The 67,520-nt window shown below is 54.3% G+C and overlaps 7 protein-coding genes across 11 annotated transcripts; 3 read left to right on the forward strand and 4 right to left on the reverse strand.

Annotated features, from left to right (window-relative positions):
• Positions 1-15,683: 15,683 nt before the first annotated feature.
• LOC119091833 (WW domain-binding protein 4) lies at positions 15,684-19,692 on the reverse strand. 4 transcript variants are annotated; one of them, XM_037214727.1, is made up of 7 exons: positions 19,631-19,692; positions 18,859-18,925; positions 18,425-18,497; positions 17,908-18,042; positions 17,277-17,565; positions 16,791-17,010; positions 15,684-15,995 (listed from the first exon to the last, which is right to left on the reverse strand). In XM_037214727.1, coding segments are annotated over exons 2-7 (921 nt in total). In that variant the 5' UTR covers positions 18,861-18,925; positions 19,631-19,692; the 3' UTR covers positions 15,684-15,793. The 4 variants fall into 4 exon arrangements, with proteins under 4 accessions (XP_037070622.1, XP_037070621.1, XP_037070623.1 ...); XM_037214726.1 differs by lacking the exon at positions 19,631-19,692 and adding an exon at positions 19,448-19,514; XM_037214728.1 differs by lacking the exon at positions 19,631-19,692 and adding an exon at positions 19,262-19,423.
• A 106-nt stretch (positions 19,693-19,798) lies between these two features.
• Positions 19,799-24,925, forward strand: LOC119091984 (uncharacterized). The gene is made up of 5 exons (XM_037214927.1): positions 19,799-19,889; positions 22,099-22,186; positions 23,097-23,196; positions 23,576-23,763; positions 24,185-24,925. The coding sequence occupies exons 2-5, from the start codon at positions 22,103-22,105 to the stop codon at positions 24,323-24,325; spliced, it is 513 nt and encodes a 170-aa protein (XP_037070822.1). The 5' UTR covers positions 19,799-19,889; positions 22,099-22,102; the 3' UTR covers positions 24,326-24,925.
• Positions 24,926-25,155: 230 nt separating this feature from the next.
• LOC119091982 (IQ and ubiquitin-like domain-containing protein) lies at positions 25,156-33,644 on the reverse strand. Of its 2 annotated transcripts, none has more exons than XM_037214925.1 (15): positions 33,583-33,644; positions 33,081-33,191; positions 32,278-32,439; positions 31,808-31,994; positions 31,347-31,502; positions 30,775-30,956; positions 30,262-30,381; positions 29,403-29,538; positions 28,906-29,036; positions 28,010-28,174; positions 27,709-27,894; positions 27,316-27,428; positions 26,708-26,843; positions 26,199-26,384; positions 25,156-25,803 (listed from the first exon to the last, which is right to left on the reverse strand). In XM_037214925.1, exons 2-15 carry the CDS (start codon positions 33,189-33,191, stop codon positions 25,603-25,605), a joined length of 2,172 nt encoding a protein of 723 aa, XP_037070820.1. In that variant the 5' UTR covers positions 33,583-33,644; the 3' UTR covers positions 25,156-25,602. The 2 variants fall into 2 exon arrangements, with proteins under 2 accessions (XP_037070820.1, XP_037070821.1); XM_037214926.1 differs by lacking the exon at positions 33,583-33,644 and adding an exon at positions 33,420-33,496.
• A 307-nt stretch (positions 33,645-33,951) lies between these two features.
• On the forward strand, positions 33,952-43,020 carry okr (DNA repair and recombination protein RAD54-like okr). Its single transcript, XM_037214477.1, has 14 exons — positions 33,952-34,181; positions 34,728-34,907; positions 35,432-35,631; positions 36,107-36,176; positions 36,444-36,638; positions 37,158-37,376; positions 37,779-37,919; positions 38,307-38,443; positions 38,800-38,960; positions 39,716-39,863; positions 40,320-40,518; positions 41,024-41,230; positions 41,641-41,801; positions 42,129-43,020. The coding sequence occupies exons 1-14, from the start codon at positions 34,179-34,181 to the stop codon at positions 42,331-42,333; spliced, it is 2,226 nt and encodes a 741-aa protein (XP_037070372.1). The 5' UTR covers positions 33,952-34,178; the 3' UTR covers positions 42,334-43,020.
• Positions 43,021-43,738: 718 nt separating this feature from the next.
• On the forward strand, positions 43,739-56,244 carry LOC119091897 (PAN2-PAN3 deadenylation complex subunit pan3). Its single transcript, XM_037214809.1, has 13 exons — positions 43,739-43,857; positions 45,210-45,290; positions 46,693-46,932; positions 47,224-47,482; positions 47,890-48,042; positions 48,405-48,521; positions 48,870-49,031; positions 49,620-49,739; positions 50,091-50,188; positions 51,772-51,914; positions 52,411-52,608; positions 53,103-53,265; positions 54,866-56,244. The coding sequence occupies exons 2-13, from the start codon at positions 45,219-45,221 to the stop codon at positions 54,992-54,994; spliced, it is 1,854 nt and encodes a 617-aa protein (XP_037070704.1). The 5' UTR covers positions 43,739-43,857; positions 45,210-45,218; the 3' UTR covers positions 54,995-56,244.
• A 2,267-nt stretch (positions 56,245-58,511) lies between these two features.
• On the reverse strand, positions 58,512-59,411 carry LOC119092472 (microfibril-associated glycoprotein 4-like). The gene has a single exon (XM_037215434.1). It carries the CDS (start codon positions 59,409-59,411, stop codon positions 58,512-58,514), a length of 900 nt encoding a protein of 299 aa, XP_037071329.1.
• Positions 59,412-61,107: 1,696 nt separating this feature from the next.
• Positions 61,108-65,569, reverse strand: Paics (PAICS bifunctional enzyme). The gene is made up of 8 exons (XM_037214600.1): positions 65,374-65,569; positions 64,843-65,040; positions 63,925-64,103; positions 63,439-63,646; positions 63,065-63,150; positions 62,698-62,808; positions 62,294-62,444; positions 61,108-61,722 (listed from the first exon to the last, which is right to left on the reverse strand). Exons 1-8 carry the CDS (start codon positions 65,375-65,377, stop codon positions 61,403-61,405), a joined length of 1,257 nt encoding a protein of 418 aa, XP_037070495.1. The 5' UTR covers positions 65,378-65,569; the 3' UTR covers positions 61,108-61,402.
• Positions 65,570-67,520: the final 1,951 nt, after the last annotated feature.

Below are 67,520 nucleotides of genomic sequence, written 5' to 3' on the forward strand. Positions count from 1 at the left end.
GTATGGAGGGGGAGGGGAGTTGCTCGCAAACTAGAGCGGGTGATGGGAACACCATAACCAGTTGCGTATACTCATCGGTGCCTGGCGCAACCGCAAATGAAAGCAACTAACCGGCGTAGCTGATGCGCTTTAAGGACATCGATCATGCCTTCTTGGCCCCTACACGGAGTTTCGGGGAAAATTGGGCGTTCATGCTATTCCGGCGTTTTATGCAACTGTCCTTAAATTATCATTTTTACGCTAGCTGTCAGGAAATTTCAAGTGTTACATGAAAACCCACGAGTTCGCCGGCGCACTTAGCAATCACCATTACTGCGCTGTTTACCTGACGGATGTCTCATTTTTAGTCATTCCAAGGAATGTCAGAAGTGCATTGGGCGTTTCAAGTAAAGCATGGCTGAATTATGCGTGGATCACACTCCACCACAGTTCTATGTGTGATGCCCGACTGCGTGGTCGATATTGTTAATTGTACTTTTGCATTATAGGTTTGGGTCTGAATGCGCTAACTCCCCATGCGTGGGTGAGTGATGTGGTTTCACTCGCTTTAAGTTCATGATTCACAAGGAGCAATCTTTCAAGAGTTTTGACATGGCCGAGCATGTGCCAGCAGCCGCCGCGACCAGCAACGACGATCAGAAAATCACGAGCTGCGGGAGACCTTCTGTGAACAGATCTTGTTTTATGGGCAGGGGCTCACCCGGCGCTCATGCCAGGCAGGGGTAAAGCAGTGCAGTACCTTCCGTGAACAGATCTTGTTTTATGGGCAGGGGTTCACCCGGCGCTCATGCCAGGCAGGGGTAAAGCAGTGCAGTACCTTCCGTGAACAGATCTTGTTTCATGGGCAGGGGCTCACCCGGCGCTCATGCCAGGCAGGGGTAAAGCAGTGCAGTACCTTTCGTGAACAGATCTTGTTTTATGGGCGGGGGTTCACCCGGTGCTCATGCCAGGCAGGGGTAAAGCAGTGCAGTACCTTTCGTGAACAGATCTTGTTTTATGGGCGGGGGTTCACCCGGTGCTCATACCAGGCAGGGGTAAAGCAGTGCAGTACCTTCCGTGAACAGATCTTGTTTTATGGACAGGGGTTCACCCGGTGCTCATGCCAGGCAGGGGTAAAGCAGTGCAGTACCTTTCGTGAACAGATCTTGTTTTATGGGCGGGGGTTCACCCGGTGCTCATGCCAGGCAGGGCTAAAGCAGTGCAGTACCTTCCGTGAACAGATCTTGTTTTATGGGCGGGGGTTCACCCGGTGCTCATGCCAGGCAGGGGTAAGGCAGTGCAGTACCTTCCGTGAACAGACCTTGTTTTATGGGCGGGGGTTCACCCGGTGCTCATGCCAGGCAGGGGTAAAGCAGTGCAGTACCTTCCGTGAACAGACCTTGTTTTATGGGCGGGGGTTCACCCGGTGCTCATGCCAGGCAGGGGTAAAGCAGTGCAGTACCTTCCGTGAACAGACCTTGTTTTATGGGCGGGGGTTCACCCGGTGCTCATACCAGGCAGGGCTAAAGCAGTGCAGTACCTTCCGTGAACAGACCTTGTTTTATGGGCGGGGGTTCACCCGGTGCTCATACCAGGCAGGGCTAAAGCAGTGCAGTACTTTACGTTGCAAGTGGTGGGAGGCGCATTCAGTGTGCTTGCATAAAATAACTGCTGACTCAGCATTAACGAGCTTTTTGATGCATCGTTCTAGTTTCCGGGCCTTTGACTTTGCGTCATCGCTTAGATTAAAGATGGTTCGCACAAAATTACTCATATATTCATCACTCCTTCCATTCTAACGTTTCGAGATCTTATCTCATCTTCGGAGAAGACTAAATTGCACAAGAAATAAGTTTTGAGTTTTAAAGGATGAAAAAATTGTGCACTACTGTTGGAAAACATCTTTTAGTACGGAGAACATAAATGAAGCACAACTAATTGAAGTAAGACGGATTGCTATTTTCATCTTCATACATGTAAGAAACACTCATAATGGGAACATCACAAAGACACAATGGGAACACTATTGTCACAATCACATCGGAAGTGCTCACCGCCCACCACCTAGTAGCTCAAGAGTTCTGCAAGAATTTGTCTGTCTGTTTAAGGCCGGAGAGAGTTCGTTAATGAATATGCTTTCCCAAATTTGAAGGCGTCTTCTGTCACCGCACGTTCGTAAAATGTCAGTGCTGTCTGTCAGTTGTTGTCGTGTCAATGTCATGTCGTGTTCCTGTCGCATGTGGTCCAGGGGTGCCCCGTCACGTAAGTGCATTGTCAGGCGTCGTGAGTGTGTCGTTGTGGTCACACCGATGTAGTGTGTGGGACGAAGTTTGCAGCCTTCGATGTTGCATTGGAATTGGTACACTACATTGGTGCATTTCAGTTTGTCGTGTTTGTCTGGGCTGTTTCTCATAAGAAAGTTCGATATCTTCTTATTACAATAGTAAATGACAATGTCTATTTTGTGGTCGTTTTTGCCTTTAACATGTCGAGAGATAATTTCCCGTAAAGCTTTTTCATCCTGTGTGTGAGCAGATATCATTTGATTTTGATAGTACAGTTTGACGGTCGGTTGGATGTCTTGCCTTGGTTTGTTGTCAAAGTGTCTTGTCACATGTCGTTGTGTCTCGTTTTCAACGTCAGAATTTGAAAAACCGTTGTTCACCGGGATCTGTTTGATTCGTGTCAATTCTGAATGTATTGACACGAATCAAACAATTCGTGTCAATTCGTGTCAATTCACTGCTGCCAATGCCGCTGTTGATGGCATACACTTTTCCAAGATAACGGGTGAATTTGCGCCTGGCTATGCTTATGGGTCTGTGAAAACTCACAAAAACGGCAACTCCTTCGTCCAATAATTTCACAGATCCCTTCACCAACCTATAGAATTGCAAAACGTCTTTATGGTCTTCTGTCCCCATATCTCCCCATGTCTTACAGCTTGTCATCAACGGATGAGTTTATTGATATAGTGCGATCTCGTCAACCTAAGGGCCTACTAGCCTCTTTAGATGTTGAAAATCTATTTACAAACGTGCCTATTGAAAGAACCATATCCATCATCCTTGACCGCGTCCACAATCATCCTGAAATTCCTCCTCTCAAAATATCAAGGCGCCTTCTTGAACAATTACTAAAAGCATGCACGTTGGAAGTTCCTTTCCGCGGGCCTGATGGCCGAATGTATTGGCAAATTGAGGGTGTTGCGATGGGCTCACCTCTAGGACCCCTATTCGCTAATTTCTTTATGGGACACATAGAAACCGACATACTACAAAATGACGACATAAGACCGGACATTTACTGCCGCTACGTAGACGACATATTTGTAGAAGTTAGGGACATTGACCAACTAGGACATCTCAAAAACACCTTTGAAGAACGGTCTGGCTTAAAATTCACAACAGAGCAAAGTGTGCAAAACGTAATACCCTTTCTTGACGTAGCTGTTGATGGACAAGGCCAACAATTCAAAACGACTGTACACCGAAAGCAGACTAACAACGGACGGTGCTTAAATGCTGACAGTGAGTGTCCTCGACGCTACAAAATCAGCGTCATAAGGTCCTTTCCTCGACGAGCATTTAAGCACTGCTCTGGTTGGACAGGACTACATTCAGAATTGACACGAATCAGACAGATCCTGGTGAACAACGGTTTTTCAAATTCTGACATTGAAAACGAGACACAACGACATATGACAAGACACTTTGACAACAAACCAAGGCAAGACATCCAACCGACCGTCAAACTGTACTATCAAAATCAAATGACATCTGCTCACAAACAGGATGAAAAAGCTTTACGGGAAATTATCTCTCAACATGTTAAAGGCATAAACGACCACAAAATAGACATTGTCATTTACTATTGTAATAAGAAGATATCGAACTTTCTTATGAGAAACAGCCCAGACAAACACGACAAACTGAAATGCACCAATGTAGTGTACCAATTCCAATGCAACATCGAAGGCTGCAAACTTCGTCCCACACACTACATCGGTGTGACCACAACGACACTCTCACGACGCCTGATAATGCACTTACGTGACGGGGCACCCCTGGACCACATGCGACAGGAACACGACATGACATTGACACGACAACAACTGACAGACAGCACTGACATTTTACGAACGTGCGGTGACAGAAGACGCCTTCAAATTTGGGAAAGCATATTCATTAACGAACTCTCTCCGGCCTTAAACAGACAGACAAATTCTTGCAGAACTCTTGAGCTACTAGGTGGTGGGCGGTGAGCACTTCCGATGTGATTGTGACAATAGTGTTCCCATTGTGTCTTTGTGATGTTCCTATTATGAGTGTTTCTTACATGTATGAAGATGAAAATAGCAATCCGTCTTACTTCAGTTAGTTGTGCTTCATTTATGTTCTCCGTACTAAAAGATGTTTTCCAACAGTAGTGCACAATTTTTTCACCCTTTAAAACTCAAAACTTATTTCTTGTGCAATTTAGTCTTCTCCGAAGATGAGATAAGATCTCAAAACGTTAGAATGGAAGGAGTGATGAATATATGAGTAATTTTGTGCGAACCATCTTTAATCTAAGCGATGACGCAAAGTCAAAGAAAGGCCCGGAAACTAGAACGATGCATCAAAAAGATCGTTACTGCTGAGTCAGCAGTTATTTTTAATCAAACATGTATCAAAGAAAGAATTCTGCCAAAATATTCCAATATATATATATATATATATATATATATATATATATATATATATATATATATATATATATGTGTGTGTGTGTGTGTGTGTGTGTGTGTGTGTGTGTGCGTAAATGTATAGTATACATAGGTGAATAAGCATAAGTAGATACAAGATGTGCTTGCTCAGCTGTACAAGCATGCGCAGCTGAGCAAGTCAGGAGGCTGCATCGTGACGCGCAGCTATGCAAGGTTATAGATCGAATACTATTTTAGGATGGGTGACACTGAGGCATTTTGCCGGCATTGCCTCAAAAATCAGAGCATGCCTTCCATTTCTTCAGCACTGGTATGGGTGCAGCTTTGTATATATTTCAAGGGGCCTGGGCTTCCAATATTCATCTCGGACTCGGCTGCGTAATAACTAGTGCGAAACGTTACCCAACTTGGATGTAGAAAAAACAGAGTTCTCAGTTTTTTAGGGAATCCAGTCTTTTAGGCTGCCTTCAAAATATATTAACCGTAGATAAGCATATATTACTTGAAATGTGAACATATGTTGTTCACATTTTACATATATGTTCACATTTCCTGTAAATGTGACCCCAATGTAAAACATGGTGAACATTGTTTGGCTGTTTTATTGAATCAGTCGATGAAGCAGCCCTTGTGTAACGTACACAATGTGCAGTCACTCAATCGATATCACATTGCAGTGACTAAGGATTGCAGCACATTGATTTCATCGCTTGCTAGGGTGTGACACACACCGTGGTCTATAGACAAGGTCCGGTCACAGATAACTGTATGGGCGGCTGCGAAACGCAACAAGTTTTCAGGCGTCGACTCCTTGTACCGTACTTTTCACGCAAGCTTGTAAACATACGACCTGTGTTGACTTGGAGAGCATAGGACCTATTGTTGACTGACCTGTGCTCTGTTTTCGTGGCACAAACTGTGACTCATCAGCAAGTGGTATCCACGCGTGATGCGAAATAGGACACTCAAGTGGGAGGCACTGTTACAATGGCATTGTTACAGGAGACCAATTCATGACGTCATTTTGACTTGACCCAAGATGACCTGATCTCCGGCATGGAGCATCATGATTTCATGACACATAGTGCGACTGGCTGTTCGGCTGCATATTTTTGCGGAATGGTTTCCGAACGGCGCGGCGTAGCCGCATCAAATTTATATACATACTGTAGAAAACTGAATAGCGGATCGTTTCGAATGCAAAATGTAGATGTACCTTGCAAGGTCGCTGACCTATGGCAGGTCAAAGTCAGGCCATGGATACAGCGAAGACAGTCTTTGGGGAATCGTTCAATGTGATGCAACAACGGATTGTTAGTCGAGGCCATGCATCTTAGAAATAGTTTCTTAGGTAACACAGCAATTGAATGAACATATTATATTGACCTAGGGCCAGGTATAAAGGCCAGACCAAGTTTTAAGCCAACTTGTTTTATTACACTGTGCTTTGCTGTATGGAATAGTTTATAGAGCTCATTTCAAATTTATTGATAACAGGAACCGCGTTATTGGTCTTAAATGGACTTCTTAAAGCGCGCCCGGGTGGACCTGTCGGATGCTCTCCACTCGGGTGGAGGGCAATTTGAGCCCCTAAGCTCTCGGGAGCTGAGAAAGCTAGAGATATCGAATGCACAGGGTGAGCTGACCTGTACGTAAACTCACTTAGGTCAAATTTTGAAACTCTTAGATCATGACCTTCAGGTCAAATAAGGTCAAACAAGGCAAAATTACAGGGTGCTCTTCAGAGGGCTCCTAGAGCCTAGATAACTGCTCTTTGCAAAAAGTCAATTGCTCATTTCAGGTCAGTGACCTTGCTTAACCTTTTGAAGGTCATAATGACCAAAATAATACAAGATCGCTTTGAGTTTCACATTTCGATAAGCGACAAAGTACTACGTTAGGCAGTATGTTCCTAAAAGCAAAATGTTGACCTGGGTCATTCTAAATCAGTGACTATTCTGACCTTTGAGAAGCTCATGGAAGGTGTATCATGTGGTTCCTCATATCAATACATTCGAAATGACCACCAGAAACTACCCCACACATAAATAGAGTGAAAAAACCATAGAGTAAAAAAAAACAGTGTGTTTTTGACCTTGGACTGACCATAGACCTAACGCTGGGTCGATGTAATTTCAGTTGATTGTTGTGTCGCCTAAGAAAGTATCTCAGAGACTGCATGACTTTATTTAACACTCCGTTGTTGGATCAGATCGGGCGATTCCCTAGAAATTACCCTTGCTGAAACCATGACCTAAATTTGACCTTTCATAGATCAGCGACCTTACAAGGGTACATCTAATTTGTTGATGTCAGACGATCCGCTATTCAACTGTCCCATAGCCGTGCAAAATTTGGCGCAGCTGCACCGCGCCGTTCGAAAACCATTCCGGAAAACCCTTGGGGAGGGGCAATTTGACTCCCCACACCAGCGCGTATCAAAGGTCAGAATAGAACACTGACCTAAGATGACCCAAGTCAACATTTTTGGGTGAACATCCTTCCTAGCGTAATCTTTGACGCTTTTTCAGATGCCAAACTCAAGGAATTCCTGCATGATTTTGGTTATCATGGCTTTTGAAAAGTCGAACAAGTCACTGACCTTAAATGAGCATCAATGACCTTTTCCTTACATTAGGTGTCTTGGTTTTGGGGTACTTTGGACACCAACATGGAGTTTGATCTTTTAGGGCATTATCTGACCCGAAAATTATGAGGAAGGAGCCTCAAATCTTGTCACAAGTGAATTAATGTACAGGCCAACATACTCTGTCAATTTGGTGTCTTTAGCTCTCTTAGTCTCTGAGATCTCGGTGTCAAATTGGCGCTACCCGAGCGAACGGTATCCAACCAGCCACCTAGGCGGTGTTAAAGGACTGTATGAACTCAGAAACCCCCAAACCATGCATCGTCGGTCGACAACATGATGCTGTTTCTTTTAGACCTATGCTGATTGATGCTCCAGTTCTTCCCTGATGCCGCTTTTATTAGACCTATGATGATTGATACTCCAGTTCTTCCCTGCAAGATGTTTTCAACACATGCTCTTGATGCTGAAACATGAGACTTTTGACGTCATTCTTTCTGTATAATTTCAGGGAGTGTATAGGTACACTCAAAGGTCGTTTCCACAGAGCTGGCAGCGTCCTATTCGCCCGTCATGTGAACCGCATGCATTTCGGCGTACAATGACGTAAAATGACATGGAGAAAGACGTACAAGGAGTTGTAAATTCACACAAACGCTGTAGAACCGCTGGCTTTACCCGAGGGAAATATGGCGTCTCTTTTGATTGTGCGTCAATAAGCACAAGAACGCATCTGTAAAGACGTTCCGCTCTGGGCTGGCTACCCGTTCCAACATCAAAAACAGCCGAGCCCGCGGCAAGACCCCCGACGGTACGCTGGGAGCGGCGGCTGGCGACGAACCGCCGGCCGAAGAGCCAAAACATCCGGCTCACATCCGCCATTTTGTCAATAACTCAGTTTGCTCTTCACAGATTTACGTTACTGCTGGGCTCGTTCGTCAAACGAAGGGAGTAAAGTGAAGGCTATTGCACAATTACGCGGTGGGTTCGCTGTGTTTGGACTGGATGGCAGACAATTGAATATCAACCCAAGGCCGTGCGGGATTTTCATTCATCACTTCGATTCTAGGGATGTGTCTCCTTCGTGTCTGAATGCTCGTCGTATAATTTACTCGTTTGCTGTGTCTCAATGACACAGCCAACGCGGCTCTGAACATAATGCATTTCGCCTCCACGAATTAAAAGTGTTTGCGTGTTTTTTATCTGGCGGCATATCGGTTTTTTATGAATTAATATGACCTAAAATGGGATATCTTCCGGACAGATGTCGAATTATCAATGCATAATTGATTAGAGTACCTACGGCCACGCAACTGCTATTTGTGCCAGCCAGCGTAGGTGTCAATAATAATAGGACTTTAAAGTCGACGCACTCCAACTTCTGGGAAAAGTCAGGGCACCATGGACAATTTGAATTTTGTATCAATTAAGTGATGATGGATCAAAATTTTCCGCGAAACGTCGTGGTTTTGCCCGTGAGGGGGCTAAACAAAACGTTGTAATATGCTGTGAAGCAGGAGTAAGTTGCGTCCGCAGTCTTGGGATTGATATCTTCATAAAATAAACGCAAAGTAATAGCTCAGATTATCCCGAAATGGAAACCATAAAACACACAAAAAGCCTTACTTATATGACAAGTGTCTAACTCCCCGGCCATGTTGGAACTCACAGCTGTAAAGGAATAATCTGAATTACCATTTGGCCCAGGTTCTTGGCCGTCGCGATGCTCCTGGCTTCCTGAGGCCCGTTGATTCGGTGTGTCAATTTTCACAGCCTCATGGCCTGCATGTCCGCAGGGTCGGTCCTGGAAACCTCTCCTTGCACTTGTCTTTGTCAACCACCTGGCCAACAAGACTGACAACGGCATATTGTTCTTTGCAGACGGTACCATACTACACACATCGCAATCGCACGCTCCGGCGGCTGTACAAACATCACTTCAACACAACTTTCACACTTTCGCAACCTCCGCCTCATTAGATGCAACGTTTCAGAAAAGTCCTATGGCTTCTTTCGTTCTACGGCTTCCGGTTTAAGTGGCTACTTGACTTACCGGATCGTCTGCCTGGTAAACATTTACTTAACATATCAATGCACCTAACCTTTTCCATTTGCGCTGTCTAAAAATCGTTCGTTTTTGCATAGCCCGTCATCGCTCAAGAGCTGCTTGACCGTTTCAATATCTCTGATCATTTTGGGCCCCTCATTGTCTCGGGCCCCCCCACCGCCACGAAAAAACCTCCCTTGCGAGCCTTCTGACCGTTCACGATGGCCCCACCACTATTGCGGGTCGGTTGACTTACCGCGCGCGCCGCTGAGACACTCCTCTGCAGTTGTGTGCCATTCCGCGCCAGTGGTTCATGCGACCTCGGATCTCTTCAACTATCCGGAGCCCCTGGTGGCCACAGTCTCCCTGCACCAGTAAGGGAGTGGTTCCTGCGATCTCAGATCTCCTCAACTATCCTGAGCCCCCGGTGGCCACAGTCTTCCCTGCGACCTCGGATCTCCTTAACTAACCGGAACCCCTGGTGGCCGACAGTCTACCTGCACCAGTCAGGGATGTCTTAGACTCTGGACACTATAGACTCCAAGACGGTACGTGGCCAGGCGCTGTACAGCGCCACCCAATGTTTAAGGGACACAGAGATGGCCAGGGACAAGATAATGTGCCAATGATCCTCGCTACGTTCAAAGTCCAGCGAAAATAAAATGACGCCCTAGCGTAGGTAACTGGAGGTCAGCAAAGTTCCCAGAGAAAGCATGGTGCTGATAAAACATCGCATACAGTGTGCATTAGCCCGGAAGGAAATAGGTACTTTTGAATCAATATGAGAGGAGTTTAGAAGCAGTACTTACAGCTCCCGCGGGCACCTGGCGCTTTGTACAAACTTTGCAGAAATGAAGCATGTGTATCTGGAACGGTCTCTAAAATGACATACCAGACAGCCCAACGACTTCAACGAACAGCAATAAAACGCTCCCTTGTCGTATCACAAGCTACAAAAAATCCAGTGGAAATCATCTGTACGTAATATGTGTTTGCGTCACTCGCGATGGTTAAACGCGGTAACGCTCGTCAGTTAAGTTGAAAAGAGAACATTTTTGTCTTCTGGCCTCGTCCATTGCCTGTTAACGCCTCTGCCTGCCACGCCATCTTGTAAAGCGGCTCCTCGCCCGTGCGCGAAGACCGCAAGCAGACAGTTAAGCTAACGGATCCGATCGCCCGCTTCCACACCAAGACCTTTGAATGCACACCGTGCTAATTTCATTATGCCAGCACCGGTGTTCACAATTATCACCACCAGCCATTGTGAACGGTGACGGTTTACTACTGCTTGCCCCCGTCTGAGGCACGAGCATAACGGCACCGCGCTCCGCACCGCTCTGCAAAAAGGCACGTCAATGCGGGTCAAAGAGGGTCGCGTCCCGTGTCCGCGTTTCCGAGGCGCTGGCACCCTCAGAGCGCGCGGCCAACCGAGACCGAGCGGTGGCTTATTGTTCGGCCAGCGTAGCCCCTCGACAGCGGTGACGGACGCTGCCTCGCTGCACACAGCCCGTTAGCCTGTTAGACCCGACAGGGCCGCGGACCGCTCGCGCACGTGCTCGGAGCACGTGGGCGAACGGCGTCCGTCGCGTCACCGGTCGAGCCCAGGTTCCGGAGACGCCACCGTCACGGCGGCTCGTAACGGCCGGCGTGACCCCGGGGTCGCGCAGCGAGCTGGGGGCTCAGCCGTGACGCTTCTGGTTGGCGGGCCGGGCCAGTATGGCGCTGGCTGCTGTGGCGCCCGCCCATCCCGGCCTGGGCCTGCGGCTCGGCAGAACGCAGGCTGGTCTCGCCGGTTTTGCTCCGGGTGTCAGTGGTCTCAGTCAGGCTTGGCCCGGCTATCTCGCTCAAGCGCAGCTTGGTGAGCCCCGACCAAGTCGGTTTGGCGGAGCCGGGCCAGGTCAGTTTAGCGACCTTAAGCCAGGGTCAAGGTCTGCTGGAGGCGCGTCGGTCGCGTCCGGGCGGCCCGCGCCTTCCTCTGCGTCGCCCGTCGCTACGACCTCCGCCAGCAGGCAGGCCCGTGTTCTCCCGACGACGCGGATACGCGACCCCTGCGACCGCAGCGCCCCTGGCGGTGACCTCCCGCACCACCACCGCGCCACCGGTCGTCTGGTTCCCCGACCTGAGTGACGAATGTGAGGAGCCAGCCACCTCCAGCGGCTTCAACGCCTTCGGCTTCCTGGCCTTCGTTCTCTCTGCCGTCAACCTCATCAGCGTGTTGTCCTCAAACGTCAACAACAACATCAATAACAACAACAACGACAATAACAACAACGACAACAACGACCTCAACGCCAACGAGGACAACGCCAGCACTAACCAGAACGTGCTGAATCAGGTGATGATATCGCCCGGACGACGGCGACGTTCGTTCGAGTCACACGAGGGCCGTGACAGGAGGCTCTCCAACGAGCAAAGTGCAAAGAAGAGGTCAGAAAAGCACTCGGATACAGAACATCGCGCCTATCTTCACTCGACGAGAGCTGGCCGCATCTGGAGCGACGTGAAGAAGAGGGTGGACCCGGCACAGTTAGCTCCGGAGCTGCCAGCTCATCCGGACCCTCGACACCGCCCAGAGACGGAGTCGGCCATCGTCTCGTCGACTGAGACAACTAGCCCTGACCCCACTCAGCGATCCGGTGCGTTCCAGTTCGACCGTCAGGAGACCGGTCCACCCCCGCCAGACCTGGGGGAGGCCCAAGCAGACAGCACAGACCCGGAGGAGATCGGTCTCGTGGTGGCGTTCTCCGTGCTCTCGGCCTGGCACACGGCCGTGGTGACCGGTGACAGGGGCTGCACTCTGAGGGCGGCCTGCGACGCCGGCGTCCGCGGTCGACATCTGGGCGAGCTGGGAGACGCGCTGGTCGACGTCTTCAGGTGAGATCGACGGTGCATCGCACAGCATGAATGCATGAGTAATTGGCAGGAGTGAATTGTGATGTCTGTCAATTCCCTGAAACTAGGTAACTAATTTACTGCGAAGTGCGCGGGCCTCCAGTAGTCGTTTTTGCTCGATTACTCTGCCTGAAAAACAGATATTAGATTTGTTTACTGAATCAAGGTTCTCATCGTGAGTAGCTCATTTTGTGCCTTTTTATAGTCGCGGCACTCATTTACTATGGTGGCACTAAAAACAGTAATCGTCTGCGTGAATTTGGAGCCGTATATCAGCTGTTATAGCTTGGAACAATATCATAGCTATTTCACTGTGCTAGATATCCCATGTACTACGCGTGGTCTGCTGTTCTATGTAATCAAACCTCTTGTCAATTAGTTGTGATGTCTGTCCTTTATGTTTCTGCAATGTGGTATAAAGCATACGTTCTGTGCTCGTTTCGTGGTGATTGGAATTGCCAGTCAAACGTCTGCGTGCAAGGAACCAGCACATTGCTGCCTTATTCATGCAGCCTGTCGATGAGATGTTCGGCTCCATGTGCTGGGCTCTGTCCTTACAATCACGACATTTATTGTATTTTACGGACGAGGTCCATCTGAAGCGTGCCAGTGCCTGTATCCCACGCTGTGCTTCCTCTGCCTCCTGTACCGTCCTGGCCTATGCGCATGTATCTGCTTCAGCGCTGCACTGGCGGAGGTGCTGCACTGGGAGACGCCACGCATACGGCGGGAAGACGTGCTTCAGGCGGCGGCGGGGACGAACTGCGACGCGACATATCCCTGCTGGTCGCAGCCGGCTGGCGATCGGTAACGACCCACTAGTCACCAGCTCGGCGGCCTGTCATCTGCGCTGTGGGCTCCAATGTGTCCCCCGGGGCGGCCGCTGTCCAAACTGGGGCTGATAAGACACATCACAGACGCGACATTCGTCAATAGCGTGGAACGGTGACGGCAGCGCCATCTATTTCACAGATTACAGGCTTATTTTCACAAGTCAGAGGGAAACAGCGCACGAACGTTGCAGAAGCACCACTGCAGACAACACCACCTCTATCGGGTGGCACTGGTACCTGATCACGGGATGAGACAGTTCCGTAGCATGTCGAAAGTGCTTTTGTGCGTGATGCTCGCGACCTCTGTCGGTGCCCTGAGTCACGCGTGGGCGCCGGACGCCCGCCGGCCGTTCCGACGCTCCTCCGCGCCACTGCTGCGCCCCCTGTCGGCGGCCGGCCGGCGGACGGGGGCCGGGTACGGCGCGCCAGTGTACGGAGCCCCGCAGCAGGCGCCAGTGTACAGAGCGCCACAGCAGGCGCCAGTGTACGGAGCCCCGCAGCAGGCGCCAGTGTACGGAGCGCCACAACAGGCGCCAGTGTACAGAGCGCCGCAGCAGGCGCCAGCATACGGAGCGCCGCAGCGAATGCCACCGTACGGAGCGCCGCAGCAAGCGCCAGCGTACGGAGCGCCGCGTCCAGCCCCTCCGCGGCCAATGACCACAGCAGCCACGACCACCACCGAGCCACCGCTCGTCTACTTTCCTGACGGCCAGGAGAAGGAGTGCCAGGACGCTGCCTCTGGCATGGGCTTCAACTTCTTCAGCTTCCTCACGTTCGTTCTGTCCGTGTATAATCTAGTGGGCATCCTGTCGAACAACATCAACAACAACAACAACGCCAACAATAATAACAATAACGACAACAACAACAATGACAATAACGTCAACGTTGCGGACACCAACAACAACCTGAACCAGGATAACATGCTGACCGTCATGGGCGGGGGCAGGCGGAGGCGGCACGCGGACCCACTTCCCATGTCCTTCGACTTCAGTCCCAGCCAGCACGACGCGGCCGCCGTTGCTGTGCTGGACTGGCTCTGTGATCTGTTCCCGGCCGATAGGGTTCCTCTGGCCGCCGCTGTTCTCTCAGCCAATCTGAACTGTGCTGGCGAAGGGGAGTGCAGACTGTACGAACGATAATATAAATTTATTTATCCGTAATTGCTTTTGTGAATTTTTGTGCACGCGTTTGGTGTTGTGCACACGCGTTTGGTTTTGCGCACACGTATTTTGGTGTGTGCTGTTGATACATCGAGGATTCTCATCCAGGCCCTAACCCAGTCTCCGCGGTGTCGCTGGTGACAGACCGAACCCAAACTCTGACCCTGTATCCCGTCAACCACATTGTTGCATTTTAACTCAACGGTAAGCAGGGCTACTTCGCCCGGAGTCAGAGACGATCGCGCAATCTGCTTCAAATGTTTTTGCATTGATCATTCGCATTTCCACACCAGTAGTTCAAACAAATGTTTTTGAACTGTTCTCGGATGTCGAGAGAAATGTGAAAAAATAGGGGTTCATCCGCGACAGGCGCTCAACGCGCAATTGCATAAGTTCAGTAGCTCAGTACTCGAATTTGCTCCCGACCAAACTGGCCTGGGGACCAAAACGACCATCTCTGACGACAGATGATCCGTCTTAAGAGATGACTTCGAACTAGAAGCTCCGCAAGCGACTTGCCCCGATGGTCTACGCGCTATGTTTACCTTATATATATATATATATATATATATATATATATATATATATATATATATACTCATGACCTCCCTGACCCAGAATCTCATTGTGACTTTCGGTCAACGCCGCAGAGTGTGGCATTCTTGTCAGGAGCTCATGCCCTCCTGAACTATAAGTTCATGGGGCCTCGCTGTCAGCGCGTCCTTTCTGTCTGCCGGGTGAGGCACTCCTGCCTGGTTCATTCACTGCTTCGGCTGGACGAGTTTTCTAATAGCCTAGTATTTTAATAGTAACTTGGCGATCAGCATTTACAATCGTCCGACCTGAATTAACTCTATGACCCTCGCCAGCACAAACATGAAGTGCATGAAAGAATACCTCCCCCGAACCAGAAACGCAACACGTATGACGATGTATTTCACGTGAACGTCATGTGCAGTACGGATACGTAACCTTTCCGCCAATCGAACAGCCCCATCAGCGTTGCGCGAAGACCGCAGTCAAGTGCATCCAGCGGCAAGAGGATCAGATCATGTGAAGCCAAACGGACTCCAGGCGCATCCGAGGTCGGTGTACTTCACGTCCATACTGTTCCAGAATCTCCTGCACCCATGCCATCCGGACATCGACGTCCGCCTAAATAACCGCATTCGTCCAGGTGGTCTCCTCAAGCCGCGCCGTTAAACAGCGCAAGGGTGATGATGAACATGACCAAGCGGCACCTCGGCAGCGTAGTTGGGCCGCGCCCACCCCAGCGGCCGTCACTGAGGTTTGTACATGGACTTCAACGCGCCAGACTGACTCAATCCGTTTCTCCAGTCTCACGTGCTGCCCACACGCAGCACCTCAGACATAGCCCGACAAACCAACGACAGCCGCGCTCCGTCCGGCAACACGGGCGAAACTCAGCGCGCACCAGGGCGGGTCTCGTCCATCATAGCGCCGTCTCCCCCCCCCCCCCCCCCAACGTCACTGAGCGCGCACCGCCGTGTCACGCTCGGCGTCCAGCGCACGGCGCGTCGTCACATTCGACGTGCGGGCAGCGCGCCGCCACGGCGCGCCCGCCTAGTCATCGGTCCGTTGGCGGATGTTGCGCTTCTTCTCGCCGTCGGTACGCCGCCGCTTGAACGTCTCGTCGGCGCCGGCGCCCAGCGAGCCGACCGTCCGCTGGCGGAATACAATGCGCGCCTTGTCTCGGCGCACCGCCGGCTGGACGGCCGGCCGCCGCTGCTCCGGCAGCTGCAGGTCCACGGGCGCCGCCGGCTCCCTGGCCGGGGAGCAAGGGTCAAGACGCTGCCGCACAGCAGGCTATCTGTTTGGTTCGTTTTAGGACGCGCGTACCTGGTGTTACAACGGGCTTTGCGATCCCTCACGTTGGCTGTAGCGCGGAGGGAGAGCTGCCAGTAACACATCTTAAGCCCACACCGCAACGGTGGATGGGCGAGGAAGTCACTGCAAAGCCACGACGTACCGTACCGTACCCCATAAAACATTTCGAGCCATGACGGTAACACAGTCTAACAGCTTCGCCGAGGCAGGCACACAGGTCAGATTCGAACCAAACGATTTATCGGGTCGGATCGGCACTGCAAAAGGGGCTCAGATCAAGTCTGCCAGAACCTCACAAGCAGATCAGTCGGCACGGCAAGGAACAGAACGGCAACCACAGAAACAATTGACTTAGGCAGAGCTCCTATCAGACTGGTACCGCGGGGACCAATGAGTCTTGTCATCGCTACAGCGGGGTTCGGGATTGCGGGCAGTTCGGTACCGAACGCACGACAAGTTCCAGCATGCAACAGAGACAGCCGAAGCAAAGTCTCCAGCCAGGGAACGATTCGCACACAAAACAGACCACGACCGCCTCCAGCCAAAGCGCGTGCGGTCCCTTTGAAAACATGTCCAGCTAGTCTACATCGCACTCATCACACGCTTGAATGATCCATCGATAGGTGACTGGCGAGGAAATGCCACGCAAGAGCATGCCGCCAGAAACTGCCAACTCAGGGCGCCCGTGCGGGGAGGAGCGTACCGACACATGCCGGTGACAGGCAGTGCTTACCTGTGAACTTCTTCCCATTTGCTGCCGTACGGGTCGGGCCGGTTCGCCGGTCCCATCACGTCCTCTGACGGCGGCGGCGGCTCCTCGTCCTTCTCCGCGGCCGGCTCCGATTCTTCCTTCTCCTTCTCCGGCTCCGGGTTGGCCGGCTCCTGGGACGGCTCCGGCGGAGCGCAGTCGGGCAGCGCCACGTACCCCTCCTCAGGCGGCTCCCAGACGGCCTCTGTCGGCACGCGAGGAGGTCGGGTCAAGCGAAGACTCGTGAGCTGATGAGCACATCGACACGAAGTCCGCAGAGTCCAACTCTTTTATCTAGTGTGAGACGAAGTCAAAAATGGGGATAAGCACAAAACAGCCCAGCTGGGAGTCATATCTGCAGAGCAAAAATGCCAACAGCGAATTCCGTGCATAGCCGACAAGAATCGGCCATCCTTCACCACCCGGGTTTGCCAGCCGCAACGCGCTCGCACGCGCCGCAGCAGCACCCACCGCCGGTGTCCACATGCCAGTAGTAGGAGTACCCCTGCTCCGACTTGGCCTCCAGCCACTTCTTGACCGGCTCAGCGTCCTCGGCCGGCGGCGGCGCGCCGTCGGCGGCGGGCGGGGTCGTCTCCCGGGGCAGCGGCGCGCCGTCCAGCGTCGGTCCCTGCTCGGGTAGTGGCACACCGTCCATGGGCGCGGCTGCGTCTCCGGTCGCCTTCCTGCCGAGCGTCACGCCGTACTGCTTGGCCAGGTCAGGACTGGCCATCAGGTCCTTCTTAAAGGCCGCCATCGCCGCCTGCCAGGGAGCGCACAGCGTCAAGGGAGAGGATAGGGAAGGTGGCAAGGGATGGGTGATGCCTCAGCTCAGATTTAAGATGGTCAGGATCTTCACCAGCAATACTTGCAATGGGTTTACAGGTTGGCTGTGATGGTTCAAGACACTGTCAGCTGGTTGATGACATAGTTTTAATAGTTGTGGTAGTACCAAAGCCAACCATTGTACAATGTAGGAGGGCACCTGACACACAGAGCCAACTTCACCTTCCTGACACATCATTGACACAGAACTAAGCCCTTGTTTTAAGTTTGAGCAATGACCACAGCTCAGTGCATGACATTGCTGCCAGTCCGCCATCACCTTCTCCATCTGTTGCATGTCAGCCTCAAGCTGCTGCTGTTCGATGTGGTCACGGCGGCCACGCTTGGCCAACTCGGCCAGCCGCTCCTTCACCGCCTCCTGGTGGCGCTTGCCACGCTCATGGAACTCGATACTCTGCAGGCAGGCATACCACCATGTAAGAGGCCATGCTCCTGGCGGGCGGACCACGGGACACACCATAACATGCACTCCAGGTCACTGAAACAAGTGTGCCACAATGAACAAGACAGTGTGTAGATATTGAAGGGCTCCTATGTCCATCTGTTATGGTTCAGATGCTATCTGTATCATCACAGATTATTGCAACAATGAATGCAGAAGGTGCTGCTCCATGGCAGTAATTAGAGATATAAAATAATGGCAATTGGGTTTTAAAAAACTGCAAACTTATCTTTTACTTTTAAGAGTGCTGCCACCCAAGCAAACAAGCAACACTGCATTGATGGCTGATGATGGCACCTAGCAAAAACCATGACACTGGCAATGTTTTACTCACAGATCTATTATCAGCAAACCAGCACTTGCAAAAGTCACAGAATTTTCTTGGGTTTGACTTCCAATAATCTGCCCTGAAATCATAAATGATGATTAAAATATAAAAACACAGACCACTATGTAAACCAATGCACTTTTTAAAACAAACAGTCACCAATATGCTATAACATGGGACACAAACACATTAAAATTGTGCTGCATACACATTTTAGCAGCATTGGCAAACAGGGAACAGGCAACAGCTGGTTACAGGCTATAACAGGGTAATGTTTGAAATAAATCACAGGTTAAAATAGATAAGATAGAACTGCACCTGGCTTGGTCCAATGTAACCAATCCACATTAACTGCAATCATTTTCAGATGTGAACCAAACTAACCTGCCTGTTGAGCATGAAAAGCAATCTCACAATTCGCAAGGTTGGCGAACACTTACATGGTGCCGAGCTGGGGTCAAGTATTATAATTCAATTGTTGATTCAGAGAGTCTTTGGCTTTGTGTCCTGTAAACAATTAAAAGACCAGCATTTGATGGTTACAGCCTGTATTATCACAAAGCATGTGCACTTGATATCAGATGCACAGACATTCAGACAAGATTATGTTTCACACAGAATCATGCCAGAAACCCACAGTTCAGATGTTGGATGTACCATACAATGGGCTACATTTCCAGCAGAGTGCATGTCTTAAACACATATTGTTTCGCGCAAAAATTATGCTGTTACAAAAACCCTGAGTAGACCGAATGCCCCAATAGTGATCCTAGAAACTTAAGCTATCGATTTTGCACACTGATATTCAGGAACAGAGGTGGCAAATATTGCCCAAAACCAGACCATTGTGTTGCAAATTGCACGTCACACCCACAACAAATCCTTGACCAATTATTAACAAGGGAAAATCAGGACCCTCTACTCCACTTTCATTTATCCTTGGCGAAAAAAGGGAATGTCCATATTTGTCCTATGCATGCATTTTCAGTGCCGATTACAGATAAGATACGCAGGCGCCTGCATATAGACCTGGTACGTGTTGTCTGCTATTACACATATCCCTGGAATTCGCATAAACGCATGCGTTTGAACCGTGCTGACATGCAAAGCACACACAGCAGATAAGGGACAATATAATATTGCTACATGTATTGTGCTACGCGTAGCGCACATTGGACTGAGTTAAATACAACATACAAAAGGCGAACGTACCACAGTAAGGTCTCAAATACTTAAATTTTACGTTCGGTATTACCCGTTTTATCACATCTTGATACAGGAAAAACTTATTTAGTGGTACACTCTCTACTTACATGAATAGGTCAAAACGCCGCTGATCATACATATGTTACGCGGGGCGTCGTCTTCGCTGGCGGTTGCATGAGAGGCGGCTTGTTTATCAAAGAGTGGATTGGAGAGAGAGCAGCGGTCGATATTTATCTTCTTTCTGTTGACTATCCTACAGGCTAAGGTACAGCTGAGACAGGTGGTATATTTTAAGTTAACATTGTGAATGCGAGGTTTTTTCGTGTGTAAGTAGGTGCCATCCAGGGCTGGGGCCAGCGTAGAAAACATCCGCAACCTACATCGTACCTTAACTTCAGCGGAACCTCAATGCTGTGTGGATGCGCCAGAAACTTCGGAACATTAGATGGTTGCATTGGAATTGGCTATATATCAAAAGAAATACATGCACTGGGTATTCAGCATTATGAGATGAAATTAGATGTCCTGAATTAAATGGGAACATGCAGAATATGTTGAGCATACTTGATGTAATTGATATTTAGCATAGCATTCAACCATTATCTCCTGATGTACTGAGAGCTGGGAATTTAAGAGACTATCTCTTATGTTGTATTGGTGCTGACCTTGAGAACATTTGTTCATGGTGTGAGCTAACATAGCAAATTTGCAGTATGTATGGCAGCATGCTATTATACAACATGTACTAACTGAAATCATGTATGCATCAGGTGCCAACAGCATGCAAACAATCTAAATTTATTATATGGTTTGTAAAAAGTAGAAACTGAAGTCTTGTTCAGTCAGCTATGAACATTTTTGGTGCAGTAAGACTGGGGATGTACTTAATTAGTTCATACAGTATGTGCGCCAAGCTTGGCAAGTTCAGACCTAGTGCTGCCTCAAATCATACCAAGTTCTTGACATGTACACATCAGAATTAGCTTGTGCTATGGCATCGCATTTAGTCCTGTTTTGCAGAGAGAGAATAGGGATCAGTTACTTTTCCAACCCAACAACAATCAATAACATTGTCAACCTATGCACCCACATATGGCATGGGCTCAGAAAATATACATAAAGCAACCTCATTCATGCTACATGCCATCCTTTGCCAGTTAAGCATGCTTTTAAACTTATCCTCTTTATTTTGTTCAGTTGTTGATTGGTGTTTTCGGGCGCGCCAACTGCGGTGGTCATTTGGCGCCCAGATTATTTTGTTCAGTCAGCTGATATTTGTCTTGTCCAGGTCCATTGCTTTTAGGTCACTGGGATGAAATCAGGGGAGGCAATCATTCATCCACCATCATCTTGAAATCTTTGTGATTACTTTGGCATATATTTCTGAAATGCATGTAGTTTCTACAACCAGTGACAGTTGCATTGTCATGCCATGGCTAACCATACTTGTAAATCACTGATAGTCATCACTGATTCAAAGCCAATATGCACAGGATTTTAAGCTTGGAGTGGTAGCTTCTGAAGTCACAGAGAATGGCTGGCAATGGTACCAACCCACTGCCCTCAACTCAGTGGTAGCTCCTGAAGTCAGGGAGCGTGGCTGGCTGTGGTACCAACCCACTACCCTCTACTCATGTAGGCTATTATAATGACCTGAAAGCAATGAATGAGGGATGGATTGGCTGAGAAGTATGCTGAAAATCAAATGGTGTCAATAAATCAGCCACGCTATTCCATCACGGAAAAAGACTGTGGTGCCATTCCATGGCTACCTCATAATTTGAAGGCCACCTTGGTGACCTAAGGCTAGTTTATCATGGGCCAAGGAGCTGCCCATCATTCTTGTGGCATCACTGATAAGTATGCATGACAGGTCTTATGCTACATTTGCAGCCATTCATGTGGCATGGGTTATTAGGGGCTCATGGTGTCAGGAATAGCTAGTCCACTAATGTAATAATAGCATAATGATATAATAACTAAAAATAGCTAGTTCAGATAATGACTTGTCAGTGGAGAGGTTACTCAGTGGTTACCATAATTACCTAGGCACAGGTAATTATATAACATAAGAAGACCTAGGAACATTCAAAGTAAAATGGCATGATCATATCAGCTGTGTGCATGGAGGATCTAGGTACATTACAAAAATTGTTGTTTTCAAGTCCTAGGCAAAGCTGTAGATTGGCACACATTGTCCTTGCTCTAGTAGCAACCAGGTTATTCAGTATGAGGCTAGTTCCAAGAAGTGTGGTTGTTCTGCTGTTCATAGCATATACTTTGACCATTTCGTTTTAAGCAGAGGCTGTATATCATCCCAACCATGCATCAGTAGATTGACAGGTAATGTATGTTAGTGGGCAGTGTTTAACCAAATTTGGGAAAACTCTGTGGTGACTGTTTGGCAATGTGTGTTGGCTCTTTGATTTGGGGTTTTTGGTGTTTATATGTATTCATTATTGCTGGCATTTCAGAGTCATGATTATCAAATCTTGTTGGGCTCCCTGGATGTTCTATGACAACACCAGACAGGGGAGCCATGCAGTTGCTGCATACACTGTGGTAAGTCCCTGTGCCATCAGTATTACTGCCTTTGTGTGATGGAAATTGTTCCTTTTCATAGAATGATCCATTGATGAAACTATCCTTTAACTATAGTTTTAACTGTGTCATCCTACAAATATGTGGATGTTCATATGCATGCTGTTAGCTGCTTGACATTTACAACTTCTTGGTGACCCACCATCTCATATATTTTCATGACATGCACATTTTGTCATCCCATAATTTTTTCCAAATGTGGATGGGTGTGTTCATTTTCATCTGCTGGATCTTGAAATTGGACTGGTGCCATACCATTTTTTTTATTGTCTGTATTGGCCATGTTGAAGCAGGCATGGGAATGCTGTCAGGCTTATGGCTTCGGCGAATCCAGAACTAAGACAATGACAGGAAGCCCGGGTCGAAGACGACAGCGGTGGCATTAAAGGTTGAAACTTGAAGTCGAAGCCGAAGCCAATGACTTTGTGTTTTAGAACGCGAAGCCGAATCTGAACCCAATGGCTTCGAAATATGAACAGTGAAGCAAAAGCTCACGCTAGGGACTTCAAACAAATCAATTTGACAAATTCGAAGCAGGTTAAGTTTGCATGAAGCTGGAGCCGAAGCCATAATTCAGAACGTTTTCGAAGCCGCAAGCAGCTATTGGACATGTCACGAAGCTGAAGCCGACCTTTCGAAATGGCATGGAGCTCAGGTAGAAGCTGAAATCATTGGTAAATGGCTCAAGGCTGAAGGCGAATCCGAATGTGCGGGAGGAAAACCGCTGCTTCGTGAAACCGAGGCCGAAGCGGAAAATGGTTTCGTTTCCGTACCTATTTTGAAATTGTGATTTTGTTCGGCTTGGGCCGAATGAACGTATTGATACTGCTACATATGGGTGTACAATTTGTCATGCTTGCTTGCCTTACAGGTTATGAGCATTGTGGCCATCATCTTCTTCACGTATCAAATAGCTGGCGGAGACTCGTCACAATTTTACCTTCCGCTGTTCGAGAGCAACAAGGGTTCATGTGAGTGCCATTTGTGCGGTCTGGACCGATGCTCAACCTGGCCCTTTGCGTGCTATGGCTGGCCCCTTGCACTTGACTTAATTCTGAATTGCAAACTTGCTGCATGTTTTACAAGGTTGCTGCGCAGATATCTAAGGATCTGCCTTCTCAATCCGTGGAGAGCTGGTGTTCCGGTGTTCCAATGCTTGTGCCTGGCGCATATCCCATCCTGGCGGTATGGGACAGGTCTCCGAGGCAAACCGCCAGCTATGACAAAGAGGAATTCAGGGTCGTCTGCTCAACGCTCCTAATGTGACGCAGTGCTCTGGTAACGCCAGCCGCCTCGCCAGAGGATAGAAAGTCCATCGGCGCTAACTGACCCGGGCGCTCCTTTCCGCAGCAACCACCACGTGGGGCCTGCTGCTGGTGCTGCTGTACGTCATCTTCGCGGCGCTTTCCATCCTGATGTCGTCCGGTGTGAAGCGCGAGCTGCGCTTCATGGTGCTGCCCTGGATCATCTATAACTTCCTGTACCTGCTGCTGCTGCTGGTGTATGGCACCTGGCTCGTCTACACCTACTACTCTCTGGTGAGTCGCGCCGCCGCTGCCGCGGCCCGCGCTAACGCCGGGCCGCGGTCCTGTCCGGGCAGCGCGGGCTCACAGTCGGGTGTGGTGTGTCACTATCGGTACTGCGGCTGGTTTGCGGGTACAGGGAACCCACCAAGCGCCGCTAGCCGGGTCTCAAGCTGCCTGATGGATATGCGAGCGGGTTATCCTTCCCCGCGTTTCTCGGTGCTCATTCCACCATTTCGTCAGCGGCAGCCGAGCCTTAGCACAGCTCTCCCAGCCCGTCCGTCGGCGCAGGCACCCTGGCGGACAAGCTCGCAAACTGCTGACCCAGACCCGTCAGGGATCTGCCCCCGACGACGGCAGCTGACGCCAGCCAGAGGTCGGCGCGGTCTGTCAGGCTGCCGCCGCCGTTCGCTGACCGCTGGCGCACGCTTTTCAGCTGTGGTCAGTGATGGCCTGCATGATCATCTACCTGCTGGCGGCGCTCCACTTCTACCTGCACCTGTGCGTGTACTCGCAGTACCAGCTCATCAAGTTCAGCCAGATGCCAATCATCGAGGTGTACTACCCGCAGCTGTGAGCGGCGAGCGGCGCCCGCGGCGCCCCAGGTCGGGTCAGGCCCGCCACTTCGTCCGTCCCATCGCCCTGTTGTGATTCGCTGTCATTGTCTGGTGGTCGACCGCGCTGAGAAGCTCGCAGCGGCACTCCGTCCGCCCCGCGTGCGCGGAGGGCGACCCCATCCGTCCAGAGACTTCTTTTGGTGTTTTAACCGGGTGTTCCCGTGTCATTTGGGTTTGTTTTCCGTGCCCTTTGTATTCCATGTCGGGATCATTCCTGCTAATTCGCGGAAGGCTGTTGCCAATTTGTTCGAGATGTTGTAGACATGTTTTAGGAATGGATGACTCATAATCGACCTGTAGATAGGTTGCCTTCCCGGCGTTCGCGGTCTCACTGCACGAGTGACTGATGAATACATGAGCCATTGTACGCGCGCAAAGTTGGTACACCCCTGTTCTTTACAGCTGCCCAGTATCAGCTGCTTTTGGTTGTACATTTCTACCCGAATCTCATGCGGAGTCTCCACATGTGTCGAGTGTCTACATGTGTTGAGTCTCTACGTCTTTGCTGTGCTGAAGTTGTCTTCAGCATGCGGCAGTTCGTAATAAATCATCATACCACACTTGTTGGGGCATGCTGCACGACTTGATTTGAACGGAACGCGAATCAGACTGCCTAACGCGAATCAGAGTGTCTAACTCAACCAGCGACACCAATTTAGGGCTGAACATTGCAACCCTGCCTTCACTGAGAGGTTCGAGAACTATCCAGCCTGCTTGCCTTTCTTGTGACTGTCAACTAGAATTGCAATACATTCTTTTATGTTGTATCCATTCATAGCTTTTACTGCCATTCATCGAACATTACAATTTATTTATATCCGTGGCAGGACGACACAGCTGTGAATCTGGTGAATGTGCAAAACACATGTATGAGCATGCAGCACGATTTAGACGTGTGTAAAAACAATTTCATTGAAACACAATACAAAACCGAAACAGCTTCCCAACGCTGTCCTATTTCGCTCCAGCAACGGAACAAATGGCTATCAAATTCGTAACCGTCCACCTATTACTACCAGCTAATTGACATGCTTCGTTTCGCTCGAATGACAACCCGCACACTTAAGGAGATTTATCGCGTGCAGATATACACGAATAGCGGCGAGCTGCTGACCTATACCACGCCGCCCACTGGCCCAGCCCTCAGAGGGTAGGAGAGATCAAAACTATCAGTGCCGCGACGGTGGCGCCGCGGTGCGGCCGCCCTGTGAACCATCAGTGGCGATGCCAGGTGCGCTCAGACGGGCGCGGCGGCGGCCCCCGGCCGCGGGGCCTCCGCTGGGCCCCGGCACGAGTCTACCTGGGAGTGGGCCTCCTTGGCGTTCCGCGCGCTCATCTCTGCCTCCATGCGAGCCATCATGGCCGGCAGGTGGCAGAAGTATCGGCCGGCCGCCACGTGGCGCAGGTGCACCCGCTGACACTGCTCCGGCCCGTACCTCTGCCGGGGAGGGGTGGAGGTGAGCAGGGACTGACAAGTTCCGGTCTGTACCTAAGCCGCGTGAGGCGGGGGGGGGGGGGGGAGAAGAGAACTTCAACCGGAGACGGACATAAGCCTGGAGGCCTGTTTCGTTCCGAAGCCATTTAGTGGCCTGGTCCAAGTCTAGCGGCGCGGGTGAGCGGCACCGAGTGGGGCGTGCTGGGTTCGGGCCTGTGGCGCAAGGTGCCCTGGCGTGCTGAGCTCTGGCCTGGGGCGTGAGTGCTGACGTACCGCGCTCAGACCTTTGACGTGAGGCGTGCTGGACTCGGGCCTGTGGGGTGAGGCGTGCTGGGCTCGGGCCTGTGGCGTGAGGCGTGCTGGCGTGCCGGGCTCGCCGCCTGGCCAGCCGTGCTCACCTCCAGCGGCCGGGCCAGCTTGTAGTGGGCCTCAGCCTCATCCCGGGTGAGCAGCACACAGTTCCAAGGCGTCCACGGCTGCGCCACATCCCAGCGGCAGAGCACCAGCTCGTACAGGTCCGGGTCGGCACTCAGACACGACTGGCCGCCCCACAGCGACAGCACCAGGTGACGGAAATCAGAGTCCTGGCCGCACACGCACACACACAGGTCACGTGGGGGCCGAACAGGCGTTATGCAGTCACATGGACATAGTGGGTCATAGTGGCGGGGTTCGCAATGAAGCAGCCCTCCACTTACACATCACGTAGAGGGCACGTATCGGTCACATGTGCGCTTGACGTCAATCTGCACACATACACCGTGTGGAAATCAGCTGAAAAAATAACTGTGCAAACAACATCCACCCTTGCAAGCCATCCCACTCACAGCCGACGGCAGCGAGCGGCGCGTGGCCGCGACAGCTCCGTGAGAGAGCTGTGAGGTGAGGGCGGGCGGGGGCGTCTGACCTGGATGAGGCAGGCGGCGGCCGTCTCCGGGGAGCGGTGCTGCTCGTCCCGCCGCAGCTCGGCCAGCATCAGGCCCAGCACGTTGTTGTCGAGCCGCCGAAGAGCCCAGTTCTCTAGCTGGTCACACAAGCGGCACCTAACCGGGGGAAGAACAGTTATACTGGTGTCGAGTGCAGTGAAGGCGTCTGGCTGTCCGCACGCTGGTGCGGCCAGTTGGGGACCCACACGCATTAATCGATGCTATTGGCAATGTGACATGTGATTAAAATGTGTGTCACCAATGGGCTTAAATGATACCCAGCCGCTGGGCGCAAATCACGACCAATCAGCAGGTTCAAGTCACACTCTAATAGGGCGTTCAAATCACGCTCAACTGGTAGATTCAGACGATAACCCACCATTGATGAAACGCTTACCCCTACATCCGCAGTACTTTAAAATTATATCCTATTGTCCTACCCAAATGCCAAGTTATCAGCAACGCCCCAACCCCAAACCAAAAAGCAGCCCTCATCGATGTGACACATACATAGACAGACTGAGAGGAGTGCCGCCGCCAGTGTCTGGTACCAGCGGAGGAGCTGAGTGCGCTCCGGGGCGGGGCTCACCTGCGGAGCGTGACGTCGCCGGCGTTGACCTGGAACTGGTCCCGCGGCAGGCAGCGGTGGCACGACATGCACGTGTTGACGTCACCCCTGATCGACTCCGGGTCCAACGGCACCTGAGCACGGCAACAAACCAACTCAGCCGTTGTGGCTGGCGGGGGGGGGGGGGGGGGCAAAAACCGCACGCGGAATGCCGGTGAGAGCCGCACAAACTTTCCCATAACAAGCAGCACATTACGCGCCTAACAACATTGGGAACACTGACAAGGCCGATATGCGAAATATGTTCATGATTTAACAACGCCCCTTCCTCCCACTCTCAACCAAAGCCACAGCATATCGTGCGACACGCGCAACCTTCTGCACAGCCTCTGGAGCACTGGTCCCCGGGCTGACCTTTTGGTGCTTCACGGAGGCCGGGTTGAAGTTGACGTCGCGCAGTAGGCGCCAGAACAGCTGGAGCGCGCGCTGGCGCAGGCCGGCCAGGTGGCGCGGCGCCACGCCGCGCGACAGCAGGTCAATCTCGCGCTTACACAGGTCACGCAGCTCGTGGTTCTCGGCCGAGAACGGCAGACCGCCTATCTGTGGGGCGGACCCGGCAGCAGTGTGTTTAAATCGGTCCAGTAGTTCGCTATTTCAACAGCCGTGTGCGCCAAACGCGTTTGAGCAGTCAAGAGTCTGTTGCCGCCCGCCTCACCAGGGTGACGAGGGTGGAGAGGATGTCGGCCCTCTCGGAGCACGTGAGGTCGGGCAGCGTCATGGCCGTGTGGATGTCGCGCAGCTGGCGGGCCCACAGCGACATGTTGTTGTCCACCTCCATCACGCGGCCGTCCTTACCCACCCAGCGATGCGGGGCCTGCATCTGAAGACGGAACGAGCCTCGGTTGACAGGCGCAGGCGGCCAACTCGGACCAGCACTCGCAGCTGGTAGGCGTGCGAAACAAGTCACAACCGCCCGGACCACTTGCATCAGTGGTGCGTCATTAAGCAGTAGATTACAGCACGATATGGCACGTCTGATACACGCTACATTATTTGATACATAAGTGACATAAGTCCACAGCAACACAACCGCCTAAAAAGCATAGTGCTGCATTAAAAAAACGTCAATCGAACGTGACTTGAAATTCTGTCCCCCACCAGGGTCAACGGCTCACAATTGGACGAGAGTGCTTAAGGGAAAGTAAGCGTGATGCCCACGCATGATGCGTTGCCTTTGCCATTATCTACGTCACCATGTCCGTGCTATTATCTGTCACCGCGTCCGGTCTATCGTCTACGTCACCGGCCTTCTCGCAGCACACAATACAGATCTTGACAGTGTGGACGCACCTCAGCTGGACTGTACTGAGGTAAGGACAGCTGCTGATTGAAACCCTATTAATGAACCCCGCCATTACTAGACCACGAGTGCCTGTTTGCATGTGGCTTTTACTGGGCGAAGCAGGACACTTAGAAATATACGTGTCTGACCCACGTCACCATCACGCTGATGCAGCTATCCAACTCTCGCCTGCTCACAGCACGCTGACATGTGAGCCCCCGCCCCCTCCCCCTCCCCTGTCGCGCCCAGCCGCGGGACATGGCGCCCACCTCCTTCAGCAGGCGGTTGATGCGCTTGGCCTGGCCGTCAGTGGCGGCCCGGTTCTGGTGGCCGTGGATGGCCTTCAGCATCTCGGCCTCCTGCTCCAGAAGCTGGCAGAGCGCCGCCTTCAGCTCTCCGCCTGCCGGCGCAAGCTAAAGTCAAGCTAACATAGCAGCGGGCAGAGCGAGCTAAAGTCAAGCTAACATAGCAGCGGGCCTTCAGCTCTCCCCCTGCCGGCGCAGGCTGAAGTCGGGCTACCATAGCAGCTGGTCGGGGCACTGGTACCTAAACAAAGGTGCAGATGGTAGACCAAGAGACTTGGAGCTACATGATGCAAGTTGTAATAAAACCCGGTTGCAACCAGCAAAATACACTACACGTCAATTCTCAACACCTTACGCGACGAAGCAACAAAGTTGAGCGACATACAAATTTAACATTAAAACACAGCATATCAAAAGCCAAGGTCATACAAAAGCGGCGCGTATACTGCCTCGTAACTTGCCGGATTTAGTGGAATAGCAGTACGCAATGGCTTTCTTCCGCCAGGCCTCCAGTGCGCTGAACAAAACGTCAAAGTCGTTCTTGGTTTTCGGGTCCATTTTTCGCTCCACCAGTCCGTGTCGCCGCTTCAGACGAGCCTACGGCAGCACATATCAGCATTGTCAGCCTTATGTCCTACACCCCCCCCCCGCCCCCCCCCCCCCCGAGCCGACCTATGCGGGTGTGGGTATATTCGGCTATAGCCATTCCCCGAAACCTTTCGAGCTTATATGCTACTTGTTATAATCAAGGTCACGAAAATGCATCAGGTATCAAAAGCGCTATGAGCGCCCTAGCGATGTGTTCGTACCGCGATCAGGGCCAAGCAGAACCCATCCTCTCACCAGCTGCACCCCAGATCTCCACTCTCCCCGACACCGCCTCCCATCCGGCTCACCAGCCGCACCCCCGACCTCTCCTCTCCCCGACATCCCCTCCCGTCCGGCTCACCAGCCGCACCCCCGATCTCTCCTCTGCTCGACATCGTCTCCCGTCCGGCTCACCAGCCGCACCCCCGACCTCTCCTCTCCCCGACATCGCCTCCCGTCCGGCTCACCAGCCGCACCCCCGACCTCTCCTCTCCCCGACATCGTCTCCCATCCGGCTCACCAGCCGCACCCCCGATCTCTCCTCTCCCCGACATCGCCTCCCGTTCGGCTCACCAACCGCACCCCAGATTTCTCCTCTCCCCGACATCGCCTCCCGTTCGGCTCACCAGCCGCACCCCCGATCTCTCCTCTCCCCGACATCGCCTCCCGTCCGGCTCACCAACCGCACCCCAGATTTCTCCTCTCCCCGACATCGCCTCCCGTTCGGCTCACCAGCCGCCGCCGCTCGGCGTCGTCCACGAGCCACTGCATGACCACGTCACGTTCCACGCGCATGCGCTGCACGCGGCGGCGGCATAGCCAGCGGCGCCAACACTTCTGCAGCACCACGGCCTGTCGACGCGACGCAGGCGTCAGTGGCACCGCACCAGTGAGCGGCAATGGGGGGGGGGGGGGGGCCATCAGCCGACATCCGCCAAAGGGGAGAAACGACGACCTTTGGCTATTGGTGTGATGAGCTGAGCATGGTTGGATTTGATACGCGTGTCTTCTATGGTGCTGGGAAAGAGAGCTTACGAGCAGTAGGGTAGAATCAGACATGTCTGATGAGCTAACAAGCAGGTAGAGCACGTAACATAACGCAGGCAAGGGAGTAGGCCTCAAAAATTAGTAATACACATATTGGAGAAGCACATTCATTACAGCGTCCCTTCATTCAATACAAAAACAAGACAAAGTACTACCCAGCAGCAGTTTTCCTCGCCGCCGCCCCGCTGGCGAGCAGACCTTTTCGTTGCGCAGCTGCATCAGCTGCTCAGCCGTCTGGTAGGCGCCGCTATACGTCACGACACGCTCGCCGGCGTGGTCATTCCACACCCCCGGCTTGGGCATCTGAGTGCACGTGTCCTTGCAAGTCTGCACGGCCACCTGGAGCCCCCAGGCCGTCTGGGCGTCGCGCTCGCGCCGCTCTGGCGGCACAGATCGCACCCGCTCACCGCAGGTCGGCCCAGACGCCCCAATGGCAGCGCGTGCAAGGAAGAGACTGGCATCTCTGGCTGGACGCCACTGAGAAGGGCGAGCACATGGCGTCTGACGGCGGTGTGCCCGCACTTCATGCGAGGTTTGGGTACACGTACCTCATCTCAGACCCCCTCCCCTACCACAGCCCCCGCCCCCCCCCCCCCCCCCTGCCGTCAAGCTGGTCCGTATTCACGACTATGGGATACATGAGTTATACTCAACATACACACCCACCTTATTCTGAACACTATTGAAGATGACCAAGTTCCACGACATTTTTCCCGCGCCAAAACAAAACCGTACCCCTATCCCGCCACGTTACAGACCGCGCCGCTCACCGTGGCTGTAGCTGCGGTAGGGTCGGGTGTAGGTCTGCGCGGAGGCGTTTAGGTACTCCTGGCCGTTGCGCTTGTCCCGGTAGCCACCGAGAAACGGCTTCCTCCCGGTGCACCGCTCCAGCGAGACAGTAACCGTGCGGCGGGAGGCACCCGAGCCTGCAGAGGGTACAAGGTCACGTCAGCCGCGCGCTGGCTTCCAGGGACCGACACCTGAGACGTTCGCGGCGCAAGGTAGACAAAGCGCCTCATGAAGTGACGTTCCAGGCCACACGAGAAAATAAGACCGAGGCAACACGGCTCCCACAGCGGGAGGCGCCCGCTCCACAGGCAGCCAGTCGGGTCCGGTCGAGTCGGATCAAATCTGATCTGATCTGATCTAATTTGACCTGATCTGGTCTAGTCGGATCTGTGCATCGTCGATGTGTCAGGTCAGGTCAGGTCGGGTCAGATCGGACGCGCACCTGTGTGCACCGTCAGCGTGTCTGGCAGGCGGGGCTCGGAGGCGCCCGAGCCCGGCCGGTCGGACGACGACGGCCGCCGGCGCACCAGCCGCTCCAGCACGCTCAGCGCGAACCCCTCCTGCTCCAGGTCCAGGCCGGCTAGCACCAGACTGTCGGGCACCGGCTCAGTGCCCTCGTATATCTCCAGCTGAAACGGCCGCCGCCGTCACGTGCCGGCCACAACCAGCCAGGACTCACATACGGGTCAAACATCCTGAGCCAAGTCAAAGATACTACCAACGGTCGCCGGTCCAAACTAACCGCCGGTATGACAGCCGACGACAAAAAAGGCATGCTGGCGCAAGGAGCTCCGGACCGGTATGCTGCTGTGTACCGGATGAAAAAAAATAATGCAGAGATCACGAAACCAACTGCTCCCAGAGGCAATCCAGGGTGCCTGCATGATTGCCACTCTCTGGTCCTCGGCTTACCTGGTCCGGCTCGCAGTGAAGGTCCTCGGCCAGCAACTCCAGCACCTCGCGCATGTTGTAGTTGATGTGCAGCTCCTTCACCAGGCGCCTGCCGCCTGGCAGCAGGAAGGGCACCACCATCTTGGGCGCCGAGTTCACCTGGGAGGTATCCGCGTCCCGCCACTGCGAGAGCCGGAAAGGCGGTCATCCGGGGTAGCTTTCACTGGGGCCAATGGCTCATTACTGTTGAGTTATTCAAAGTGTGTTGGGACTGGAAATATATGCAACATTGGGAGGAAGCCTAAGGATAAGCACCACATTTTCACATTTGCAAAAATTGCTCAGTTGCAAATGGGCTGCATGCGTTTGCATGGATGACCTGTCCAGTATTTGAAGCGACCGACCCCCGATGGGCTGGGCTGTAGCGGGAGTGGGTGGTCACAGGAAACTGTCACTCCCTGATCAGGAGAGACCTTTCTAAGAGAGTACTGTGCGCAGCCGCAACCAGGGTGCCAGAATGACTTATGAAAAGGTGTTGGTGTTGGCCCCTGGTGTGGGTGGCACTGAGCTATGTCAAACAAACCCAACAGATGCCTGCAAGCATGATTAAAGCCATTCAAGCCAGGTTCACCACTCACAACCATGACAAGCACAGTTTTGTCTTGAGTTGTCACTGGATTGAGTTACAAAACCTGTGTTCTACAGAACTTTCCACCAGCCTTGCATGTGGCAAGACACAGAAAACACAAGTTTGAAGCAGTGTGCTTACAAGCATAAAGTAATTCTAAATTACATAGCAGAAGCCAGTGAGCCTTGTTACTCACCTGATTTGCATTTGGTAGATGTATATCTACATGGGACTGGAGAATGTCATCGCTATTAGTGGGAGATTCTGTGTTGGAAGGCGAGCTGGCTTTGCTGCTTCCCTCTGACATCTGAAACAGTTGCCATCATCTTATAAGTATGCCCTGCTTCATTGGTTTCAAAACTGGCCTGCATAAAAACATGCCCAGGGATAAAAAACAAAATGGCAAAAATGTGGACTGTGATCTGTAGGCACCCCTTAGACCCTTAAAAAACTTTCAACAGGTAGTCGACAATCTAATAACACACCCACACCACATGCTGGCTGCAGAAAATACTAGTACATTGACGTGTATCACCTTAAAATGTGATAAATATCCAGCGGCCCCGCAAACCCATATAAATACTCCCTCAACTGAGAGGAGTACGAAGCACGACCTATGTGATAACCACATGCATGATATGGAGCAGATGGAGGGACACGAATATTTTCCAAACACCGCTCGGACTCTCGCAACCTACCCCGTGTCCCGGCCTGGTACTTCAAGAGATCAGTGACGATGCCGGTGGTAAATAAAGGTATGCTGCTCAAAGTCGCCAAGGTTAGCCATTATGCGAAATATTAGATTAAGGTGATCTATTTGACGTCATTAGATCTGCGGTGAGCTACATTAATATTTAATAGATTTTACTTTTAAAAGTGCCATATTGTTAGAAGTAATAATACAGCACAAAATATACATTTTGCAGCACATGTTATGTCTTCTATCACTAATTAGCTGGCTATCAGCTTTTGCAAGGCTCTCATAGCCGCCAGATCAATTACTTGCGTTGTGTCTTTGGTTGGCGCGCCATTTAACTTGGCGCACATGCAGCCATCCTGCTGTAAACACAAGAGTCACGCGCAAAATAGTGGAGGGCTGCTACCTGGGGAGCTGCGTGGATGTCAGCAGCAAATAATAGGGGGAGACCAGCCATCTTGTGGCCTTTAAGAAGCAACCTCTGTTCCCATGAAACTCAGCTGGCGCGTATCAAGAATGAATTGCGAGGAGATTGAGCCATCTGGCATCCAGTAAGATCGGCTAAGATTTGCTGTATACCTGTTACCTCTATGAACCATGGTGAGTTATTATTTCCCTAGGGGATGATCCCCTTGCCTGCCAACATTTACACTACTGTACCTTCTATACCTCCTTAAAACAGTCAAAACTCTTGGGATAACTTTTGCTTATCATGCAGAAGTGTTTACTATGAATACCTGCATGCATAACTAACCACTGATATTGATGCACTGATGGAGGTTAGCAACAGTCTTGGAATTTGCACACAGAAAATAAATAAAATTGGTCCCAAATGTGTATTCAGCTAGATAGCAGCATTAAAGAGTGGCATACCAACAAACAGCATTAGTGTAAATCTAGCATGGGTTGAATTGCTGTTGGTATAAGTTGAATGAGATTCATTTTTGCCACACCATCACTGATTTCAGCAGCACCTAGTTGTTAGTAAACAGATCCTTTCACTTGTGCAATGGTACACTGCCAGTGCACTTGTGTATTATTTTGCAATGCACCAGCCATGATGTGCATTATCTGAAGTTCACATGCTACGTAGCCTGCATCGCTTACAGCTTTTAAGTCCCCTGGTTCCTTCCTGTCTTCCCACAGCGCAAGAGCCTGGCACCCAGCCAGTTCTCGGCACTGAAGCGACACGCCGAGGATGACCGCAGCGCCGCCTCCAGCAAGAGGCAGCTGCCGCCGCAGCCGGCCGATGACGTGGTCCGCTCGCCCCTGCGGCCCATCAACATGGGCCTGGGTAGCCCGCGGGCGGGACCGATGTCAGACTATGTGAGCCATCCTGAGTCGTGTCTGGACTGCCAAATGCAGCAGCGGACGAAGTCGTGGTGGAATCCTAGGTGGTGTGTTTCTCCAACCTGTAGGCTGTGCAGTCATGTTAAAAGTTGCACTAAGTAGCCATTTTATATAATGAATACTTATAATCATTAAAGGTGGCCTTTGTTTCCTGGATTGAAGTAATGCTTCACTGTCCATTCAGTAGTTATTTTTCGGCATTATTAAATACTACCTATATGCTTCTTTTGTGAGATATTGCTGCGATTCCACCTCGCACAAACACCACTATTTTTCTTCCTAGGCCTCCTTTCTTCTTGATCGCTGATCATCACTTTGTTACTCTGCACATTTCTTTAGGAGCCTAGGTCAGCCAATGCACCATGAATGTCTGCAGTCATGTCTTGCATCGGTAGAAGCGCACCTCTTTGTTTACCCCCGCTGCTCACACACCCTGCACTCGTGAACCTGACCGTCGTACCGGCCTTCCCGGCGGAGCTGACTCTCCGCTCGGCCGCCAGGAGGCGCAGCTGCGCCGTATCCTCTCGCGGCCGTTCAAGATCCCGATCCCGAGCTACCAGGGCGTGCGGCTGGCGGACCGGCGCCTGGGCGTGCGGCGGGCGGGCGCGCGTCAGCCGCTGCACGATCCGGACGAGCCCGGCGCGCTCGTGCTCTTCACGCCGCCGCCGCTCAGCCAGCACGACCGGCTGGCGGCCCAGCCGTGAGTCCGGCGGCGTGGGGAGGGGGGAGGGACGGGAGGGCCACGGGAGGTGGAAGGTGGTACGCGAGCTGAACTGTGGGGGGTGCGGGAGGGGGGGGGGACTGAACTAGATCTGGATGGGTGGTCTGTTTAGGAACCGATCGGAGCAGCTGGGCTCGTTTTTGTCTGCTGTAGGCGGTCACGTAAGTAGCGAGGCAAGACACCGACCGATTAATTATGTTGGTCGAGGTTAGACGAGTTTTCGTTCCGTGCTGCGAGCATTGCGCATTTCTGTAGAAGTGCTTCACAATTAAGCAGTCATCACTGCAGTGACTAGAGGTGGTATGAACAGGCTCGTTCCCCTAAGCGGTGCTATATGACTGCGCAGCCGAAGCGCCCATGAACCTCAAAAATAAACTAAGCAACTCCCTGAGCACATATCGCCAGTGCATGAGCACCTCAGTGACTCCAGCCGTGGTGCCCGGTGGTGCTTCAGGGACAAGCAGCCCGTGCACGTGGTGGTCGACCCGAAGCTGAGCGCGGTGCTCCGGCCCCATCAGCGCGAGGTGAGGCGCGCCCGGTCACGTGCCGTCCGTTGTGTCCGCTGGGGTGACCGCCGCTCTGGCTTTGACTGACCAGCGGCCGCGCGTGGTGTGTTCGCTGTGTGGACGCGCTATGGGTGATCTGGTCCTGGGCTGCAGTGGCGTGCAACCCGTTTTCAGGAGTATACGTGAAATTTCTGACCCGCTGCCCTCTGATCACACCGGCGAACATTAGGCCTGCTTCTCGCTCTGACCTCTCGCCGGTCGCTGACCTCCGCCGTCCTCGGCCAGGGTGTGAAGTTCATGTACGACTGCGTGACGGGCCGCCGGATCGAGGGCAGCTTCGGCTGCATCATGGGCGACGAGATGGGCCTGGGCAAGACGCTGCAGTGCATTACCCTGATGTGGACGCTGCTGCGCCAGAGCCCCGACTGCCGGCCCGAGATCGACCGTTGTATCGTGGTGACGCCCAGCAGTCTGGTCAAGGTCAGCACTGGGTCAGACTCAGAGTGCGGTTAGGGGATGAGGCAGAATAGACAGACTGCTGGTCTGACAGGCGTGTCAGAACCGGTATGTGAGGTCTGTATCGATATCAATGCTTGGGTGCGCTTCATGGCACAGGTCAAACTCAGCATTATATATTTACCAAACCGTGTGGTGATAAGCGTCCGGCGAATGCGCTTCTGAAGGCTTATGGATAGCGCGTCTAGTGCGAGGTTTTGATCCGAGCTGGAACAACGTCCGTGTACATTGCTGGGAAGCGCTTCGTGATATGGTACTATTTTGCTCGTTTGTCGGCAGAGTAAGTTCGCAGAGAATCTGGTTGATTGCAGTGGGCTTGCCTTACAGTTAAGTCCAGTTTATTGAGCCACGCGACTTTCGGTGAAGCTGTGAACCTCACCGGCCCGTACTGACCTGTCAAGGACCGACATCTGCGCGTGTAATCTAACCTATCCTAACCCACCACCTCTTGTCCCTCTCTAACGCCGCCCCGCCCGCCGCCAGAACTGGTACAACGAGATCGGCAAGTGGCTGTCGGGTCGCGTCTCGCCTCTGGCCATGGACGGCGGCGGCCGGGCCGAGGTGGTGCGCCAACTGGAGGGGTTCATGACGGCGCGCGGCCGCCGCCCTGCCAACCCCATCCTCATCATCTCGTACGAGACGTTCCGTATTCACGCGCCGCTGCTGCACCGCGGCGAGATCGGGCTCGTGCTCTGCGACGAGGTCAGTGAGAGGAGGCGACGGCCGCGATCGCCGGGTGTGGTCACGTGGGCACAGGTGTTCTCCCGAGGCGAATGCCATCCGTGTGCCGTCACACTGCGTTGAGCTTCAGCATATGCCGTTGTGCGGGTGTTCTGGACAGTGGCCTGCCGTATTTTAGTGGCAAACGCCTCAAACTGTATGCAATCCGTGGTATGACATAAGTATTCAAACTACATGTTCAAATCCATGTTGCTGCGGCTATTCTAACGCACCTTGTCCTAACGTTGGTGGCCGCGTTATTAAAAGGCAACAGAACCTTGCAGGACAAATCTCACTGTCGTGGCAACCCAGTCAGCGTTCCACGGACCTGCGTGTTATCCCGTGTGGCCAGGGGCACGCCATGCTGACCTCCGCACTGGGCAGGGTCACCGCCTGAAGAACCACGAGAACCAGACATACTCCGCTCTTATGAGCCTGAACTGTCGGCGGCGCGTGCTGCTGTCCGGCACACCCATCCAGAACGACCTGCTCGAGTACTTCAGCCTCGTGCACTTCGTCAACGAGGTGCGGCCGCGTGGGGACACCTCGGGCCGGGCTGTTCCCACTGGGGGTAGGGGTCATTGAAATCCTGCCGAGTACCGGCTCAGAGCTGCTGGCGTGCTGGTGAGAAGTGCCGGGCTGATAATACCGATCTGGAGGCAGTCGGTGCATGTCGTGCGTTATTTTGAGGTTTAACGGCAGGCCATCGGTAGTCTACTGTTCGGAGATTGACATTGTGCGTTAGATGTGCGTTAGAACATTTGCTTCCCATAACGCGCTACGAACGTGCATGGGGGCGCCGCGCCGTGCACATGCGTGCGTGTGCGCCTCCTGACCTCTGCCTCCTCATGTCGCCCTTGTGTCGATGCCTGCCGGCTCAGAGGCGCCCTCGACCTTCGGCTCTGCCCTCAGGGCATCCTGGGCACGGCGTCCGAGTTCAAGCGCAAATTTGAGACGCCCATCCTGCGGGGACGCGACGCCGACGCCACCGACGACGAGCACAAGCGGGGCAACGAGCGGCTGCAGGAGCTGCTGGCCCTCGTCAACAGGTGGGCACGGCGGGAGGGAGCGTCTCGTGGGATTCGGACGGGTGGGGCACGACGAGAGGGGTGTCTCGTAGGATCCGGACGGGTGGGACACGGCGGGAGGGGCGTCTCGGAGGGTCCGGACGGGTGGGGAGAATGAGGACGGGTGGGACACGCTTAGCTAGCGACAGCTGTCAGGTGGAAGTCAGTGCCAAGTGAAACGGAGAGAGAAATGTGCTTAGTAGGTGAATGGTGATGGCAAACGGCGTTTGTTCAGTGGCAGTGGCTCCGACGCAGCACCAGCCGGGCGTCTCGTGTGCGGTAGCTGCAGCCCCTGTCGTCCATTACCAGTTCTCCCGTGACGCGGCCCACCTGCTCAGGTGCATCATCCGGCGCACGGCGGCCATCCTCTCCAAGTACCTGCCGGTCAAGGTGGAGCTGGTGGTCTCCTGTCGGCTGACTGCCTGTCAGCTGGCCATGTACGACGCCTTCATCCAGTCGGACGCGGTGCGGCGCAGCCTGCAGGCCGACCGCGCCAAGGGTGGGTGTCGTGCGTGCCGCCGGGCCTCAGCGACCGCGCCAAGCGTGAGTGTCGCGTACGCTGCCTAGCCTCAGCGACCGCGCCAAGGGTGGGTGTCGCGCGCGCCGCCGGGCCTCAGCGACCGCGCCAAGGATGGGTGTCGCGCGCGCCGCCTGGTCTCAGCGACCGTGCCAAGGGTGGGTGTCGCGCGCGCCGCCTGGTCTCAGCGACCGTGCCAAGGGTAGGTACCGCGCGCGCCGCCTAGCCTCAGCGCCCGCGCCAAGGGTGGGTGTCGCGCGCGCCGCCTGGTCTCAGCGACCGTGCCAAGGGTGGGTGTCGCGCGCGCCGCCTGGTCTCAGCGACCGTGCCAAGTGTGGGTGCCGCGCGCGCCGCCGGGCCTCAGCGGCGGACGGCCGAGCTGAAGAGACGGGGCAGGGCTGGAGGCTCAGCGGCTCTGCGTGGAGGTGGAGGGGGGGGGGGAGCAATCTGAGTGGAACTTTCAGGAATGCTCATACTTGCCTTGGACTGTTTTGTCTTGTGATGTCGTTGTCCAACATTTATGGTGACTGTGAGGGTGAATACCCAGCCAGTGTGTGTCTCCCCACAATACACTTGTCCCCATTACCTGTCATTAGTGTCAGATCTGTCACCCGTTCACCCAGGGGCACACTCCAGTCGAAACAGTCTACAAGCATGCTCGTAGGCGTCCTTCATGTTGCGTTCCTCATGTCCATCGCCTGCGAAATAGTATTGATTTGTCCCCCGCCCCGTGTCAGGTGCCAAGTCAACCCAGTCGGCGCTCTCGGCCATCACCAGCCTGAAGAAGCTCTGCAACCACCCGGACCTGATCCATGAGAAGCTCTCGGACCCGGCCGGCGGCCTCCGAGACCTGCTGCAGTTCTTCCCGGCCGGACACACCACCAAGTGAGTCAGTCGGCAGAGAGGGAGATAACACAGGAGGTAAGGGGGGGGGGGGTGGGGTATTGCGGGTGCAGGGAACATGCTGTTACGAACTGGTGCGGTGGTGGGTGCTGTTGGTCGCAGGATTGTCACACGCTGGGCTGTACTAGGGCGCTTTGAGGCCAACATCCAGAATATTGTATCCTGACAGAGCATCAGATTTCACTATGAGAAGCAAATGAACTCATCGCAGCTGTCTTGGCGGGCAGAGGGAGGCATCGCATGCCAACGCCGCATGACCGCGTCAATGTGGAATAAAACCCGTGTTCCTCACCACTGTGTGGTATTCCTCGCGAGTTAGAGGGAAAAGCCAGCAGCGAACAGACAACACAAGAGGCTGCATGTCATCAAGCTGGCGTGGCGGCCACCTGCAGCCCGTCTCTGGCCAGTCGGTAACTGTCTCTCCGACCGTGTCTCCAGACGCGTGCGCCCCGACCTGTCGGGCAAGGTGTCCGTGCTGGACTACCTGCTGGCCCTGGTGAAGACGCAGACGACGGACAAGGTGGTGCTCGTCTCCAACTACACCCAGACTCTGGACCTGTTCGAGAGCCTGTGCCAGATGCGCGGCTACTGCTCCGTCAGGCTCGACGGCAGCATGACCATCAAGAAGCGGGCCAAGGTGGGGCCGTGGCTGGGCGAGAGCCAATCAGCCGACACCCGGGAGTTGCGGTCACTTGAAGGTGCTTTGTTGCCGTTTGTATCACGGGTAGTTTCGTGTGGAGTGCGGTTAGCTGCTGCATGCCGTCGTGTGCATCTCTGTCACATGTGAGATGAAAATGGCATGGCAATGCCGCTGCTACTTCCGCTGTGCTGCTGCCAGGTATTTGAAGTTCTCATGTGAATAATGTTCTTAGCGGTGCAGTGCCATGCCTCTGCTTCAGTTGGGGTGTAACATAGCGATTTATTCCACTAAGGTGATCTTATGTTTAAACCACAGTCTTCTTTATTTCGGACGTAGTAGCTCCTGATGAAACAAGTGCAATGGTTTTAAGCACTATTGCCGTGCCATCGGAACGCTTACACATTGCAAAATATTGACGTCTTGTTTCCTGTGAACTTCACTGCTTGCCGCGCGAATAGAACCCTGTCGTGTAACCAACAAGACCCATGGTGCCCGCGGGCAGATCGTGGACCGGTTCAACGACCCGAGCTCGCCTGAGTTCATCTTCATGCTGAGCAGCAAGGCGGGCGGATGTGGCCTGAACCTGATCGGCGCCAACCGGCTGGTCATGTTCGACCCGGACTGGAACCCGGCCAACGACGACCAGGCGATGGCGCGGGTGTGGCGCGACGGCCAGAAGAAGCCCTGCTTCATCTACCGCCTGCTCGCCGTCAGTGTCGAGCTGGGGCCGGCAGGGCCGACGGGGGGAGGAGCGCAGGAGCTCTGGGAACTGGTCGTCGGATGTCGCGGACGGTGGCTATCCGTTAATAGGCTGTTAAATTAACCTTATCAAATGTATCATTGTAGAACACTCAAGCCTACACGGGAGCGGATCTGTATAATGGGGGTTCCGGTTAGGCATTTTATGCAGCTTCGTTGTCGCTATTTCTCTTTGAGGTACCCTTAGTGACACTGTTGGACTGGGCAGTCCTATCCCAGCAAATGTGCTTTGCCTAAGCTTATGCAACTAAACCGTCTCCGCCATATCCCGACTTGCGCGTGGCGCGTTGAATCACTTTCGTCTAACCCACAAATACTCAGTCCTGAAGCACGCACGCTTTGCTGGCTCTGTCATCCCAGGCGGGCACCATCGAGGAGAAGATGTTCCAGCGGCAGACGCACAAGAAGGCGCTCAGCTCGTGCGTGGTGGACAACGAGGAGGACGTGCAGCGGCTGTTCAGCGTCGCCGAGCTCAAGGAGCTCTTCAAGCGAGAGGACACAATCTGCGACACGCACGACAGGTGAGAGGCGCGCCCGCGCTGATGCCTGTCTGGCGCGCCACGGCTCGGGGATTCGGGTCATGACAAGAAGTACCTAGCGTACAATGTGAGTACTTGGCGACTCACGCATGTTATCACGGCTATGACATTGCTGACACCCTTTATGTCAGAATTAAGGCGCTCGGGCTCGAATCCGGTTACAATTAAGCTCAAGATGCTTGAAAGCTCGGTGCTTAGTCTTCGCTAGTGCCTGCAGTCGCACCGCAGCTATCCCAAAGTAACTCAATTCGTCGAAAAGACAACGTCGTGTGCATTCCACCCGGTGATACGTGCCGTTGGCGCCGGCAGGCTGAAGTGCGCGCGCTGCGTGAACGGCGTGCAGTTCCGCGGGCCTCCCGAGGACGCCACGTGCAACTCGGACCTGTCGCAGTGGCACCACGCGGCCGCGGCCGGCCGCCGCCACGTGCCCGACCCGCTGCTGCGCGCCGCTTGGGACGCCGGTGTGCACTTCGTGTTCCACCAGCGCAGCCACGAGCAGCTGGTCACGCCCTGACCGGGCCGGCACGGGACGGGGTCGGCCAGCGGGACCGGAGCTGGGGCCGTGTCCGGTGCTGGGCTCGTGACCTGGAGGGTGACCACGTCAGATGGCGCCGATGGGGCTGCGACCGGTGCGACGGCGGTGACACGGTGCCTCGGCGATTGGGCCGGCGTGGGCCTCACAGCTCGCCAAGAATTTCTTTTGGTGACTTTGTTATGTAAAGACATGTGGTCCGGGGCGACCACAGTACCCCTCAGCCTGTACCGCGGCAGTTGTGGTCATGACCCCGGACTGTGTTGGTCGGCTCAGAGATCCTGTTCCCGTGATCATGTTGACGGAGACTGCGCTAGTGGTGATGCTGCCACCTATGGGTCGGTGCGACTCAGGGCGGCTTGGTATTGCCAGGAGGGTATTATGGTGGGCGTGCCTTGCGGCGCACGGTGCCCCACGCAGTTGAGTATTCCAACGTCTCATCGCCGACGCGACAAGCAGCATTAATGGACGGGCATGATGTCGAGATAAACGGCATGAGCTCTCTGCTGTGCACAGGTGTTGTGCCGTTTGCGTCCTTGTTTCAGCAGTTATTGCGCTTATGCGCTTTGCACTTTCCGATGTGGATGAGCATTTTGTGAGCGATCTCTGTACCTTCAGAAGGGTTGGATCTTCCCGCATGGTCTGGATACACCGTGATAATAAATAAATGTAAGCAAAGTAACGCTGTTTCTAACGAAAATAGGCCCCACGGATGGGTACAGACAGGCATCCGATATCCGAATACAAGGTGTACCGGCGAAAAAAAAATTGGTTCCGTAAGTGCCGTGCGGACGTGAGCAGCTTGAAAATACGCAGTCATGTTGCAGCAGGGGGAAATGTAGCAGTTGCGGATACGCGTGGTCTGCGTCCGTCATAAAATACGCGCTAAAACAACAGAATGTTGGTTACAACAGATTGAATGGTATACTATGGCAAAGTGCATGCATTTACGGTACCTATATTATTAAAAGTATTGTTGAAAGGAACTGTTTGAACAAAATACACGCGCACATTCGGAGGATTTCAGGGCGTAAGCATTTTGATAGACTTGTCCTTCGGTGCTGCCGTACATGCGTAGGATTTGTATTAAAATTGGCATAGCCTTTCACAAGAAACGAGTGCAATGTTGTGAAGTAGCCCTAGCGGATTGTTGTGCATTACAAAATAAAATATGCTTTGGAAACGTATGTAAGCTTTAAATAGATAGGTTACGCTATAAAAACAAAATAAATAAGTGATGAATTATCTGTGTGAACAAATAGGTCTTTTTGTTTTCATTATATGTTGAAAATTACATTCCTTGACCTAGTTCTTGAATGAGGCGCAGGTTTCGTCCAAGGTACTTATTAAAAACCTGTTTATCATTTGAAAAGCTTTGTGACTGGATTGGTGCAAGCAGAACGGGCTGGAGGAAAGGGGAGGGAGAAAACGGAGTATCGCTAGTGTAGGCGAGGCCTGCAGGGCCTTTTAAACACTTAGCATCATTATTTGTGGTACGGCATTCAGGTAAGTCACGTCTGCAGCCTAGGTCGTTAAATAACCATGGATGTAATTGGGTGTGTAGGCGTCAAATGTGTGCCTGGGTATGCGCATTTATACCCGAATGTTGCCTTGCTACTTCCCAGATATTATGAAAACATGCCACCACCTAATGGTAATGAGCTAATACAGGTTTTGGCCATACAGTGGTGCTATATCATGAGGTCTTGAACAGAATTCAAGTTGAGGGCCTCACTGTCTATGATGAATTTGTGTTGTGTGACAGATGCTCTGGGTAATTGTCAGTCAAGAAAGGCTGGGCTGAAACAGTTGAGGCATGTGTGATGTTTTAGATAAGAAATGGTTGATGTATTAACAATCATTTATAATTGCTGATCTTCCAGTATTTTTCTTACCAATTTGTGAAGGTGATAAAAAAGTCTTAGCTAAACTTTCAAATTGATATGTGTTATGCACTAACTTCAGTCCCTTTCTGAAGCCAGTGTGAGAACTATGGCAAACATGTTGATGAGGTGTTAGGGTAGACTGGACTGACTGACTTTTAAGGGTTGACTGCTCCTATTATGATGGACAACTGCCCAGTTTTGGGCAGATATTTTTGGCCTTTCCCTAAAAACATTATTTGTCATCAGATTTGGTAATTTTGTGTGATCTTAAGAGTTTTTATGTCATGAAACATGTCATAATGCCTTCAATAGTTAAACTGTATATTTCTACTCCAAAATGTCACCCAAGTGGAAGTTGTGCATCATCTCTGCCCTATGAAAATGCCATTAAAATCTGCCATGTTTTGCAGACTGGCCCTGTAGCATGTCAGATAGTCATGTGAGGACATTCTGTTGTTGATAGTTACTTGCATGTATGGTTGGAATACCATGGTTCCAGGGCTCCAGCTATTACTGTGGTGTATGGCAGTTGTTGAGGGTGCCTAGCACCAGGCAAGTGGCGGTTGCTCGATAGAGCTAGCCTTGACAAGGTGGCGAGTGGTTGGGGCACCACATGTTTGGATGCTGGAGATGTTATATTATTGCTTTGTTGTTATTACCAAATATTGGGCAAATACTCATGGTATACCTGACTTAGTGTTTGGTTGGGCTATGAGGGCGGACAATACTATATTTGGCGACAAATAGTGACCCACGTGGCCGACGCCATGGACAGCCTGTGTGCCCTGCCACCATTTTTTATGGCCCCCCGGCTGTCCTCAGATCCTGTGGACCCAATGGTTCAGGGAGTTCCTGATCATTCCTGAAATACAGGATGCCACATGTTTTGTTTAACAAGTGAGCTAGCTTATTGTGTATTGTTTCCTATGCAGTTCTATGACATCATTTCATGAGCTGTCATGATTTTCTCAGACACTCATCATGGATCCAGTGTTTGTTCCATTTTCAAGTTCAGGGCTTCCTCAAGGGTCCAAGCTATCTACTTACCTGACAGTAAGTGTCAAAGTTAGATGTGTCTTTGTTTTTTTTTGCATATTTTTATAGATAAAATACATTTGTCTGTCCAAAAACAATGACCATATTACATTGAGAAGTAGCGAGGTGCAAGATGTTTTAGTTTTATAAGGTGTGTCAAGGATGTGTGTGTTATAGCAACATTTCTTTGACAAACCAATTATGGAAACCTATGTTTAACATATCTAATGCAAGCTTTGCCAACTAAATCCATACCTTTTGCTATCTGTTTTAATACTGACCAGTTCAGTTGGTTTCTTGGTTTGCCTATCACAGACCATCACTAAACTGGCCTTAGTGCACTGACTGAACAGTTCCTCATGCATGCCCATCATACTTTCCAACATACAGCTAAGCATCACATATTTAGCAACCTGCTGGCCTAGTACTCAAGCTGAGGGGCTGGTACATGCCTGTGTGAGTGGTGTCAAGCTGAGGGGCTGGTACCTGCTTGTGTGGGTAGTGTCAAGCTGAGGGGCTGGTCCCTGCTTGTGTGGGTGGTGTCAAGCTGAGGGACTTGTGCCTGCTTGTGTGGGTGGTGTCAACCTGAGGGGCTGGTGCCTGCTTGTGTGGGTAGTGTCAAGTTGAGGGGCTGGTGCCTGCTTGTGGAGGGGGTGTCAAACTGAGGGCTGCTCCCTGCTTGTGTAGGCATTGTCAAGCTGAGGAGCTGCTGCCTGCTTGTGTGGGTGGTGTCAAGCTGAGGGGCTGGTGCCTGCTTGTGTGGGTAGTGTCAAGCTGAGGGGCTGGGTCCCTGCTTGTGGAGGGGGTGTCAAACTGAGGGCTGCTCCCTGCTTGTGTAGGCAGTGTCAAGCTGAGGGGCTGGTGCCTGCTTGTGTGGGTGGTGTCAAGCTGAGGGGCTGGTACCCGCTTGTGTGGGTGGTGTCAAGCTGAGGGGCTGGTGCCTGCTTGTGTGGGTGGTGTCAAGCTGAGGGGCTGGTACCCACTTGTGTGGGTAGTGTCAAGCTGAGGGGCTGGTGCCTGCTTGTGTGGGTGGTGTCAAGCTGAGGGGCTGGTACCTGCTTGTGTGGGTAGTGTCAAGTTGTGGGGCTGGTGCCTGCTTGTGGAGGGGGTGTCAAACTGAGGGCTGCTCCCTGCTTGTGTGGGTGGTGTCAAGCTGAGGGGCTGGTGCCCGCTTGTGTGGGTAGTGTCAAGCTGAGGGGCTGGTGCCTGCTTGTGTGGGTGGTGTCAAGCTGAGGAGCTGCTGCCTGCTTGTGTGGGTGGTGTCAAGCTGAGGGGCTGGTGCCTGCTTGTGCAGGCAGTGTCAAGCTGAGGAGCTGCTGCCTGCTTGTGCGAGTGATGTGTGATGCAGCACAGCTGCTATGTGTTTGTGTGGACTACCCTTAGTGTTCCGGGAGGTCCTCTGACCTCTACCGCGCCGCAGAACCGCCGCGGCGCCGAACCATCTGAGCTGAGTGGTAACCTGGCGAGCCTGAACCTGGAGCCGGCGCTGGGCCGGCCGGCCGGCGGCGGCCTGCCCCACTCGGCCTCCACGCCGTCGTTCGCCACCTTCAGCCCGGGCCGGACGTTTGCCACGCGCCGCGTCCCGCCCCCAGATGGCACGCCACCTGACCCGCCCAAGGCAGGAGACGAGGCTGGAGCGGACGCCGCGCCACTATTCGAGGTGGGCGGGCATGAAATGCTGCGTGGCTATGTGGGGTAAAGGTTTGGGAGGGGGGGGGGGGAGGGTATTAGATTGTCCAGCTCTCGTGGTGAAGTGGGGGCAAATATTTAAACACAGCTGGGACACTGCCTCTTGTTGAAGGCGCCATGTATGCAAGGGAATCGTTTCCTACATTGAGTTTAGTCATGATCTACCGGAGCGTGCATCCGGGCTTCGTCACGTAATGAGCCGCCCCATCCTCCGGTCCCTGCGCCACTCCCTGCTCACCGTCCGTCGTCCCTGCGGCGGCAGGAGCACGTGGGCGGCACCACCTACTACTACACGGCGGAGGAGGCGGCGGCGCAGAAGTCTGCCGAGCCGCCCACGGTCACGCCGCCGTACACCGCCTACCTGACGCCGCCGCCGCACGTGACGAGCGGCCGCGCCGCCGCCGCCCTGGCCGGGGCCGCGCGCGCCCCGGCCGGCTTCTTCGTCGGCGACCAGCTGCGCGAGCAGATCCTCAAGCAGCAGAGCCTGGTGCTGGTGCACCCCAACCCGCAGGCGTACCCAGGTGTGCGCGTGCGCTGCCGGCCGCCCCGGCCGGACAACGTCGTCTGCGGCCGGTGTCTCGGTGCTGTCGAGCACCGTGGTTGGCCGCTGTGTTTCATTGATGAGTGTGTTCGGAGCCATCAACAATGGTATGGATAGAGGAGTCTGTGTTGGGTCGTTTGTGTGGGCCTGTGGGTGTGAGCCTGCGGAATGTCCGCGCATCTAAACGTGCGCAGTATTGACGTTATACCAGTGCATGGGGCTGTATACAGGGGGACATGTTCTCCAGACCAGCTATATGTGACTAAGTAAGCTGTGGCTGCTTTATGTAGTCTCGCCACACCACGCCACCCCACCGGGGATGCGGCAGCGCTGGGCGTGTGCGCCCATCGCCAGCCCACTAACCCGCGTCCGCCGCGTCTGCCGCAGAGCTGCCGACTGAGCTGGATAGTTACCACGAGTTGTGCCCGCTGGAGGCGCCCGGTCAGCCGCTCAAGTCGTCCCTCTTTGGCTGCGTCACCACCTGCTACAAGGCCACCAACGTCAAGACGGGCCAGTGCTGCTGCTTGCGCCGTATGCACGGTACGTGTGCGGGGCTGCCGAGGGCGGGCGGCTGCTCGCGCCGGGCCTCAGATCGGAGGAGCGGGTGCGGCTCGGGAGTCTAGGACTGGTGCTGCCGCGGGGTCGGGTGCGGGGCGTGGCCCCATACACAGATTTGGTATTGACGTTTCAGGTGTCCGCAGTGGTTTGTTGGGCACCTGGCCTTTGGGTTGAGCCTGGAGGTCATCTTCCGGCTTATCGGTGCGTGGCATCGTTTTGTAATTGTTATTTGGGGTTAGAAACAACAGTCACTGGCTTCTGCCTGCCCCACTGTCGGTTGGTCATGCTCGGCCTGTTGACCCTGACCTGACCTGACCTGACCTGGCGTCCCTGTCGTTGTGCAGGGCTCCGGTTGACCGGCACCAAGTGCTTGCAGGCAGTGGGAATGTGGCGCAAAATCAACCACAGCAGCCTGGTGACTCTGCGCGAGTTCTTCACTACCAAGGCATTTGGCGACAACTGTGAGTGTGTGGGGAGGGGATGGGTCGTCGTTGGTTAGGTACTAGCGACGCGTTGGTGCGCCCTTGAACGCACTAAGTTTCATCAACGTTTCATTTGTCGGCGTTCTGTTCAGTCATGGGATAGACTGGCAGGGCGCCGCTTTCGTCAGTCGTGTCACATCGATGTAGCTTCGATCATTCCTGGTCGTTTACAGTGAATCATCATACGAGCACCGTGTCAATCACCTGTGTAGTTACGTTATCATATACCTGCAAGCAGAAATGCAAAGTCATGGCTGATGGGGATCCTCAGAGTGGTTTCTGCTGGGAGATTTGTATTGTTTCACAAGTCCCGTCTGGCTCCGGCAGCGGTCGTGATGGTGTACGACTACTACCCGGGCGCGGAGACGCTGATGGCGCGCCACTTCAGCCAGCCGCCGCAGCTGAACGGGTTCGCCGACCCGTTCCAGGACCCGAGCATACCGCGGCCGTACAGCGCCCAGAAGAACGCCGTGCTCCGACAGAAGAGCGGTCAGTGGCGGACCTCCGCGGCGGCTGGGCTGGCGCTAGCGTTCCGTTCGGGTGGCATAGAAATACCCAGCATGCCCTCACTGGGGTATCATTCGTCTCGTTTCGAATTCGCTGCGCAGGTCGTGTTGTTTGCGTGACCATGTAATCCACGTTTCTGACTGTGTCGGATGCTGTGGTCCGTTTCTGACTGTAACCGATGCTGTGGTCCGTTTCTGGCTGTGACCGATGTCGTGGTCCGTTTCTGACCGTGACCGATGCTGTGGTCCGTTTCTGGCTGTGACGGATGCTGTGGTTCGTTTCTGACTGTGACCGATGCTGTGGTCCGTTTCTGACTGTGACCGATGCTGTGGTCAGTTTCTGGCTGTGACCGATGTCATGGTCCGTTTCTGGCTGTGACGGATGCTGTGGTCCGTTTCTGACCGTGACCGATGCTGTGGTCCGTTTCTGACTGACCGTTGCTGTGGTCCGTTTCTGAATATGATCGATGCTGTGGTCCGTTTCTGGCTGTGACCGATGCTGTGGTCCGTTTCTGACTGGCCGATGCTGTGGTCCGTTTCTGAATGTGACCGATGCTGTGGTCCGTTTCAGCGCTGATGCCGGAGCCGCTAATCTGGGGCTACATCATCCAGCTGACGGGCGTGCTGCGCCAGATCCACTCGGCCGGGCTCGCCTGTCGTGTGCTCGATCCCACCAAGATCCTGATCACAGGTGCGACAGGTGGCCGCAGACGTCACGTCCGCCACGTCCCCGGCCAGGGAGTCGCTCGTGACGGCCGAGTCACGAGCGGCACGGCCTCGCGTACGGGCTGTCGCGTTGATGGCAAAAGCAACAGCGAGTCGTTGCCACTTCAGCACAGGTTCCTCAAAGTCCAGACCGATGTTTTAACCGCAGTAGGCTTCCTCGTGGTGCCACGTGTGTGCCATTTCTACCTCTACCGGGCCTGACCTGTTCAGCGCGTCCCCATTAGTCCCCCAGCCGAGCTGCCGCTGTCCCTGTCTGTCGGCGTGCCGGCATCATCGCACAGCGTGGCCGGCTGATCAGTCTGACGCGCCCCCGCAGGTCAGGACCGGCTGCACGTGAACGGCTGCGGCGTGCTGGACGTGCTGACGTTCGACAATGGCGCCGCCAACCCGCTGGCCGTGGCTCAAGTGTACCAGGTGGGAGCTGGCGATGGTGTAGCCTGGGCTGCGGCCTCTGCCGGCGCCGCGTCCGACGCTGCCCATCAGCAGCTGTATATTATCTGTCCTCCATCCACCTCCTCTCATCATTCCAACACGGCTTCCGCCCCCGCCACTCCACGAAGGTTGCCTTCACCGCCCCTTCGACCGCATCCTATCCGCAAATGACCGATAATCACTATATCACTGCTCTGTCGCCTAGGTCTCAGCAAGCATTTCGATGCGATGGATCACTCAAAACCCCTTTTGCAGAGTGCGCGCCCATGGTATTGCACCTCTTGATTTCCTGTCTAGTTTCGTTATCACACCCAAAGCGTCATTCTTAATGACCGCTCGGGCACCACGAAAATCTCCTCTTAACTTCCAAACAGCATAGGGTGTATTCCAGGGATCCGCGTCGGGCCCAGTCCTCTTGAGCGTATTCGCGAATGATCCTTTTTTGCTCAGGACGCTGCGGTGGTCCAGTACGCAGACGATACCCAGATTTTGGTTAGTGGTCCCAGATCTCAGTCACATAACACTATCGCTCATTTGGATCAAGTCTTGACTTCATTTGACAATTGGCTCAGATTCAACAGCCTTAAAGTCAACGCTGATAAGGGAAGCAAAAACTCTCGCACTTGTCTTTGATCGGAGTCTCAGTTGGAATTCAAACGTTTCGTGTGTCAGTAACCGTTGTTTTGGTATCTTAGCTGGTCTATCACCTTCTGAAACACAGCCTGCCTGCAAGGGTCCTGACCGCCCTGGTGAACACCTTGGTTTTGCCACAGGCCCGTTAGTGTATATCAGTATACGGCAGCGTCTCACAGCTCAATATGGCCAGGATTCAAAAAGTGTTAAATTTTGCTGCGAAACTCATTTTTCGGTCGCAACAAATCGATCCTGTGTCTGAGCTACATCGGAGGCATGGCTGGCTCTCCGCTGCAGATCTGGGTAGATATCACACGACCTCACTCACCCACAATTTAATTTGGTGGGGGGGGGGGGGGGCGAGCCAGACTCACTTGCACGTATGCTCCGCACTGTGAGTGAAATACACGGTCTACTTACGAGACAGAACAGTCCCCTGTTAATGCCTCGTTCGCGTGCTGAGATGGGAAAAAAGACGTATTTTCTATTCGCGCACCAAAGATGCACAACGGACCTCCGGACTATTTTCGACCTTTCCCGATGGTGTTTTCCCCAAGTAATTTGAAGAGACATCTCGTGGGACATTTGAGGATGTCACGACCTGTTTATGCGGCGAAGTCTTGTCTGCTTTGCATTTGTATGTGTCTCAGCGCATTCATTTTTGTATGATTGTCTTTGTTTTAATGACCTGTTACCGTCCATTTATCTGCTGACGATGGGTTGCAGTAGAAGTTCGGAGTTAATTCGGAATTGCCCAAATCCATGTCAATCATTCAATCAATCAGTTTATATCAGGGCGTTGGTGTGTCGTGTGTGTGTGGGGGGGGGGGGGGGGGGGAGTAGACGCGGTGTGACGTAGAGGTTGGGGCATTGATGTCTGGACCTTGAAGTCAGCGGCACCCAGTCTGACCTGCGCCGATGCCGTCCCGCAGCAGGAGGACTTGGTTGGCCTGGGCAAGCTGCTGCTGGCGCTCTCCTGCAACTCGGTGCTGGCCGTGCAGCGGGACAACTTCAACACCAGCATCAGCATCGTGGAGCGCCACTACTCGGCCGACCTCAAGGCTGTCATCATGAGGTGAGACCAGCAAGGACGGGGACCCGTGACGCGACGCTGAGGCCATTGCTGTTGCATAGTTTTGTGCGCAGCGTTTGCCTCCGGCGTCCACAACGGCATCCAGGGTCTTGCTCTCCCTTGTCGCTGACTGCTGCCTCTGCCTGTGCCGGTCTTCAATGCTCACCTCCTCCCTGCAGCAGCTAGCGGTCTCCATCTGTGCCTGTCTGAAGCGCCTGTCTGGGCATCTCTGTTTCCTGTTGCCGTCAGTTTATATTTTTTCGTCGTTGCCTTTGCTTCCTCACGTCTGTTTCTGTTTCCGTCTCCGTCCGCCGCCTCCCATTGCTGGCATTTTCGCTGCCTCCGTCTGTCCCCGTCTCATCCTCCTGTCTGTTTGTGTATCCGTTCCGGTTCTCCGCATGCACATCCGCTCTCTCTGTCTCTCCCCCTATCTGTGCCTCGGTCTCCTGCCCCGAGATGCATGCGTCCGTCTCCAGCCCCGTCTCCGCTCTGCCGGCAGTCTGCTGCTGTCGCCGTCGTCTGGCCGCCAGCGCAGCATCAACGACGTGATGCCGATGATCGGCGCCCGGTTCTACACGCAGCTGGACTCGTCCCACCAGCTGGCTGAGCGGCTCGAGGACGAACTGGGCCGTGAGGTGCAGAACGGTCGCCTCTTCCGGCTGCTCGCCAAGCTGTCGGCCATCACCGAGCGGCCCGAGTGAGTCGCGCCGGATGGAGGCGGGGGCGCTCGGGGGACTGGTAGGAGGGGCGGAGAGTGTGCGGCGCAGTGAGGGCGGGTGGGTGCTGTGTTGGGTGTCACCGAGAAACCGACGAGGCTGCTGGAAGGCAGGGGTTGCTGATAGGTGACAGTGAGTGGCAGGAGTATCTCGTGAGAGGCCAGCCTGAGTGCTGAGTGAGATGTCCTGCCTGGCCAGCCAGCCGGGCCTGTCTGGTCACGGATGAGCAGGGCCACCTGACGGGAGCGGCTGCGACCATTGACAGTACGGCGGAGTCCCGGCCACGGATGGTTCAGGTGAAGTGGTTAGCGCCTCCGGAGGCCGGTGACGGGCTGCGATGGCGCGGTGCCGCCGTAGTATATGTGCACAGAAGTGGCCTCTAGACTTACGCCCACCTCTGTCTCCGGACTGGGCCCGGCCGTCCGTCGGGGAGCCGGACGAGCCCTGAGCTAGCACGCGCCCGCTGCGCCCCCAGGCTGAACCTGGAAGTCGCCTGGGCGGAGACGGGCGACCGCTACATGCTGAAGCTGTTCCGGGACTACGTGTTCCACGCCGTCACAGAGGATGGCCGGCCGTTCCTGGACATGGCGCACGTGGTGCAGTGTCTTAACAAGCTGGACGCCGGCTCGGCGGACAAGGTCAGGGCAGGGGCCGAGGCGCGGGGGCGGGATCGCAGCAGCGTCGGCAGCGGCCCCGGGTGAAGTGCGGGCGACAGCAGGTCGGCGTGGGTCGGAGATGAAGTGTGCAGTGGGCAAGGCCATGTTCTGGTGGGCTGTCGGTGGGGCGGCTCAGGCTGATACGTCAAGGTTCGATCTCCAAGGCCTATTGAGAGCTGCGTAACGTGGCTCCTTTTGCTGAGATCAAATTCGGAGTAATTAGAGAAGGGTCCAGTCAGGCAAAGCTGGTGGTGGATGTCAGGAGAAATCGTAGTGGTAAATCAGCGGCGGCGTAATGCTGGTGAAATGTTACAGTCCTTGATAGTCGTAACGGTGCGTGCACTTGTAGGTTTGGTCGACGAAAACATATGTTGAAGATCAGCTATTTTTCCCCGTTCGCTGCATGCGTTTTATCTTGCACGATATATGTGCAGGAACGGCGATTTTCACGTGTATGCCCGAGTCGTTTTCGTGACTTGATGCCTGTTTCCCCGTATGTACCCGTGCATACCCGCTTATGGGTACATCAACTAGTTTTTTAAAGCATTTGCCATGTGTCTAAACTTTGCCAAATTGTGTACAGCCTTAATGGTAAAAAGATGAAGGGAACGAGTAGGGCATACTGATGTGAGTCTGTGCCAGTTACCAGATGCCACCCAAAGTCGCATTCTACGGCCGAATGCCTACGCTGGTGCCACTTACCCAGGCATGTAATGAGAGTTGGGGCTACCTGGATCGATCTTTGTGCGATAACCTCTATGGAAAGGACCAATGTACCCCTCAAGGGAAATATGGACTTAAATACTCCATATTCATTTTTGGTTCGTATCGTTGGACAGCCTGGTTCTTGGGTGTGCTAGCCCGTGTCGTTTTTATGCCTTCTTTCTGGTTAGATTTCCAATGCAGTCACTGGACATTTTGGGCGGAGCCTAAATAGACTCGCCGCTCCATGGGCGGGGTCTAAATGGACTCGCCGGTCCATGGGCGGAGTCTAAATGGACTCGCCGGTCCATGGGCGGAGTCTAAATGGACTCGCCGCTCCATGGGCGGAGTCTAAATGGACTCGCTGCTCCATGGGCGGAGTCTAAATGGACTCGCCGCTCCATGGGCGGAGTATAAATGGACTCGCCGCTTCATTACTATTGCCTTTACCTTTTGGGATGCCGGCTTTTTATACTTGTTTTAGGTCCCATTTACCAATCCTGCTGGCTGTGTCAAGCCTGTATAGCGTTGTTGCGAGTATATTTGCTCAGCTGGCCGAACTCAGGGCAGTTCGTGTCGTGGCTTTTGCTGCTTGTATGTGCAAGGCACACATGGTTGCATCGTGCAACTGATTAATTTCAACGCAATTCGTGTTTTTAAGGAACATGCCGGGCTCAATCGAGATCCCTGGAGTGAGCGAAAATCGGCATTTCTCTGGTAGCCGTCGTTATGTAGTGTGCAATAGTTTCTAGCCTTTTTTGTTTGGCTGCCTATCGCATGGCCTTTTACGCTAGCTGTTGAGAGGCCATCGCGCGCGGGCAGCTGTCTGGCGGGCCAGCAGTGCTCGTCCGCCCGGCCACTGACGCTTCTGTCCGCCCAGATTTGTCTGATGTCGCGCGACATGCAGAACGTGCTGGTCACCACCTTCTCGGAGCTGAAGCAGTGCTTCGAGCGCTCCTTCCACGAGATCTTCGAGGCGGCGCTGGCCAAGGAGTCGCCTGCCTCCTAGCGGCCGACGGTGGAGACTGGTGCGGCATCTGGCGGCCGCCCCCTCTCACTCTGTTCTCTGCCCTGCCGGCCGGACTCGGCGCCGCCGCCCCTGCCTGTGCTCGGCCCAGCGCAGCGGCTGCGCTCGTGGGCAGCGCGGCCCTCGAGCTCAGACTGCCGGGGCAGGACGCCTGTGGCGCGATGATGTCGGAGCCGGCGAGGCGCCTCGCCCAGTGATGGGAGCGAGATGTGAAGGCAGTCGGCCGATTTCTGCCGAGCCGGATCTCCGCCGCAGTTCTGTTGTCTTACCGCGCCGCTCCACTACCGCCACCTTTTCCCCCACAGTCCCACCGTGGCTGCCCTGTCTCCAGTCGGGCTGGGTTTGTCTGGCCCTCGTCCCCGGTCGCCGGCCTGTCTCGGTGGCCTGTCCCTTGCGTCCCCTGGCAGCCGCCCTTCGGGACGAGGTCCCCCCGTTCGTGCCGACCCTCCCCCGCGCGTGACCCCGCGACCTGCCGCCATGTCGGTCCGGTCCGACCAGCTCCCCCGGCCCCTCTCTGAATGTGATACACTTGCGGCGCGGCTGCCCGCCGGCGGACGTGGCTCTGGCAGCCGGGTGGTTGGCGTGTGGCGCCCACCGTCGAATCGGTCCCGCACGGCTGGCGTGAGCCGTGCGCCCCTGGCGGGAGTCGGAGCGATACGCGGCAGCAGTGCGCTCGCCCGTGTCGGTGTTTTAGTCGCCCGCCATGGCAGCGACAGGTTCGTGTCGTCGACAGCGCGGGTGTTTTATCGTCGGAGTACAAATAGGGTGTTTGGTTGTTGCGCGCGCCGTCTGGTGGTCGGCGCGGCGAGTGCGCCACGTTTTGAGCTGTGTTAGCGGGCTGCTATATGTAATTGTGCATTCTGATGGGGCGATTGTTTGTGATGGCGTGCTCGCGCGGCGCGTATGAATTCCGTGGGGTGGGGTGTTGTATGCCCGTAACGGTGGGCGCTATGTTTTCGTCTCGCTTTTAAATGGAGGCGTGCTGGTTGAAAGGACTCGCGCTGTCGGTTCAAAACTTTTGTCTAAGCCCTGCTGTGATTCATCTCATCGTTACGTTCTTTTAGATGCGTTTGAATGCCAGTCATGCATCATATTGACGCTGTTAAAGGTGGCCGAGCGGCGTCGCCTGCTTGTGTTGATTCCCAGAGGTGTGGTAGGATGTGTAAAACACCAAAATGGCCAACTGTAAAAATGATTAACATGTCAAAGTAACACAAAAACACAATAAAATTGTCAAAGTTACACGGTATTTGCTGCGGGCTGTGGGCAGGTTTATGCCTCCCCAGAATTCTGAGGGTTTGTAGAGGCAACAGTGGCAACAGAGGCAACAATCGATAATGTACAAATCGTGAGTGGTTATAATTTTTTTTCAATACACCCATCCGAGACTTTTAGCTAGTGTCACAACCCTGTTTGTTTTTATTTCAGTACTTCCGGTGAGTAATTCACATTTCTACGGCCATCACGTCCGCACTGCTAAGATTCGAGATGCACGTTCCTCATGGTCAGACCAAACGCACTATGTCAAACTACCCGTCGCCTTTCATGTAACGACCCTCTTGCCAGACGTTGCACGCGTGTGAGAAGGAGCGGGTACGGCGCCCACCAGCCCGGCCGGTGCATCCACGCCACGTACGTCGGCACGTTCGTGGAGCTCCCACCGGACGGCCGTGGACATCGATGACTGTTTATGTTCACGGACACACTCGACGCACTACGCTCGAAGGGTACGTGATTCTCACGGGCATCTTATGTCTTGCTGCATCAAGTAATGTGTTATGGCAAAACACCGACAAGTTATGCGACTTACCATACATCCTCAAATCTCAAGAACATTGTGTGTTTTCCATGCTCACATTGATACATAAGCAAAAATTTCGGGCCGCGTGGGAGACATGTGTCGAGTCGCTTGTAGGTCACTTATGCCAGATGTTACTTCGAGGTACTTCAGACACATCATGACCTTGGATGCCGTATCCTGGTGGTGACGCTGTTTCACGGGTGCCTTGTTTAGATTTGGAACGATGGCGTTCTCGCCTTCATTGCCAGTTTGCACACACGTGGTAGCACACAACACCTAAGAGGCTCTTTTTGTGCGGCCCAAGTATTGCAACCTTCGGATGCGTCTTCGTGCTATTAAGATAGGGGAATTCGTGTATCATTCTTTTCCCCATGGGTCTAGCGGACGCCTCTCCTGGCAAGCGACAAAGCGACCACTCAGCGCAAAACAGTGGAACAGGTCGCAAGACCGAACACAAGACGGTGGAACAGGTCGCAAGCCCGGGCACAAGACAGTGGAACAGGTCGCAAGACCGGGCACAAGACAGTGGAACAGGTCGCAAGACCGAACACAAGACAGTGGAACAGGTCGCAAGCCCGGGCACAAGACAGTGGAACAGGTCGCAAGACCGAACACAAGACAGTGGAACAGGTTGCAAGCCCGGGCAAAAGACAGTGGAACAGGTCGCAAGACTGGGCACAAGACAGTGGAACAGGTCGCAAGACCGGGCACAAGACAGTGGAACAGGTCGCAAGACCGGGCACAAGACAGTGGAACGGGCCGCAAGACCGGACACAAGACAGTGGAACAGGTCGCAAGACCGGGCACAAGACAGTGGGACAGGTCGCAAGACCGGACACAAGACAGTGGAACGGGCCGCAAGACCGGACACAAGACAGTGGAACAGGTCGCAAGACCGGGCACAAGACAGTGGGACAGGTCGCAAGACCGGACACAAGACAGTGGGACGGGTCGCAAGACCGGGCACAAGACAGTGGGACAGGTCGCAAGACCGAACACAAGACAGTGGGACAGGTCGCGACACTGCAGTGGTCCGGCGGATGTCTTCTGCCAACGGTCACGCGTCTTCAGCTGTTACCACGACACCGCTCGTGCTGGACAAATATGCCGACTGGTGCACAGTTGCACACAGCACAGTGCACACCACCGAATCAGACACGTCGCCTGCCGGATACCCCACCCTCTATGGTCCGGACAAGGCGCTGGTGACAGCACGTTCTCTGTGGCCGCGCCGCTGCCCGAACCTCCCCTGTGGGGGGTGTTGGGAGGCCGTGGAGGGGCGTACATGCAGTAAGTGGTGGGTGTGGGAGAGGTCGAACTGACGCGGTGCTGGTGCGATGAGCCGCGGGATCCCCCGACGGTGCGACTTGCAAGCTAGAAGAGTACTCCTAGTTTTGGTAATGCTCTTCGCGATTCGTCTTGTCTTACTTCACCGTTTTCCGACACGCTTCTTTGACTGGCATCATCATCATCATCGTCATCATCATCATCATCATCATCGTCATCGTCATGTTCGTCGTCGTCGTCGTCATCATCATCATGAGGCTTCGCTCCCATGGGTATTAAATTTCACATGGACTGTTTGCGATGCAGGTGATATAGCTGATGTACGAGGGACATGGTCGAACCCCGCCTCTTCTGTGCCCCCGACTCTAATTTATGTTGGCCAGGGGATCGCGCTTCACGCCGCTCTCGGGCTCAGAAAAAAACAGGACCTTCGAAGGGTCTGATCTTCATCACAGAGCCTTCCAGGACGATGTCCTTGTTACCAACGACCCAGTGACTGTGCACTTCCCCAGCCTTGGCATCCCGTATCCCGTTCAGGTTTGTCTGCCCATCGTCCTCGGCGGTCCACCAGCCACCGTTGTGGCATCCAAATGCTTTGTCGAAGTGGCATGTCTGGAACATCTCGTGCTGCTGTTTAGACAGGCCGTTGCCGGCGTTCCCGGAGTATTTTCCGATCGACATCCTGTAGCCTGGACCAGAAACCGAGAAGTCGTCGTAGTCGGCGTGTTGGTGCTCACCGCCCGACCAGATGGTCGCGCGCAGAATTTGCCTGCGTCGCATGGTGAGCGCCTCGATGGTGCGAAGTCCGAGCCAGTACGAATGCATCGGCTCGCCGAAACCCGCCTCGTACGCTTTGAACCCACGCTCGAAGTTGACCACGCTGCTGTTCCAGCGCCGCTGCAGTACCGTCCAGCTTGTGCCGTCTCCGTGCATCTCACAGTAGACCCGCACGTGGGCGTCCGCCCCGTCCGGTGAGATCTTGTAGACACCGCTGGTGTCGAACCCAGCGGCTCTGAGAGTCGCGCAGTCGTGCGGCAGGCCGCAGCCGCCGTCCTCCTTTGGCCAGCAGAAGAGCTCAGGGTCGGCCGGACCGGCGCGCTCGAAGAAGATCAGGTCGTTGTTGCCGGCGGGTGTTGGCTGCGGTTGTCGCAGCTGGGCCAGCGAGCAGTCCACCTCGCCCGTGTCGAGCGGCTGGGCGGCGGCGGCCTGGCAGCGGGGGTGGGCCAGGCAGACGTGGCTGCACAGACAGGGCGAAGGGAGCGTGATGCGCCGGTACACGGCTTCGGGAGCCGGCGGCCAGGACACCGGCATCACGCCCGACACCCACGCGGCCGCGGCTGACTTGGCCGGGCCGGAGGACGCTGCCAGCCGGACGGCGCCGATCACCAGCAGGACTGCCACCAGAGGCCGCATGGTTCGGAGCATAGCCAGGGCTGGCGGCGACGGGCCGCGGCTGATGGAGCCGAGCGCAGCCGAGCGCAGTACGAGCACGGGTGGACGGAGTAGAGAGAAGATTAGAAAAGACGAGCAAAGACGGGGAGGGACGAACGGAGATTGGCGGAGTCGAGCGGAGATTGGTGGAACCAGCAGGGATCAACAGGTACGAGCCGAGATTGGCAGAGATGAGCAGAGACTGAGGACGGACGGGGATTGACACGGACGAGCGAAGATTGGCGGAGATGAGCAGAGACTGAGGACGGACGGGGATTGACACGGACGAGCGGAGATTGGCGGAGGTGAGCAGAGACTGAGGACGGACGGGGACTGACACGGACGAGCGGAGATTGGCGGAGGTGAGCAGAGACTGAGGACGGACGGGGATCGACACGGACGAGCGGAGATTGGCGGGGCGATCTTCAGCTGACAGACTTGTTTCAACTGACGAGGACGAGCCGAATCTGAGGCGGACGTCTGACTGATGGGACGAGGCAGACCGGCGGAAACGAGTGGCGAGAGGGGATGACTGCGTCGGGTGGATGCAGACTCGCCGAGATGGTTCAAAGCGTTCCAATACTGGTAGAGAGGTACAAATATCGTTGGTAGCGATTAGCGATTTGTGAGCTGTCTGTGATGAGAGGGCTTGACAGAGAATATCAGAGATTTGTCGAGATGAACACAGCTTACAGGAGGCGAGCGGCGATCGGCTGCGATTTGCCGGGACCGGCGGAAACGAACAGCGCCGGCCAGAGGCCAGCGCGACTGACCGTGACAAGCGGAGATCGATGGTGACGGGGGTAGTGTCGCCGCCGGGCCCTGCTCGTGAGGGACGAGCGTTCGCTGCCGGCGACGGCCAGTGATTGCTGGCGGAAGGGGTCACGGTGCGGTGTTGCCGACCCGGCGCTGAATTGACGCCGGTCACCGCGCCGCCCGCCCGCCCCGCTAACGACCGAGGGATTCCGCTGACAGATGGCGGCGTTTCGCCAGCGGTAATGCGATGAATTATGTCCGCGGCGATTAAAGCACCGGCTGAGAACAATGCGCTGGAGGTGTAATCTACGGACGCGATGTGGCCATTACGTGTCGGTGTTTACGGGCAGCGTTGTGGTGCGCTGACCCTTTGTGGCTCGGCTACTGTTCGCCGCAAGGGCTGTGAATGGAAATGGTGCGGCGATGAAAGCGAAATACCATGCAATTCAGCCGCCGCATAATGAGAGCGATTATTTAGCCAACAGCTGCAGCGTGGCTAGAACACTGAAAACGTACCTATTGCGATCATTTGTCTACTCTTCATAGGCCATGTTTGATCACACTGCGCTGAAATGACAAAGGCGAGACACTGTCTGTAATGCAGCGACAGTGCGCCCCACCCGTAGCCATGTGAAGTTCGCTGCGACACACCTTGTCACAAGCTTAACTTGCAAGCAGTACACGTGAAGGCGGATGTCAAGACTGCACACACGCTATGAGGATAATCGACCTCCACTATGTCTTTCTGTATCACGTCCAGTGATTACAATGTTTTTACGCCCAACTTTTCAACCCATTCTGACATGCAACAAACCTCTACTTCCCAGTAGCTGTGCGCAACTATTGCGTTTCAGATATATTTCATCCTTTGGCACTGATACAAAACTGCTGAGGATACTCAACGCGCTCATGAAATCGAACATCAGATACATTGATAACTCATGTGAATATGTAACTCACTAGTCAGCTGTGAGGGGATAGCTTCCGGCGCCATATGCACGCCGCCAAACGTCTTCACCTTGCTGCGCGCTAACCAATCCATGCTACCGGTACAATCTACGAGAGCGACATTCGCCGTCGGCGCCCCCACGACGGCGTGGCCCCGCGCGAGGCCCTCACTCGGCGGCGGCTCGCTGGGCGGCGTCGGCGGCGCTCAGCTTGGCCCAGTTGGCGAGGCGACGCACCGCCAGCCGGGACCAGAGCGTCGGATCACTGAGCGCGAAGCACGCGGCCGCCGCCAGCGCCGCCGCCTCCGGGTACAGCACCGTGCTGCAGCCGAGGCCGGACGGTGTGCGGAGCGACGAGAACACGTCGGAGTCGACCGTCGGCGTCGGCGGGCAGTTGATGACCGGGAAGGCTGTGTTGCCCGACAGCACGGGGCCCAGGCCGTTGCTGCGGCCGGCCACGGCGATGAAGACCACCGGTTCGCCGGTTCCTGCGGCAGGGGGACGCGCTCGAGAGCAGACGAAGGGGTGGGCGGGGTCGAGCCGGCGGTACTCGGCTGGCTGTCTACGAAAGGCGTGCCCATGAACAGAAGGCGTTTCGGAAATTCCAGCGCGGCGTGGGATGTGGCAGCCGGTTCGGAGATCGACACGTTGGAAAGACAATCGTTCCCAAGGGTGATCAAGGCAGGCTATCCCAGGCCATCGCATTACCTGTGCGTAATTATTCAGCACAAGCCGTGACATAATTCCGCTTCGATAGAATTTGTACCGGGAACAATAAGCATCGAACCAAAAAGAACAAGTCAACAATTCCAAGCTTGCCAACGAACTTGGTTGGTGAACTGCATGCTAAAAATTGAGCGCAGTAAAGACTCGAGCCGATGCACCACCCACGCCCAGTTGTAAAAAAGAACACTGAGCACCCAGCCATGCGCACATCCCTATCAGCGACGTCAAGTCCCGCAGACAGCTCAGTCCACGAAATCGCTTCTTCTGCGACCACTCCACGCCGTCAAACCGCCATCACCGCGTCACCAGAGGTCAGAGGGGCGTCTCGCTGACCTTCGTACTCGGCTACGATGCGGAGCGTCTCCTCGGTGCCCTTGTGCGCCGAAGAAACGCGCACCGCGGCAGACACGCCCAGATGGGAGAGGTGCTGCCGGATCTTGGCGCAGTGGTCGGCGTCACTAGGCGAACCCATGATGATCACCGCCTGCAGAGAACATGTCAGAGTTCACTCATGAACAGGATGTAAGCTGCCGACTGGTTGCGGCGCTCGAGTCTTTAATCTCAGCATGGCAACAATGATGATGGAGGCGCAAAAGTACACCGAAAGCATTGGCCGTGCTTCTGCCTGAGAAACGAGGCACCAGAGCCACCGGCGGAAACAAACACCACTTCCGAGCTACTGTGTTGACAGCAACGGCGACGTGTTTCGAGTGGCGTTCGACGGAGTCTCGCGTCACCTGGTGGTGGCGGCTCATGTTGAACCCGACTAGCTGCTCGGCCACCCACTCATAATTCTTCTTCAGGTCCCGCATCACTTCAGGGGTGACGTCCACAGCGTCGCGGAACGTCTGCAACGGACGGGCGTGCTGTATAAGATGGCGGTAAACATGACAACGCTTCACAGCGTCAAAGAAACTTGAGGCAAAACCGGTGCATCCCTGCAATCCACGAACAGAGCACGCTTAGCCTCGTTTTTGCGAGGAGGGCTCACTTCTGGGAATAAACACTTGAGCTTTTGTGCGACAGAACACACTAACGCGATGCCATCACCAAAAGAGCAACCAGCTTCACGTGGCGGGGGCAGAAAATGGGCGTCGTTGTCACCTGCTTGTCCTTCATCAGCCGCTTGTCGCCCGCCGGCCACAGGCGCCAAGAATCGTTGTCAATGACGTCCGCAACCAGAATTTCGCCTGAGGCAAGCGGGGGGAAAACGGCATTGTATCAGATAACCATTACACGTGCCAGGATCAATTCGTCAAACAAAACATCGAAGCTCGCAAGCCAGGTGGACATGGATTCTACAAAGATGATTATAAGGCGCATGGACACAGGTACATCGTCCACTTGACTATGCCCTCGTGGTAACCGCCTGAGGGCAGGTTCGACCAGGACGCACATCCCTACAACATACCACCAAGGCTGCTGCTACGACGTCCCAGTTGCACGAACACAGACACGAAACGACACGACGCACTCACCAGTCTCCTTGTCGACACCGAACTCGATCTTCATGTCGACGAGAGCCACACCCAGGCTGCTCCAGAGCCTCTCGAGCACGCTGAACACGGCCACGGTGGTCTTGCCCATCAAGCGGAGCTCGTCGGGCCCGATGGCGCGGCCGGCGCAGCAGAACGCCGCCGCCAGCACCTGCTCCTCGCTCCACTGCGGGTCACCCTTGGTGTCGTCCTGTCGGGGGGGTGCGCCGGGCTCGGTTGGGTCTGGGAGACCGCAGAGACGGGAGCAGGTATTTGATGGCCATGGTTCCGACTCGTAACACGGCTGACAGAATTCCGCCAAGAATCGGAAATTCCGTGACACGCGTCCGGAGAAAACTAATATGATGGCTTTGCTGCGCGGACGGTGTGGCATATGCGAGTGAAACGTTAACGCATTATTTCACGGCTCCCCGTGTACGACTTCTTTACCGTGCACAAAGGACTACGCACCTTCTCTGCTAATCCCACCTTGAAGAAGAGCTCCAGCTTTGGCGGGCTGAAGCGGTAGCCCTCCTTGACGCCGGGGTTGCGCTTGAGGAAGGAGCCGGTGGCCACGCGCCGGGTCACCCACTCGATGGGCACCATGTCACAGCGGCGGCACAGCAGCGTGTCAGGCGCCGCTTGCTCCACGAACGCCGTCCGGATCCCTGCAGAGCGGCGTCCGCGCGTCGCTGGGGTCACTTGGCGGTTGACTTTGCCTCTTTCAATGGAGTAGGGACCTAATCACCAAAGGGACGCTAAAATGAAAAGGCAACAGAACCTTTGAATTTAGATGAAATCTTAGCTACAGACCTGGAAGAAATTTTATCAAATTACGCCTCGCCCAGCTGTCAGCTCAGAAAACAGACGAGCGATGTCAGAGGTCAAATATCAAATTGAAAAAACTGAATCGCCTCAGCTCGGCCTCACACCAGCTCCACGGATATGCTATCCGTGCGCATATGCAGCCGTACTTATACGACGAAGACGCCCGTCAACGTGCCTGGCTACCAGGGATGTAGTGGTCGGTACAGGGGGGGGGGGGGGGGGGGGAGCGACGCTTTAGCCCCCGCACCCAATTTGGCCCTAAGCCCCCCCCCCCTCCAACTCTGAGAAGGACGTTGTCCAAACCAAGGGAGGAAGTAGTTTGTTGGCTTTTTTGGTAAGGTAGTGTCATTTTTCATTGTTCAGCCCACCTCCAAACTCATTTTGCAAAACTTCCTGGCAACCAATACACACAGAAGGTGTCGGGAATCCTCGCTCTTTGTGCTTGTAGCCGACTGTGTGGCAATCGGCGAATCCATGAACAGACATGAACACCAATACAACTATACAAAACTCAACAGCACTATCACAACCCAGTGAGCCGGACCAGCACAAAAATCGCCTGCCCTCAGTCGGCCGTACCGACTGCCGTCAGGTACTTGAAGACGACAGCGCAGGTGGTGGTGGCGACGACGCCCTTGCCCTCCATCTGGCCCTTGCGAATGCCGTTGTGGGCGGTTATGGCATCCTTGGAGGCCAAATATACGAGGCCGGGCCGGTCGGCCACCTCGAGGATCCGTTTCGTCTTCCCCTCAGCCAGTTGTGTGCCCATCTTCAGGTCTGGTGGAGGAGCGCTCAGTGGAAGCACCACGGCAGGAGCAGAGGCAACGATGAACATTTTCTCGCATAACGGGCACCTTTGCACTCGGAGGTTACATCGCGAGTTGCACGTTGCAGCAGGCTTATGACTCGGACCAACACGCTATTTCGCGTCGAAGCGGTGACGAACTGCACAACGACGGGAAGATAAACGGCCATTTAGCTTCCCAACGCCTGGCGTACAGCAAACATCACCCGTCGCTGAATTCTGAAGAGGGGATCTCGCGTCCAAACGGCACCGCCACGCCGCGGGCGACGCGATCAATGCGCGGACAGGCTCGCAAATACACTCACCCATGGCGCTGCCGCTGCACTGGGCTTGTTCCACCGATCCGCTCTTGCCCGCCCGTCGTTCTCCGGCGGCTCCGCACTGCAGCAGAGCACTCGCGGCGGTCACTGTCCTCACGCGCCGGCCACGTGCAGTGCAGAGTGCGCACCAAGCGGCGGGCCCCTCTCCAGCCCGGCGTTGGTGCCGGTCACGTGACCAGAAGGGTCTCAAGGTCACGGCGCGTAAACAGAGGCCTCGGAGGCTTCTATCATACTAGAGCGGGAACAACCGTGGAGCATGCTGCACACACTGGAAGAAACGGACGATGATGTTGCGCGACTCATCGGAGACAAGCAGCACATGATACCCTCGTGCAGCACCTCCCACTGAGAACGCCTCTGACAGCAACACAACACCGGAATGACCGGGGTTAAAACACTCGTTAGAACTGGAGCGGAGTCTGCTGCGCTGCCTCTGCAGCGGCAGCCGGCCGGCCGCGTCCGTGCACGCCGCCACGTGGCCCGGCCAGCTCTGTTGGCTTGGATCGCCGGCGCGCCCGCTGCTTACGTAATGACCAGGCACGTCGTGTGGAGAGGGTGGAGTGGATTGTCGGAGCGAGAGACTGCTTCCGCTGTGGTTTAAAGTGGAGTGCGTTGTCGGAGCGGAAGGCTGCCCGGCTACGGTTTGACACATTTGTTATTGCAGAGTATTTTGTCTATACGCCGTTAAAAGTGGTTCTGCGTCACCGGTGTCAAGTGGAAGTGTCACTGTCACCCTCTCTCTCTCTCTCTCTCTCTCTCTATCTCTTCTCTTCACTCTTCCTCCTCTCGCTCCTCTCTCTTCTCTCTACTCTCTCTTCTCTCTCTTCTCTCTCTATCTATCTCTCTCTCTCTCTCCTCTCTTCTCTCTCTCTATCTCTCTCTCTTCTCAATCTCTTATCTCTCTCTCTCTCTCTTCTCTCTCTCTCTCTCTCTCTCTCTCTCTCTCTCTCTCTCTCTCTCTCCTCTCGCTCTCTCTCTCTCTCTCTCCTCCTCTCTCTCTCTCTCTCTCTCTCTTCTCTACTCTCTATCTCTCTCTCTCTCTCCTTCTCTCTTTTTCTCCTCTCTCTCTCTCTCTCTCTCTCTATCTCTCTCTCTCTCTCTCTCTCTTCTCTCTCTCCTCTCTCTCTCTCTCTCTCTGCTCTCTCTCTCTCTCTCTCTCTACCTCTCTCTACCCCGCACCTCTTTTCACTTAAACCACTATCAGTCTCATTTCTCTCCCTCTGAAAACTGAAGCTCGAAATGATGGTTACTTCCACCTTATTTGTCTGTAGGGTCTCGCATGGTGCGTCTTTTCACAGCGATCCTGTCTCGATGGCATTCCGTCCTCGGGACATGACACCCAGCGCGTGTATTTAGTAAAGCCGAGGAGCAGATGACACCGCTCTGGTATCACCAGAAAGTGCGTCAAAATAAGCTAAACTGCAGCCCATGGGCGGTCTGCAAGCCACGAAACGAACCAACTAGGGCGGATATAGCACCCCCATACTCTACACCCACATACTTTTGGATGCGGAAGTAGGTCCCAAGTGGATTGACAATCACTATAAAGCGAGGCGAGTAAAAGGGATGAAAAAGGAGGACAGTGAAGAAAATTGTGCAAATCATGAGTTTTCACCGTCAAATGCGTGGGGAGCCTCGTTGGCTCTCCAGGATCTGTTAGCGACAGTAAGCAAAGCCCCTTTTGCCGCCACCTGCCTGCGTTCATGTGTATGCTTCCCTCAACCCACATCTCCCTTTCTGTTCCGCTCGCTCCGGCTGCTGGCAACCCAACTAGTCTTTGTCCATGACCAGTCATTGATTCCAGATACCAGGCGCGTGTGGTGGCGGCAGGCCCGGCCTGTGAGGCCCACCGATCCACCATCGCCGGGTGCACACCAGTCGGTGTCACGGTCACAGGGTCTCTGCCGCCGGCCCGGGTCGCTAATGAGTTAATCAGGGCGCGCTGAGGCCCGTCGCGACCGCCGACAGCGCGCTGACCGCGGGCGCCTCGCAGACAGATGATCAAAGAGGGGATATGCCACCACGCGGTGACGGGTGCTGCACCTGCATGCATTGATTCCGCTTTGAGGAATAGCCCGAGTTCAGACGTGTCGGCGTTTCTACGGAACATTTTGTTCTGCATGCGACGTAAA

The sequence above is a fragment of the Pollicipes pollicipes genome, unplaced genomic scaffold (assembly GCF_011947565.3).
Source record: "Pollicipes pollicipes isolate AB1234 unplaced genomic scaffold, Ppol_2.1 Scaffold_3447;HRSCAF=4054_pilon_pilon_pilon, whole genome shotgun sequence".
NCBI lineage: Eukaryota > Metazoa > Arthropoda > Thecostraca > Pollicipedomorpha > Pollicipedidae > Pollicipes > Pollicipes pollicipes.

What these genes read in the sequence shown, in the direction of transcription:
- LOC119092472 (XM_037215434.1), bottom strand. Translation starts at nt 59,411, where the DNA reads ATGCCGGTGTCCTGGCCGCCGGCTCCCGAAGCCGTGTACCGGCGCATC.
- LOC119091897 (XM_037214809.1), top strand. Translation starts at nt 45,219, where the DNA reads ATGGATCCAGTGTTTGTTCCATTTTCAAGTTCAGGGCTTCCTCAAGGG. An exon ending in CAACCCGCAGGCGTACCCAG is followed by an intron (nt 47,483 to 47,889) that starts GTGTGCGCGTGC and finishes CGTCTGCCGCAG; the next exon opens with AGCTGCCGACTGAGCTGGAT. An exon ending in CACCAAGATCCTGATCACAG is followed by an intron (nt 49,740 to 50,090) that starts GTGCGACAGGTG and finishes GCGCCCCCGCAG; the next exon opens with GTCAGGACCGGCTGCACGTG.
- LOC119091984 (XM_037214927.1), top strand. Translation starts at nt 22,103, where the DNA reads ATGATTATCAAATCTTGTTGGGCTCCCTGGATGTTCTATGACAACACC. An exon ending in CAGTTGCTGCATACACTGTG is followed by an intron (nt 22,187 to 23,096) that starts GTAAGTCCCTGT and finishes CTTGCCTTACAG; the next exon opens with GTTATGAGCATTGTGGCCAT. An exon ending in CGAGAGCAACAAGGGTTCAT is followed by an intron (nt 23,197 to 23,575) that starts GTGAGTGCCATT and finishes TCCTTTCCGCAG; the next exon opens with CAACCACCACGTGGGGCCTG.
- okr (XM_037214477.1), top strand. An exon ending in GACCGGCTGGCGGCCCAGCC is followed by an intron (nt 35,632 to 36,106) that starts GTGAGTCCGGCG and finishes GTGGTGCTTCAG; the next exon opens with GGACAAGCAGCCCGTGCACG. An exon ending in GCAGGCCGACCGCGCCAAGG is followed by an intron (nt 38,961 to 39,715) that starts GTGGGTGTCGTG and finishes GCCCCGTGTCAG; the next exon opens with GTGCCAAGTCAACCCAGTCG.
- LOC119091982 (XM_037214925.1), bottom strand. Translation starts at nt 33,191, where the DNA reads ATGTCAGAGGGAAGCAGCAAAGCCAGCTCGCCTTCCAACACAGAATCT. An exon ending in TCAACCGCCTGCTGAAGGAG is followed by an intron (nt 28,175 to 28,905) that starts GTGGGCGCCATG and finishes TTCCGTCTTCAG; the next exon opens with ATGCAGGCCCCGCATCGCTG. An exon ending in CCTCCGTGAAGCACCAAAAG is followed by an intron (nt 27,429 to 27,708) that starts GTCAGCCCGGGG and finishes TGCCGTGCTCAG; the next exon opens with GTGCCGTTGGACCCGGAGTC.
- Paics (XM_037214600.1), bottom strand. An exon ending in AGCTGGAGCTCTTCTTCAAG is followed by an intron (nt 63,647 to 63,924) that starts GTGGGATTAGCA and finishes CCCCCCCGACAG; the next exon opens with GACGACACCAAGGGTGACCC. An exon ending in GGCTGATGAAGGACAAGCAG is followed by an intron (nt 62,809 to 63,064) that starts GTGACAACGACG and finishes CGTCCGTTGCAG; the next exon opens with ACGTTCCGCGACGCTGTGGA.
- LOC119091833 (XM_037214727.1), bottom strand. An exon ending in ACATGCAACAGATGGAGAAG is followed by an intron (nt 17,566 to 17,907) that starts GTGATGGCGGAC and finishes GCTCCCTGGCAG; the next exon opens with GCGGCGATGGCGGCCTTTAA. An exon ending in AAATGGGAAGAAGTTCACAG is followed by an intron (nt 15,996 to 16,790) that starts GTAAGCACTGCC and finishes CTCCCCGGCCAG; the next exon opens with GGAGCCGGCGGCGCCCGTGG.